This window comes from Hypomesus nipponensis, chromosome 15 (genome assembly GCF_054491055.1).
Source record: "Hypomesus nipponensis isolate SF chromosome 15, ASM5449105v1, whole genome shotgun sequence".
In the NCBI taxonomy this organism is placed as follows: domain Eukaryota; kingdom Metazoa; phylum Chordata; class Actinopteri; order Osmeriformes; family Osmeridae; genus Hypomesus; species Hypomesus nipponensis.
Window position 1 is genome coordinate 4,570,755 of NC_140375.1, and position 61,746 is coordinate 4,632,500.

Consider the following 61,746-nt stretch of genomic DNA (forward strand, 5'->3'; position numbering starts at 1 on the left):
GTGAAGTTGCCAGCCAACCACGCAACATACAATTAAAAAGACACTCTTGAGTAACAATGCATGTACACCGTTCAGTGTGTATACATGCACCAATGTTCATTGGAGAGCCGGATAAAAAGTCTGTTTGTTATCAGTTACAAACAGGTACACAAACCACACAGCCCATAATACATTTTACATTTAGTCATTTAGCAAACGCTCTTATCCAGAGCGATTTATAGTAAGTACAAGGACATTCCCCCGAGGCAAGTAGGTTGAAATGCCATGCCCAAGGACACAACATCATTTTTCATGGCCGGTAATCGAACCGGCAATTTTCTGATTACTAGCCTGATTCCCTAACCGCTCAGCCACCTAACGCCATCTGACTAATAGTTTGAAGGAGAGCGGCGAAGCTGCAAACAGCCCTGAGACAGTGACAGACAAGACACATTCCGGAAGACGTCTGGCAGCCGTCTCACCTCTGCACCTGCCGTCAGCTTCTCGGCGTGGTGGCAGAAGCTGGCGAGGCGGGCGCGAGGGCAAGAAAAGGCGGGCACGAGGGCGAGGCGGGGTGCCAGGCACCGGGTGACGCCACATCTCCCACACATCAGAGAACTCAGCACCACATCAGACGGGAGCAGAGCTGTCCGGCAGACACGACGCTGCTGTGTGACCCCCGAGGCCGTATGTCCTCCCCATCTGCATGTGAGCGTGTGTCTGTGTCTGTGTGTGTTGGCAGCAGGAGGCTGCCAAAAATCCCGCTTGTGGTGTAAGTGAACAGCATATGGAATGACAACTGTTGCCTTCATGGGGAAATAGACAGATTAATTGAAATTGAGCGCAGATAGGAAAGCAGATATGAACGTAACACGATCATCAAAATCACGGTGCAGAGGGACTGTTACTTTGTGAGTGTGTGGGTGTGTGGCGGGGGGGGGGGTGGGGTGTTCGCGTAAATTCCAATTACTGCTATTCTATTCAATATGCACCACCTGTAGCTATTTTAACGCTTTGTGATATCAGTGAAATAAACATAATTAATTCTGGGTGTGCTAATGTGTGGGTGTGGTGAAAAACGGAAAGTGATGTAGATATTTGTGGTGCTGAAAGTCTGTTTCTGACTTCAGTTGAGCTGGGATCTGTCCATGGTGCTGAATCTGGCCATCCGGCTTCAGTGATTCTTTGGTGAATATGATAGCATGTGTGTGTACATGTACCCTGATATCTCTATGTACCACAGAATGCAAAACCCTCTCTATCTACCTCATCTACTCCTGATCCTCATCCTCTTCTTTCTCTCTCTCTCTCTCTCTCTCTCTCTCTCTCTCTCTCTCTCTCTCTCTCTCTCTCTCTCTCTCTTTCTCTCTCTCTCTCTCTCTCTCTCTCTCTCTCTCTTTCTCTCTCTCTCTCTCTCTCTCCATCACCCATCCTGAACATTTTCACAGAGGTCAGCTGGTCTCAGCTGGTGGAGAGGGATTTTCAGAGCAACTCCGCCACTTGAGTGTTTGTGTGTGTTTGTGTGTGTTTGTGTGTGTTTGTGTGTGTGTCTCCTTTGACAAATGGAGCGGGTGCGCTGTTACAATTGCTGTGGAAGTTAGAGATTGAAAAAAGGAAGAGAATGAGGATGAGAATGGGATTGGAGTGATGAAATCCTATGAGGTCTGTGTGGGCACTTTGCTGCGAGGGTACTGGAATGTACGTTCACGTAGCGTGACAACTAGAAATGCCTCGATCTAAAGACTCCTTTTAGTGTTCATTATATTCAACATACTGGTGGAACACACACCCATTTGCAAGTACACACCCTAGAGCACACCTAAAGACACAAAAGTTATGCGTAGAGAAACACAACCACACAGACACATACACAGACACACACGCACACAAACACTAAGGAGGTCCTAATGGCTTTCTGATTTGTGTTCTGTTCCTATCTCTCTGCTGGGAAAAGGTGAGTGGACCAGGGAGGCCAAGCAGAAAGCGCTTCTCTCCATCTCTCTACAGCCTAATTGCTTTTAACCATTCCTTGCCACAGACCTTTTCCTCTGCTAAACACCCCCAGCCCCCACCACCAAGAACACGGGAGATTTTACCTTAATTCTTTCAAAGCATCCCTCTGCCTGCGCTATCTCTATCCACATTCTCTCTCATTTTCTCTCCCCTTGTTACCTCCTTCACCCTTGAGGGGGTAAATCAATCGGACAATCTCTGCAGCTAAGTATAGTCAGCCGTGACCTCTCAGTGAGAAATAGACAAAGACAGAGAGAGAAAGAGAGAGAGAGACATAGAGAGAGGGAAAGAAAGAAAGAAAGAAAGAAAGAAAGAAAGAAAGAAAGAAAGAAAGAAAGAAAGAAAAAGACAGGCCCACTAATTTTCCCACAGTCTTTTGGTTGATCTTCAACTAGAGTACGCCCAAACACTCCGACACACTCCTAAACCCCCCGTGATTCCCATCCCCAAAGACGGGACACAGAATCCAAATGAGGGGGTGGAAGACTGGAAAGGAGATAAAGAGAGCGAGAGAATGGAAAGATACAGACACAAAGAAGCAGAGAGTAAAGAGAAAGAAAGTGACAGAGTAAGGAGCGAGAGAGATGGAGAGTAAAGAGAGAGAGAGAGAGAGAGAGAGAGAGAGAGAGAGAGAGAGAGAGAGAGAGAGAGAGAGAGCAAAGAGAAGGAGAGAGATAGTGAGACAGGGAGTTGAGATAGAGCAAGCCACTAATGAGGCCTGATAATAACGAAGGGCCACTACACGAGAAGATCTGATAACTACTCATGGGAAGAAAAATCACTTCAATATCAACCAGTGTTTGTAGAACTGAAAACCCAGCAGCCACACACGCAGTGCTATGTTTCTGCTCTCAAGACAATCTTATAAAGAGACAGAGCGGAAAGGGAGAGATTTCACTGTTAAATAGGTAAGAACTGACAGCCAACAGTGTTTTCTGAGGGCCAAAGATGTGTATGCCCACAGGCTGTCTCTCACTCTCAGTCTCTCTCGTCTCTCTCTCTCTCTCTCTCTCACACACACACGCACACACAAATACACACTGTTCTCTCTCTCTCACACACACACACCCCTGCATCATGAGACTTAAAGCCTATCAAAGACTTCTCACCCCATTCCTTTGTTTCAACTCCTTCTGTTAGGTGAGGACAGGGGCTTGTCTGAGATCAGTAGTGAAACACCCCTCTGTCTCGAACACGGCTGCGAGATAACAGAGTTGGCTGCCCTCAGATCAGTCACATCAATAACCCCCCCCCCTCTCACCATCCAGGTTTGGAGCAGCCGGTGGCTACTCTGGGATTCAGTTAGATAACACTCATCTATGCTGAGCCTTGGCCCTCTCACCCTCATCCTAGATAAAGAAGTCTGAACTGGGCGCAGTAGGGAGCTCTCCTCCATGCTCAGTCCCTTATCTAGTCTTTGTTTCTAAGAGCTGTACCTGGATCAGTGTTTGAGCTGTACTCCTTGCCTAGACCCTAACTTCAGAAAATAACTAACTGGCTGGGATCAGTGAAGAAGTTGCTGTAACTGGGATCAGTAAGAGCCAGCCGTACGATAGGTCGAGCCCAGCTTTCCCAGATGCAGAGGGCCGACAGGATCTGTGCTGCCTCCAGTGTCGCCACCTCGCTAGGGGGATTTATGAAGCTTCCCATAATGCACTTCCTCCCTGAAAAGAAGGACATAAATCTCCTTCTTGTTTTTGTCACTTCTTTTTTTATTGGCTGATGGGATCCTCTTTCACATCCCGCCATTCTCTATCACTCACATGCAGGTGCATACACACACACACTCACAAATACCCTGCACTCACACACACACACTCACACACACACACACACACACAAACATGATTACTGTGAGAATCTGAACAAAGCTATCTTCTTTCTTGTGTGCATGTGTTCTAGGCAGGTGAAATGTATAGTATAATACTATATAATCTGTCACTGTAGTACTTCGTGTGCTATTCACTTGCAACCATGATTTAAAACACATGATACAACAGACAACTAGACAACTTTTGCACAAAACATTGCAGCTGGCTGTCATATAATTCGATTTCATCGACTGTTTCGCGTTCATATAGGCTGCAATTGTGAAGTAAACACCAGGAGCTGAACAAACCTTGTTATCCAGTAATAGTTTGTATCCTCTATGGATTCAAATTGCATTTTAAGTACGTCGATGTTTGCTGATAGAAAAATAACAACGCTGTGTTCATCTAGGATACAATAAAAAAAAACTGAAAAAGGTTGCACCAATAAAACAGACTGTGTGTAGCTAAATGAAAATATACACTGTTGATAATGAGCTATCTAAATTCAGAGTTCATATTGCTTGGAATTATACAAAAGTGAGTGCTCCGGGCAGCTCTAGCAAAACTCTCCGCTGCTTTCTGCTCAACCGCCAAAAATTCCTGAGACACGGTGGGTTGCGGGGAAATCGTTTGAGCCACTGCGTGCATCTGTGAATGCAATAATTCCTTTGTAAATGGCATTGCCTTGCGGTTTTGCAAACTTGGCTGCTGTCGCAGGCACATACAAACATAAATCCTAAACACACATTGGTTACATCTCTCAAACACACTCACTAACGTTACGTTATGCAGACTAGTCTGATATAGCCTATGTTTTCGAAACACAGCCACACTCACACGAATGAAGTAGGCTACTAAGTTCTGCGGGAATGATGGGGTGACATTGATTAAAGTAATTGTCTCCCTCACACTTCCTGGAATAAAACGGTGGCTAAATAAAAGACGACAGCAGCTTCAAAGTTGGGAAGAAAACAACTTGCATCGATGTACCAGAGACTCCCGCTCTTCACTTGGAACGGATAAAGGCCTGACATTTCTTGTCCTTCTGGAAATTAGAAGTAAAAGTCTACACAGACGGATAAATAAAGTGCGATTATTTTCAAACGTTATGACTCCTGGCCAAATGTTTCATCTGCCTCGCTTACATAATTTGAAATAGAAATTGAAACCGTGAGAAACAGCAATGGATATATATAGGCCTATCCAAAACAATGGACTCTCATTTTCGCCCGAATTTAGTCGAGCTGTGCAGGAACCCAGGGGACTCAATTAGGACCGTGGTGCGCTCACATTTCCACCCCCATTGACTCGGTGGTAATTTGTTTACTTCACAGCCAAGTTGGAGGAAACCCTCAGCCCGGTTCTTGTGCAAATGTGCTATCTCTTGGGCTACATTGTAGGAATATAGTGCGGTGGGATAGGTGGGTGACGTGTACGACCTGGCGCCAGAAACAGGAGCAACACACGTAGGCCTATACACACAAGTAGCTACACGTCACATACAAACACACACTTGTTCTTGTTGCACTCCACACTAGGTCAATCTGTGTAATCCTATTCGTATGAAAGTGCAGATGATGCAGAAACTGGGCCTGTTTGCCCGGTTCATGGACAACAGTAGCATAATAACCTTAGCTCACTATTAGCATATGCCTGTCATACAGTTAATGTTACACCCAGCAATAGAGTCAACCCATCATAAGGGTGCAGCAAACAGGGCTTGCAAACTTGCAATGCGGTAGAAACAACTGATCACGCCTTCGGCGCCTTCGGCGACAGCAAATGTTGCCAGACAAAAGGGACAGGTGCAACATTTGTTATTCTGGTCCCCAACCACCATAGCCAACAGGGAGTTGATTAGCGTGTAGATGCCGGGTGCTAGATCCCTCCGTTTACCTGTGGCACGTGAACAACGCTCATGAGACTGTCTTGTCCCTGTGCAATAACAAGTCTGATATATTTAGCTCGCCAAGGGAGCGCAGTCAAGCAATAACATTAATCAGCTACTAACGATATTATGATGGCAAAGATTCCACAATGCATTTCCATTAGGCCTTTAACATAAATCAAATTAGTCTGTTGATCATCATCATATTAGACCTTTATATCTATTCTCTATTATGAACCCCAAATGTTCACATTAAATAGGACTAAAGGCTACATTAGTAGCATATCACCATGGTTTCCAATGGGCCATTGTGGAGTTTAGTAACCTACCACAAGACCTTCTGCCAATTTCTTTTCAATATAATGCTATCCATCCTCAAAACATGCTAAGCCCAAACCAACGCACGAGTTCTCTAACCGCAAAGGTCCCAACAGTTTTAGACAATAAACTTAAATAAAAGAGCATCATATTATGACAGACCACACTGAAGAACGAAAACTTGGACAGACGTTACACCCAATCCGGTTGCTTACTAGCGACATCACTCCGGGTACCATGTCCCGGGGGCGCTTCGGGAGACGCACCCCAGTGAAAGCCCCACTATAGAGCGCTTTCACAAACACAACTACCAAAACCCACCCACCAGCCTTTGATTGTGATTCATTAATGTACATAAAAATCACTGAACAATCTTGATTTGAATCACACAGCTAAAAACCCATTCACTTTCTCGCTCTCTACTAGTCGTTCGTGCCTTTTAAATAGCCTATAGCACACTGACAGATGGGCGCCACGTAGGGCGGTCGAAGTAGCAAGTGCAAGTTGCCCTTCACCTACCTTTGCCGGTGTGAGCAAAGCACAGCCCCAAAGCCACCAAAATCAACACCTCCGATATTCTCTGCATCTTCACGGTGCCGGTGCAAATTCAGACGGCGCACGGTGACCTCTCTTTTCCTCGCTCTTTCGCTCCTTCTCCTTCCCAGCCTTATTCTAATCGGCGTTTCCCTACGTTTTCTATTCTTCAAGCCGTAGAACAGTTCTCACTGATATGTCGGACAAGATAAGAGAGCGGAGTAGAAGAATGCAAGCTAGAAAACGAAAGCGCGGCTTGAGGACTTCTTGTGCAAAGAAATCGGGTAGCTACACTATGACTTGCTACAGTTCTTTCTGTGATGTTGTTCCATGCACAACCAACTGCTTTCTGATTAGACGGGACCGAAAGCAAGGCACCCCAGGACCAGACCGTTACGTCACGGGCAGGGAAAATATGGATACAATTTTTCCTCCGCCCTTCCTCTCTCCCTCCCATCGACTATGACCATCAGTTACTTTTGCAATCTTTTTTCCAATCTTTCCGTCCCAAAAAAACGTAACTCTCCCGTCAACGTGCTAACCCGTCCAGCTGCGCCGCCTAGCTATTTCTTGTAAGATAATATTGCCTACTTGAATAAAAATACCTGTTCAATGAGATAACATAGCCCATGGTGCCATTTTCGTACAGTTGACATAATTTGGGGTGAACAAAGTATAGTAATTGCTTTAATCTGAGCTAAAGGTATTTTACAGATGACACAATAGCCCAAGCAAAACAGGCTGTGGTAAAATGTCGAGTGTTATCTCAGCTGGTTTAATAGCCAATGCGTTCTTGGGACCGATTTCGTTTACCTTACCAACTTGAAGCTAATTAAACACAGAGGACAATACAGTCTTGACGAAAGCCAATGTTGTTCACAATTTTGAAAATTTTACTATAGGCTTAGTCTACTCGACTGTCTGGACTACTATTGAGATGGAATTAAGTGGAAGAAGGAAATAACAGGTCAGAAGCAGTCCTTTCATGTGGAGCATGCTTCCCTCCGCTGATAGAAGATGTATTTGTGTGCTTCGCACGCAGAGCCAAAGGACTCTCTCTGTGTGTGTGTACGTATGTGTTCCTGTGTGTGTGTGTTTGGGGGGGGTACTGTTTATTGGCCAGTGCTGAGCAATCTGATTAATACACTTTTCAATTTTCCTGAGTATCTCAAAGGGACTTTTTTGCTGGCCTATCTCTATGGCAAAGGCTAGTATATTCTGGAAAGCTCAGGAAGTATTGACAGTTATCTATGGAGAATCATTCACAGAGATGACTATGCAACTTCTGAAAAGTCTCAGAATGAAGTTTTACAAGACGTGGCAAAACATTTCCTTGTGTTCATTGGACAACCAGTTTGATAAAGTCACAAAGACTCAGGCAGCCAATACCAATAAAAAAAACAATAGATGGTTTGCACATGGCCATGGATTGCATATCCTAGACTATCAGTAGAAGTTCGATACACTAAACCTCAAATGAAACTGACAGGTTATCGAAGGCCTGGGATGACAAATATTGCCGCCATTTCAGTCAAATTACAAAGATGTGTATCTATCTGAGGAAGCAGGACTAGATGTTGCTACTGGCTGCTATTGATCAACGGCATTAGAATTCAGAGCGTGCCCACTATGCTTTGAAGCTTTTCATTATTGACAGCAGCCGCCCCTGCTCTGCCTGTTATCCACTGGAACAATGAGGAGGTGTGGACCATCACTGTAATGCTGTCCAGTACATCGGCCATTGGCAGGGATAAACATCAATATCTCTTCTATTTTTCAAAGGTAAAGCATGGTAGTATACAATACAATGTCCTGTAAATAGAGTGGAGGTGGGGAAGTGTCAAGTTAAGGTGATATACAGCTGAACATCCACTGATAATGATGCCTTTGTGTGTATGTGTGTGTGTGTGTGTGTGTTTGCATGCGTGACTTTGAAACAAAGCTCGCACCAACCAAAGTCTCGTGTCTATCATCATGAAACGAAACATCGGTTCACTCCCACCTCTCCCGCTGACATAGGCCAGCTACCTTCCACGGTCGACACACAACAGAACACAGGAGGATAAATCAAACCTGAGACTCGTGCACGTCATGCTGTTCCCCGAGGGAGGGGGCGTTGGGAGGTGGGACCCCACTATGACCTGGGCCAGGAATATCCCTCAGGGGACCCCCCTCTCGTCCTTCCAAAAGGAATACTCCCACCTCCAGCTGATCCACGGGCAGAGTGGAGGAGAAGACGGGGGGGACGGAATGACAACGCTGAATATTTCATGTCATCCTCTGGTAATTCCGTGTTTTCGGAGCACGGCCTCGTTCCAGCGAAACATCCAGCTACTAAGAGCTTACTGAAGGGGTCCGGAAGGTTTTTTTCTTTTTTTGGGATTATGGCTCATCTACTCAGAAGCAGAACTGTAATGGCCATGCATAATACATGGGGCTTCCTGTGTGGAGCAGGAGAAGGCCCTACGTCCTCAGGGAGCATCTGGAGACCTGGGCGTCCAGATTTATGCTCTGCAGTTGAAGGGCAGGGGGCAACGCGGAAGAGAAGGGAAGGGAGAAGGGAATGCTATGTCTCTCGTCCTTCAAGTCCTCATCCAGGACACTTGCTCTAGAAATATCATGCGTTGCCAGAGATTTCGTTTCATGTCACCACAAAAAAAAAGAAAACAGATTCTTATCTCCTCCTAATTCCACTCATCTGTGTGTGTACAGTATCTCAACACACAAGCCTCATACACACACACACACACACACACACACACACACTAGCCTCATTCAATGACTGACCGCCCATCCATCCGCCACCGTTCCGTCTGCTATATAAGGCTTCCCCTCCGGGTGAGAAGGGAGAAGTGTGGGTGTGACACGGTCAGGAGGCAGATGCTGCTGCTGGGCCATGGACAGACTGACTACAGCCAAGCCTTGCAGCCAAGACCTGCAGGCTCAGAACGAGGCCCTCCAGTGAGCTCCACGCCCACCCTCAGATGTAGCAGAACGTCAGATCCCTCTCTCGTCGGGAAGGAGAGATGGAGAGAGAGAGCTGGGAGGGAGCGAGGGATCGTGGGAAGGGATTTTCATTGAATCGCTACATTGGAGGCTTGTTGGTTCACCTGCTGGTTCGATGAGTTAGGATTTGTTCCCTATCATAATCTTACTCATGGATCCGGATTTATTTAAGCACACCTAAACAAACACTCAATCTTCACTATGAGAAGTTGGGGCTGACGCACCCCCGGACACAGGCGGAATGAGAAAACTTTTACCAACTTCTCGTCTCGTTTCTCTCTATTATTTGTGCTCTTTGTAAAACATTCAATCCCAGACGCCTTAGGGGGTCCAGATAATCACTTTAGTTTAGAGAAAATGAGCTGGGCTTGGAAAGCTACATTACTTCTGCCTTCTGTCTGCTAGCTCATTTTCCAGCGAGCACCATTAGCCCGTTAAAGCCATTTGGAGATGCACGGCAGAGTGCCACTGTGTTCATCAGTATGGGCCAGGCATGCCTTCAGTCAATTATCACCGGAACTTTCTCTGCCTCCTTCTCCCCAGCTAGAGCATGTGTCACGGCTCACTACCAAGTCAGGAAACCTCAGACGCTAATGGCCCAGACCTGTTTAGCCTGGGCCATCCTTGCGGTTGATTCACGGTTGTGGTTTGGTTGATTAGTGGTCACTGTTTATTTTTTTCAGTGGGAAGGGTTTAATTGTTTTGTGGTTGTGCATAGGTTCTTTTATGGTTGTGGTTTGAATGTTTTCATGGTTGTAATTGTAGGTTTCATTTGGCAGTTTTGTGGTTGTGATTTTTTTTTGTGGTTGTTTAGCGGCCACGGTTCATAATCAAATCAGTGAAGCTATCAACTGTGCGGCGTGTGGTGCTGTGATGACTATGTGTCTTAACTATTACCCTGCGGTCGATACTTGTATGGCTCTAAACCACTGTGCTCCACTGGAGGCCATGGGCCGCAGAGTCTAGCTAACATTTATCGCCAGTTACGGACTCTATGAATAATTTATTCTGGTTCTATTTAAGATCATGACGAGGACAAACTGCTGGAGTCTGTACGGGCCAATATTTCTCCCCTGTACTGCCCTAATAGGCATCCCCTTTGGTGATGCTACTGCAGTCATTATTCTCCTACTCTTCTCTCTCCCTCCCTCTCTCCCTCACTCTCCCTTTCTCCCCCTCTCTCTCTATAGTTTTCCTGTCTTCACTGTACAGTGTAACCCTCCAACTCCCTGGAACTATTTTAAGAACTGGAGTAATTCCAGCCAATACAAAAGAGTACAATGGAAGTGTTGACCGGCGCTGTGACGGATAGAGCTAGAATAAGACAACCCAGCGGCTCAGGATGGATGTGCGGTTTTTCAGCAGACTAGGGCTCAGTGCCGCAACCAGAAGGATCATTCTGGAAACAACGAAGAAGGCCTATACAACATCTATTAAGGAATTGAACCATGCACCCGGATCAATGCTTATCATGTCAGGCTATTGTCTAAAGAGGGAGAGCATTATCTATTAGAGGCAGGTTGGTAGGGACATTAGATGGAGGGAGGATGTAGGCCATCCATATCTATTGCTATTGAGCACACTGGCTGGGTTTGGCTGGGAGGGTTAGTGCCATTGACAGATCAATCAGGCACATTGTGAGGAATCATACACACAGACACAGAGGGTGTGTGCACACCCACGCACAAGAGTTACACCAATTTCAGCACAGTGGACACCCACATTACCAGGACCAATTCCAGCACCATGGACAGCCCCTCACTCATTTCAACCCCAATGGGGAAACAGTGATGTAGTTCAGCACCAAGGACAACGCCCCTGCAAGCTTATACCCGACATGTCCGGTCTCCCTCACTTTTCCAAAGTCGCATGGCCAAATACTGGTTGGCTGATTCAAGCCGTGGCATTTACAAAGCCTCACAGTAAATCGTTAAGAGGAGCCGATGTGAAAAGGACAGGAGAACACAGGCTTCGGGCTGTGGCAGCTACGCTATGCTTAACCGATATAACACTGACTGACAGTTTAAACGTATGCACATGGTCTGCAGCATAAACGAAGGAGGGCACACCGAAGATAGGTCAGACTCTCGCTCTCTTCCACGCTCTCACTCTCTTTTTGTCTCTTTTTGTCTCTCTCTACATGCACAGATATAGTATGTACAATATATGTAGAGAGAGACCAACAGACAGACAAACAGATAGAAAGAGACCAAGTCAGGGCAAACTGTACAGTGTATGTATATACAGTATGTCTCTCTGTTTCTCTGTCTGTCAATCTCTGTTCCCCCCTTCTCTCTTTCCCCTTCCTTCCCCTTTCCCACTTTTCACTCACCCACACTCTGATATATTCTACATTATTCATGAAACCCTCAATCAAGGGTGTTACTACATCAAGATGCAAAAAAGAGGGAACAGAGAAGAAGTTGGAAATAGAGGCAGCCCGACAGAGATATGAATGAGAGATCTCATACTGGGCACCCAGACGCTACGTTTTCTCTGGATTGACAAAACGAATGGAGATCTATATGAGGCGAACCAGCGACAGTGGCTGGGGTCTAACGAAGAGATCGTGGAGGACGAAACCTCTACCTCCTCAATCACTCCCACACTGGGAAGACAGCTGAGGGAGGGAAAGGAGGGAGGGAGAGGGAGAGGGAGAAAAAAAACGAAAGGGAGGGAGAAAGGAAGGTTGGACAGAGAGAGATGTAGGGATGAAGGAAGGGAGAAGGGGGGATGGGGGATGGGCAGAGAGATGCAGAAGGGTGAAAAGAAAGTGCGAGACTGAAACGAAAAGCAGGGCTATGGGTATGCAAGTGTTGCCATAGTGTTAGCCAATCCCGTTGAATTCCATTTGCTGGTGTCGATCACACCGTGGCCTTGTCACCACACAAACGTCAAAGGTGTGGTGACACATGTCAAATGTCCATGTTTCAGGTAGGATTGTTCCACACTGTGCTAGAGTTGTTATTGCTACAACATTAAAGGTATTATAAAGGGAAACACTGACAGAAAGAGAGACAGAGAGAGAAGCGGGGTGTAGAAGAGGTAGGGCAATCCAAACTACTACCAAACTCTCGGTTTCTGAAAGGGCCTCGATTGTATAATTCATTCGTGTTCCTACTAGTTGCCATGGTCTGGGTTTGGGTTTGGACAATGTTCTCAGAATGCTCCCACAGTGTTCTGCCCACCACATTCCCCCAGGAGCCAGGAAACCCAGTCCATATGGAAAGGGACTTTCATGGCGCCACGTCAGAGGACACTGACTGGAGAGATGGAAATAGAGATTGGGAGGATGGATGAAGTGAGACACAAAAAGAGAGGCCTTGCTTGCTTTGGTAAGCCATTTGGAGAGAGAGAGAGAGAGAGAGAGAGAGAGAGAGAGAGAGAGAGAGAGAGAGAGAGAGAGAGAGAGAGAAAAAATAACGAGGGAGGGAGAGAGAAGAGATAGAGAGGGGAGCAGAGTGGCATATACATTATTGACAGGCCTTGCTGGCTGTGGCATTCTAAGCCTGTTCTCCATAGACTCTCTGCTTCAGTAATCTAGTTTACTGTCCAACACGAGGAGGAGAGCACAGAGGGAGATGATGTAGTGGGCAAATATGGTCGGGCTGGAGGATTTGCACATGCCAAAGAGCGCAGAGAGGAACCTAGTTTATGAATCATGACTTCTAATAAAGTAGCTAGAAGCCAAAGGACACATGGACAGAGTTCTGGGGTTTGGGGCATTGGGGATGAGAGGAAGATGGGAAAGAAGACTAAAGTAGTAAGAAAGCTGTGTTTCCGATAAGATGAGGCTCAGGGAGTGAGGAAAGAGAAGGAGAAAAGGGGTAAAGAAGGAGAGGATGGAGAGAGAGAGGAGAGAGGGAAAGAGTTTTTTCTCAGACAGGGGGACAGGAAGATTGCATTCCTAAATCAACAAAGTCCGGGATTTAGGTTTAGTGCTGTAGTATGGATTGTTTTTTCATTAGATGGCTGTTGGGTGAGATTATGTCTGTGAGTGTGTGGGTTTGTGTGTGTGTGTGTGTGTGTGTTTGTGTGTGCGTGTGTGTGCAACCTCAGCCCTCCCAGACACGTGTCACACCTTGCTGAGATAGTGTCCTCTCTAGGTCACAGTGACCTTGCCTGGTGGGTGCAGCGACACAGCCAACTATCTCCGCTAGCGATCACCCTCTGGTGAGCTCACTAGCTCCATCAACACCACACTGGAGCCATTGTAAAACACTGCAGCACGATCAAATCAGCGGTGACAGATGCTCCATGGATGTTGACACTCACACACACACACACACACACACACACACACACACACACACTGACACACACACACAGGCAAACACGCAAGTACAGACACACACTGACACACATAGGGAGGTACCCACACATCCACACAGATATGCATGCAGTAGACACACCCACACATTCGACACATAAACACACACTCACACACGGCCGGTGTCCCATTCCCAGTGTCTAATCTGCACGCATGAAGCAAACCAAGCAAGCCATGAACCAGGACTGAGAAGCAAAAATCTTCTCTCTTTCGCCCCTCCCTCTTACTTCTGTCCCTTCCAATTGCCCTCTCTCACTCTCCCTCCATCCCTCTCTTTTCCCCTCTTCTGTCACTTTCCCCCGCTGTTCTTCATTCTCTCCATCCCCACTAGCCTCTTTCAGTCCACTCTTTTTCTGTACCGCACCCTGTCTTGCTTATTTCCCCCCCTCCTACTTACTCTCTGTCCACCCCAACTCGCTTGAGATGTTGGACTTTGCGTGTCGTAAACAACTGGATTTGTGTCGAACGTTCCCAATCTACTTCTACCATCTTATCTCCTCTCGCGACCCTCCTTATCGAGCAGACACAGCAGCCCAATAGGAGCTGCATGTGGCGGGGTGGGCGTGTAGCGACATGTAGAGACTCCTTATTGTTTAATCCTACATAAACATCCTAATTTCCATAGGTTAGCGCTGTGTTTTCATGCCTCTTTGTTGGAGTGTGTGCACTTTTCCCCAAGGATCTCTACAAAGACTGGTGGGGAAAGTAATTAGATACGTGCAGAGGTGTGTGTAAGCACCAGCCCCCTCTCCGCACACACACACACATTTTTATTTTATAGTGTTTATTTTCTTCCATCCTCCTCCTACTTCATTCCCTCATTACAGTATGCATTTATGTTAAGGAGTTTTTGCATATTCATACGAGTCTCCGAGGCATGAGATTTTATGAGCACATATTTAAGAGAGAAATTATTCTCTCTTTCAGACATGCTGAAATGTGCAAAACACACACAGTTAAGAGATAAGCCACCTACTGAAAGCCAGCCTCCTGGAGGCAATATCTGCATTTGAACTAGACACACAAACACCACACATGCACGCACACAGACACACGTACACACACACGTAACTGAATAACCAGGGCGAAAGATTTAACTTGCTGTGAAACTACACATGCTAATCAAATAGCTAGAGTTTCAATACCAAAGCCAGCTAATTTGGCCATTGGCAGAATTGAGTGGGTTGCTCAATTGGAAATGAATATCCCCCCCACGATCACTCTCCTACACACACACACTTCCATTGATAGCACGAGTGAGGATTATGGTTTACCATATGATGCTAGCAATAAATCACAGCCCCCTTTGCCCCCCCACCCCTTTTACTTTCTCCACTGCCACTTTGGTCATATTTCTTTCTACTGGTCAGTAGATAACCTCTGCTGAGTGTATAACTGTCAGTCACACACACAGCAGTTTTTCTCAAGGACCAAACGTTGCCAGTGAGTTGTGTGATTGAAGTACCAAAGCAAATTCCATTCATTGCCATGCATATTATCTTCAAACTAAATGTCACTGACACTGATACAGATATCATCATTAACTTTATCCTACATAAATATTCATTCATGAAGGTTGCACCTTTAATCAATAGACGCATCAGCCAATAGAAATCTTCTCACAGCAGGAAGCCAGGCCAATTCCACTTCAAGTGTTTCCTCTGAAAGCAAATTGATTTTCAATAATGATGAATAATGAATAATTTGTTTCATTAAATTCCCAGCTTTCAACATTATATATTTTCTTTCTTTTTCACCTGCTTTTTTCTTCAGCTTAACAGCACATTTTAAACCAACACAGAGACACAAAGCAGGAAGTGAACCTGGCACCTTTAAGCTGCAAAAGCTACACTCAGCCAACTCAAACAAACCTAATCTAATCTATTGCATAATCAGTACTACAGAACGACCCACAAAGCACACTCTCTGTCCCAGAGCGCCCAGACCACCACCACTAGGTTCTCTGCCACCCTGGCTGTGGCCCAGACCCCACGTGCACAAACACACACTCCAACAGCCTCGCTCTGCTTCAGATAAGCGTTTTACCGACGTTCTTCTTGTCACTCTTGGTTTAGCCTTCCGGGCAGCGTTCAGGTTGGAGAAACGTTCGCCGACGGTTCCTCGCGGTTAAACCCGTTCATTTACGTTGACAGGTTTATTATAACTTCCTGCTCATTTGCATAGGTAATCAGGCTGTATTTTTCGCAAGCCTTTTAAGATTTAAGATGGCAGCAGCTAATTGGAAAAGCAACTCCACAAGACGCCATTCAGTTTGTCGTCGCTGCTTCCTCGGGACTAATAAAATACGGCTACCCAGTTCCCACTTCATAGAGCAAATTGAGCGGTTTTGTTTTTGGCCCAAGACGAGGCGTATGAAACAGGTTAATTACTTTGGCCCTGTTTTGTAATAGGAGAGAAACAGTTTTTAATTTCTATTATCCCAGGACATGGAGAGTAGTGAGGAGAGGTATAGGGAGGGGAGATGGGGCAGGTATGGGGAGGAGGGAGGGGGGATGGAGGAGTTATGGAGAGGAGGGAGGTATGAGGAGGGATGGGGAGGAGGGAGGGGGGATGGGGGAGGGATGGGGAGGAGGGTGAAGGACTGCTGGAGTGATGGACAGAGGTGGAGCTGGGCAGAGATGGAACAGGCTTGGTGGGAGACGGAGCGTGAACGAGTTGTCTTGCTCTGTGTACAGTGGTGGACCTCATCAGATCAAGGAGGAAGAGGAGGGAATGAGCGAGTCGTCCAAATCACAGCTGTCAACGGATGTCAATCACCAGCGGAAGAGCAAACACAGTGTGGCTCCTCACACTGTGTTCGTCACACACACACACATATTATCTTTTCTTACACATGACCACACCCGCAGCCTGTGGGGAAAGGGAGTGTTGCTCCTCAGAAATCCTGCCATTGAGGAAAGAGTTTTAATGAAGTCAGCCCAGTGGGTTCTCTCTACTTTACCCCACGTGGCCCGACAATGGGGCAGCAATTTCATTATCGATGGAGGGGGCATCGTCTCCCTCCCACCCCCACCAGAAACACACACACACGCACACTGACAAGCACACACACTACCCTTTGTATGCAATAGACATTCACTTGCATGCATCCGTAGTTGACGGTCGCTCACACAAATTCAGAGAATAAGTGAGCCACACACTGTCTACTGGACTCTTCCATGTGCCATCTCCATCCGTCACCTCACACACCCTGATGCTGCGACTCTCCCTGACGCTCCACATGTCCCTGTTCACTCAATACCTTCTGTCCCCTCTCCTTCCCTTTCATCCTTTCCACGCCCTCTCTCAATTTGCTTTCTTCTGTCGCACTGTCCCTTCCCATTTCTCTCTCTCTCTCTCTCTCTCTAATTGCGTCTTTCTCTCTCTATTTCTCTCTCTCTCTCCGGAGAAGCAAAGGTCACCTTATCGTTCTCCCGGTGGCTTTGTGTTTGGCTGTCCTGTTTTCTCATTTCATTCTCCACACCAGTGGTTTTGATTCTATATACTAGCATCAGATAGCCCCACACACTGCCACACTACAGTCCTAAGGCTGACAGCTAGCCCTCAGGGGGCACGCACATGCCAACGAAACAAATCCACACAAACTGTTAACATCGTTTTTGCAAAAGACACATGGAGGCAAATCTTTGCAGGGCTAAACAGGGACAGAAAGTGAGTCTGAAAAGTATTTGTGTCGGTGTGTATGTGTGTGTGTGTAACCCCGGAGCCGAGGCAGGATGGACGAGGTTAATGGAAGTTAGAAAGAGGAAGCTGCTGGGCTGGTATCAGCTCTGTTTGAACATCCACACACACCTGTGTCACCTCAAGAACTCTGTCCACAGACACAGATCAAGGTGAGATGCCCGAAAGAAAGGAAGTAGGGAGCAAGGGAGGGATAGCGAGAGAGACAGCGAGAGAGAAGGGAGAGGATCCATCACCAAGACTGATTGACAGCCTGAAACAGGGATTGGAGGAGAGATTAGAGGGGGTCAGACGGAAAAAAAGAAGCTGAAAAAAAGAAGGATCGACAGGTGAGGAAAGACTTTTCATGCGGACCCACATTTTATTGACTGTCTTTCACACCTTCCCCCTTTCCTGTCTTCTCCTCTGTGGCTCCTTCCATCGCTCTCCCTCTCTCGTGTCTCTTTAGCAGTGAAAGTGGCCCGAGGCTTTGCCAATCTCGCTAACAGCATTCTCAAACAGTGTTTTAGTCATGTCACTAATTACACAGATCAGCATTTGAGCAGCACTCAGGAGTTCTGAATATTACACCCAAGTGAAAATGTCCACCATGCTTGCTACCATTAAAAAAGAAATCGAATGAAAAAGGATTTGTTGAGCCATGCATTTGTCTTTCTTCACAATGGCGGTCTTTGCCGGCGTGGCCAACGAGCCGGCCTAATGCATGGCTCGTCCAGCACTCTGCACTCGGGTTGAGGTGAAAATGACATAATTGCAGTCATCATCAGGTCGGCCATGTTGTGTTTCCTCTGTACAAATGTCGCTTTGTCCTTTTACTCAAGTTCACATTTGTCAGGCTGAATAAGGTGACATGTGCTTTGAGAGACCATTAATAGATGCCAGAGCTTAAAAGATGCATTTGTGAATAATCAATGCCCAGGTATACCATTGTTACATTGGAAACCCAGAGCTAGAGGTCAGTTTGACAAGATCGCCACAAGAGGTGACATTAAGGATGTTAGATGTTTTGAAAGTGTGTGCACGTTTGATGTGTGCGTGTGTATGCTTGTGTGTGTGTGTGTGTGCTGGGGGGGGGGGGGGGGGGTTGAACTGGTCCGTGTGTTTTAATGTGGGTGTCCATCCATTTGGGTGAGCGTGTGAGTCCCAGATAAACTGAAAGAATGGCTTCATCCAGCATGTCCTCCTGCCTCCTGATGTCATTGTTTGGTCTGTGTGGGGCTAAGCTGGGCAGTCAACACTCATCATGGGAGCTGGCTCAAACAGTGTGTGTGCATGTGTGTATACATGTGTGTGTGTGTGTGAGTGAGTGTGTGTGTGTGTGAGGTCATTGCAGCGATGGTAAAGAACTCGGTCTGGTAGTGAGTGATATCACAGATCTCCAGAGCCAGTCTGACTGTGGTCTGGTTGTCTCCAATACCGACTGGTCACACCCAGTCAGCCCTGTGGCCCCAAGACAGGGAAGTCTCACACACACACACACACACACACATAAACACAGACAAAACCTAATACTTCCAAAGACAACCATAGCGACAAGACAAAAACAAAGCAACAAAGCAGAAGGATCTGAATGTTCTGCTCAAAGCGGTGAGAAACCCCCATTCAAAAACACAACCTCAAATAATGATGCTTTCACACACTGATTATCCCCTCATCTCCTCAGAAAATGACAGACCACAGCCAGAGATTCGAGGTGTTACATGTTCTTCAAGGTTTCCTCGTGGCTCTGCCGAAGGTGTGACGCAAGCCACCTCAGCGCAGACAGGTGGTGTGGGAGGACTGACACACAGACCTGGAGATCAGGGAACTCACTGAAAGACAGGAAGAGAAAGAATGAAGAGACGGAGGAAACTCGCAGACTACGACACTCGAAGAAAGAGAGAATAAGGGGGCAGAGAGAGAGAGAGACACAGAGAGAGAGAGAGACAGAGAGAGAGAGAGAGAGAGAGAGAGAGAGAGAGATAGAGAGAGAGAGAGAGAGAGAGAAAGATACAGAGAGAGAGAGAGAGAGAGAGAGAGAGAGAGAAAGAGAGAGAAAGAGAGAGAAAGAGAGAGAAAGAGAGATTAGACCCGTGGAGTTGCGTGGGGAAGGTCTCTCCTCGCATCTGTGTCCATCTTGCCCCGTTCATCCTCTGTTCTCCTCTCCTCCTGCCCCTCGTCCCATCTCCCGGTCCCAGTCCAGCTGTCACAGGGAGTGTTTGGGCTCACTGCATCCTGTCACACGTACAAACGGGATAAAGGAGGAGGAGAAGCGTGCGTGTGTGTGGGGGGGGGGGAGATGACACGGAGACCAGAAAAAGGAGATGAGGGAGCATCTAAGAGACGTGTGGAAGGGTTCCTGGTGAAGGGAGAACGATGAGCACACTGAAAGAAGAGCGGGAGAACAGGGTGTCTGGGAGCGAGATGGAGAGAGACAGAGGGAGGGAGTGTGCTCCTCTACAGATGGAGAGAAAGGGGGGGAACGGGGGTGAGAGAAACAAGGAGAGGGTTAGGGTTATTGGTCTAGAAAAAGAGAAAGGGAGACAAAATGGGAGAGAGAGAGAGGGGGGGGGGAGAGAAAGCGGGAGAGGAGGAGAGCGAGGGAGGTAAGGAGTGAGATAGAGAGGTAGAGCAAGAGAGAGAGAGAGAGAGAGAGAGAGAGAGAGAGAGAGGGAAGAGAGAGAGAGAGAGAGAGAGAACATGTCAGCCCTTACTTAGCTGGAGGGACAATTAAGACTGTTGATGGACAAGTAGGTAGAATACCCAGAGGCTCTGGAGGCGTGAGTTAGGGTCTGTCTCCTATCCATACACTCTACATCCACACGGCCTGCTAGCATTACAGCTGCAGTGGGATTTTTTCATAGAGTTAACCTAGAACCACACACTGGACTCAATTAATCCTTTCATTAGAGACAAATAGGAAACAGTCAGTTATTGCACATAATCTAGTAAGAACAGTGGGTATGTGTGTATCTGTTTGGCTGTCTGTTTTAGGCTTGTCCAAGTATCTTTGACCACAGCTGCCTTGCTGCTCTTTGTGTATGTATGTATGAATGTGTTTCAGTATCTGCGTGTGAGTAATGTGAGTGTGGGGTGTGTGTGGGAGAGCAAGACAGAGTGTGTATCCGCAGGGCTTGTGGTGTGTACATAATGAATATTGATGAGGAAGTGTGGAGGGAGTTGCAGGTTGCCAGACATGCTGGGCCACGTGTGTGTGTGTGTGTGTGTGTGAGTGTCCAGTAGACTCATCAAACATGTTTTATACTGATACACAGCCAGTACATGACATAGCCTCTCCTATTTTCCCAACAACTTCTAACCCGATGGTGAGCGGGCTTTGTAACTGCCCACAAATGTGACCTCTTGCTTTTGACCTTTTTTGACCTCTAATTGTACTTCATTGAGATTGGTCCTTGAATGCACACACTCACACGCACACACACACACACACAGACACACTCACGCACACACTGTTATGACCCTTGTTGCTTGGCTTTTGGGTCTAGTACAAGATGGGCCTTAACATGAATGACCAGGCCGGAAGGAGGGAGAGAGTGTGGGCATGATGACCTGCTAATACTCAGAAAAAATATAACCCTAACCCTAACCCACTTTCCATACCACAGAGGAATAGGAACAATGAATGGTGCCAAACAGATTGAAGAAATAAAACAACCTATCTGTACTGCCTAAAATACGCCAAATGATCTAGTAAATAGAAAGTAGGCACCCATTCCTAAAATAAGGTGTATAACCCTAGAAAGGTAACCTACATGTTGGCATGCAGTTTGCATGTTTGTATGCGTGTATGCGTGTATGGCAGCTTACCTTTTACAAACCTTGTGGCATTTAACCAAACCAAAAATAATAACTACACTTACATTACTAAGTGGACAATCAATGCAAAACAAAGAAATCAAAGAAAACACTGAAACAAAGCTGATGATTGTACCCTGCACAAGTCGAGTAAGACACATGTAGCATACAAAACGTGCACGTGTTTTCAAAAAGTGGAATACATGGTACCCACAGGTAGCACGGCTACAATCATGGGAAGTGTTCACTATCTGTGTGGCTGCAGAACCAAGGAGCTGTGGGGGTGACTGTGAAGGTACCAGATGCTGGTGTTAATGGGGGGAGAGAATTATGTTTACCTTCTGAATGTGTGGGAGAAAAAAAACGATTCACTCACTTCACAACGTGAGATTTTTGTGAGATAGTTCCAGATTATTCTCAATTTCTAAAACTGACATTTATGTCTTTGTTACTAACCACACACGCACACATACACACACACACACGTGTGGGAAAACAGAACAAACTGAACTGTACAATGATATGTCTGTACTGTCAGTGTGTATGTGTGTATTATGTGCACACAGAAAAGATTGAGCATAGTACAAAATGCGTGTATGTGTTAGTCATAAAGAGATTATCAGTTTGTGGTTAGAGAAGCCTGTCTATGTACATCATATAATAGATAATATAATATAATAGAACTATTGTAACCTGGTATAAAATACCTTCTTTTTCTTCTTATGAGGCTGAAAGCAAAATGATTCTACTGTGTTCACAGTGGAACATTGAGGACTTTTGAATTGTTACAGTGACTTCAAAGCACAAAGCCCAAATACTATTCAGTCAGAGACCATACAGCAAGAGCTTACTTGCGGAAAGTGAAAAGTGGAAAAATGCACAAATATATATTTGACACAATGTAAAAAGTGGGAGGTGCATGGAGAACCAGCTGATGGAGAAAGAGTATGAGCAGAGCAGGTGGGAGAGGCATGGAGCGAGGGATGAAGGGAAAACAGGAAGAGGGAGAATGAGGGAAGGTCATGGTAAAGTGACAGACCAGACAGCTTGACAGCTGTCCAACACTTGTACATCTCTCCAGGAGTGTCAGGACAGGACAGGAATCCTCGCAGCCCTATGCGCATCCTCAACCCCAACACAACCCCAACACAACCCCAACACAACCCATGGTAAAGGATTTGGCCTAGTGGTTAGAGCATTTGATTGCAGCTCAAGAGGTAGCAGTTGAAAATCGCCATCTGTGTATCTGTCATGGCGTCTGCTAAATGAATACATTATTAAAACACACAAGCTGCAAACACACAAACAGTATACAATGAAAGAACACAAATTAACCTCATTTAATCCCTGGCCACAGCTACAGTTCAGCCACAGTTGCAATCTTTGTCTTCAGAAAATACCACAAGATTTTCAACAAAGCAATAGCTCCCCCATGTGTGTAAGCAAGAGAATACAAGAATAAACTCACTTAACTAGAAATCACAACAGAGGCCAAGGTAACACTGACTACAACTGAAAACCTGCCTGAATGCCTAATCAGAGGACTGCTAGTATACTCTTGAAATGTTGCTTTAACAATTTGGATACAAACATCAAAAGCTGCTAGATGCAATCAAATATCCAGAACATGGAGTGACTGGTAACATTTTGCTCAATGCAAAGGGTGGTAACTTAGGCGAGGAGCCCATCTGTAGCCTGTGCAGAGGATAGCTTGTACAGTATGCCTTGTATGTGAATGTACAAGGGTCCCTGCAAGTGTCCCTGTAACCAAGATTACATCAGCTTGGTTTGATAAGCAGAGCGATTGAGATAGCCAACACTTGTAAGATGCACACTGTTTATAACTGTTTATAACTGTTTATAACGGCCAAAAGGGAAGAGGTCAGTCATGAGGAGTGTCACATCATAATATGTTATCGTACGTGTGATAAGTGTGAACCTTGTGAAGTGACCTTTGACACCTAGGCAACTCTTAGGAAGGTGACGAGGCATTTTCTGGTATTTTCACAAGGTGCATTTGCCAAACACCTCTCAATCTCTTGTACTGTTGTACTTAATTCAAAAGTCTCAAATCTTGTGAGTGTGTGTGTTGATACCAACCGTCTCTGGAGGAGGGGATCCCTCTCTGAGTTGCTCCTCCCAAGGTTTCTACCATTTTTTCTCCCGTTGGGAGTTTTTCCTTGTCTTCCTTGAGGGTTTAGGTTGGTTGAGGGGCAGTTCTATGGGCGTATGTGAAGCCATCTGTGACATGCTTGCATGTAAAAAGGGCTATACAAATACATTTGATTTGATTTGTTGATGAAGCAAGTAATATATTCAAATGAATTTGTAATTATTACAGTACAATACACAGTCAGGGTTGTATTGGTCAGTTTTTGTGTGTCTACATTGTATTTGGTCAGTTTGGGAGTGTCTTCAATGTCTTGATCAGTATTTTCTTGTGTCAGTGTTTGGTCCGTCTGTGTATATAGAAGATCCACATTTTGTTCATCTCCAAAATTAAAACAAACTCAATAAAAACTCTCTACCTCGTTTTGTCCTCAACCAAACATAAGCATCACCATCCCCTTACGTGTATGAACACAGTTCCATCACCATGCAGAACCTAAACATGATGCAAGCCATCACAAAGCATTAATTCACTAGCCGTGCTTTATCAGGTAACTGATTCCATGGGGTACAATCTCTACAATGTATTGCCTCTTATCTGGTGTCCTGGTGTGACCGGTATTGTCTCTATAGCACATATGACAACACTAGTTCAGAGTATTAGGTCATCATAAATGTATTGACACTACATTGACACAGAATAGATCACACAAATTCACACTAAAACACACACACACACACACACACACACATCCTGATTTCCTCATGGACGTAATATAGTTTCAATTTGATTGCAATAAAAAGGCATTTGCCATCGACTTTGAAAACTAAAATAAGCTATAGATGTAAAAACATAGTCTGACACGTGTGGACAAGTCACTTCTCAGTAATTATGGACAGATACAAATATATGTGCTCTGGATAAGTTCTGCTGCTAAATGACAATCAGCAGCGACTGCTGCTAAATGACTGAACGTAAATATATGCTTGTTTTTAGGAATTAGATTTCACAAGAAATCTTGTTAAGATAGATATTAGAACATTAGTGTCATTTCAACTGCCATTGTCAACAGGCATGCATGGCAGAACAGTCTCCTTCAGTCTCACTTCTCTCCAAAAAGAGAAAGGAACTTCTTTGCCGATCAGTTATTCACTGATCTGGGCCCACGGCTCTCGTTTTGCCATCTCATTCTCTCCATCTTTATCTATGTCAGTGCACTACAATGAGTAAGTGATCTAACTGGCCTGTTAAGTGGCTGTTAGTAAGAGCTCCTAAGTGCGCCCCCCCCCCTCCCTAAACACACACAAACACACACATATACACACAAACACACACATAGCATGCACAGACTGTACATGTACACAAATGCTTCGACCCACTCAGACACACATGCAAAAGGAAATCGACATACATGCTCAAACTCTTCTCCACTGTCATCTCAGAGAAACACTTGTTATCAATCGGACCCTGCCCCTTCAGTCCACCATTACACACACACACACACACGCTGTATAAAGGGCTGGGCTCTTCAGACATCTCTATCAGTCCACTGCTAGATATTTACAGGTCCTTACCTACACACCATCGTCAAAATGCCTGCAGACTACAATGGAACATGGGAGATGGTATCCAACGACAAATTTGAGGACATAATGAAGGCGATTGGTAAGTGGTCCTTCTACAGCCTGTACGAAAACAAGGTTTTCTTGCCAGTATGTTTGAGAGCGTCCGAGGGCGAGGACAGGAGAGGAGGATGTAGGAGGATAGGAGAGAGGGAGTGAGAGACAGAGAGAGACACAGAGGGGAAGCAGAAGAGGATAAAAGAGAAGACAGAAAACAGGAGAATAAGAGTGGATCTAGAGATAAACAAGTCAAGTTCAGATATAAAAGTCAGAGAGGAAAAGAGAGAGAGGGGCATGTGAATGAGAAAGAAAGAGAGAATAAGAGAGAGAAAAAGTGTGTGTGTGTGTGTGTGTGTGTGTGTGTGAATGTGAATGTGTGTGAAAGAGACTCAGGAAGTCTGTGAAAGAATGCACCGGCTGTGCTTCATTTACTTATTGAGCTGCTGTCAGGCCGACTTAACCTCCACAGTGTGAGCCGCCCGCTGCCTGTTATCAAGACGAATAAATATTGATTCACTCTTTCCGTCTTCCCATCCTTCCCCTTCCGGAGGAGACCAATTTCGACCTGGCTCCGGCACGCAGGCGTGACGTTTGGAAGCTAGGCTGAGGAGCCATCCGCTCACGCCGATTGATCAACCCCCAAAGTCTTTCATTATTCACAACTTTATCTGCAATTCATACTGTAACACTCCCTCTGCGTTTCACCCCAGCAAATCCGAAAATCCTAAATCCGTAACGTTTCCTTCTGCACCTCTCATTACCATGAGCGAATGGAGAATTACGCTGAATATGGAAATTGAGACAAAAATATGCTTTGGGTGGGTAAATAAGAGAGTTTCATCACAAAAATTGACAGATTTAAATTGAATTTTCAAATGGAATATGAATATCAGAATGGGTGGTTGGCTTTGGTGGGGCTTAATGTTTAATGGGTGGTGAAACTCATTTGGGTCTATTTCCAACCCAAGGTCATTTTTAAAAGGGTAAATGGGATTGTCAACAGAGTGCGCTGAATGGAATTGTAATTCCTAGACTGCAGCAGAAGTCTATTGTGTGTGTGTAAGGATAGTGTGTGTGTGCGTGTGGTATATGGCATCACAGGGGACACAGAGAAGAAGGCATTAGGGTTTCTTATATCCAAATTCAGTCCTAATGTGCGTATGGGACTCCCTGTGATGCGGCAGTTTGACTGACAAATGGAAACATTAATATCCCTTTAATGTTGGCACACCCAGATGAAAACATATTAAGTATCCTTATAGTCATACACTGATATCCCAGGGCCATGCAAAGCCTCTGCAATGATTTCTAATTTAATCGTTAACTAATGGCCCCTATGGATTGTCTGTCCTGCAGACATTGACTTTGCTACCAGGAAAATTGCAGCTCACCTGAGCCAAACCAAGGTGATTGTCCAGAACGGAGACAAATTCGAGACCAAGACCCTAAGCACCTTCCGGAACTACGAAGTTAACTTTGTAGTGGGGGAGGAGTTTGAGGAGACCACTAAGGGGCTAGACAACAGAGTGCTCAAGGTAGGACTGATGACAAAACCATAGAGTTTGAAAAGGTCAGATTCATACCTTGGAAATGCTGTGTCAATGAATGCTTTTAACACTTAGCCTTCCAGATTCAACTCTGTATCCTTGTATAAGGTGTGTGTGTGTGTGTGTCTCAGACATTGGTCACCTGGGATGGAGACAAGCTGGTGTGTGTCCAGAAGGGAGAGAAGGCAAACCGTGGTTGGAAGCATTGGATTGAGGGGGACCTACTGCACCTGGTGAGAGAGAGAGAGAGAGAGAGAGAGAGAGAGAGAGAGAGAGAGAGAGAGAGAGAGAGAGAGAGAGAGAGGGGTGTGCAATGGGGTGGAAGAGAGAGAGTAAGCGAAAGAGAGTTAAAGCAATTGTTCAGCTACTCACATGTGCCAAGATACATTTATATCATGTAACTGGAAATCTGATCTTTATTACGTGTTATTCTAATGTTGAGTCTCTGTCTGTTTTAGGAAATCACCTGTCAAGATAAAGTCTGTCGCCAAGTATTCAAGAAAAAACAATAAAAACTGATTTCATCACCTGATACTAATGGATTCATTTTTGGGGGGCATTATGTGTTATCTGTTTATGATGACATTGTATGTATATATCCAATACATACATCATCCAACTGTCAACTGTAGTGAGTTATGAGTTATTTCTGCATGTGTTCTTTCAAGCATGCATGATTTATTGGATTTGTAGCCGTTTTATGAACACATCTTTTTCTCATTTCATTCTCCAACCAAGGTCTGTGCGTTAATTCTTTGATTAAGATAAAGCTGACTTAATAGTAGCCCAATTAATTTGGTAGAATACAAAAAAAGATGAAAATACATTATTCATGTTATCAGATAACTCCTTGGAGTTGCCAGTGTTATCTACACCACAAGGACACGTTTCAATGATAATCAATGAAGCTCTGAACATAAAACGATGAAGCAACATGGACTATGACAGCGCAAGAGCAAAAACTGTAAGATTTATAATTGCAATTTGCAGTTTAATGCTATATAAGAACTAACATATAGCAGTTGTCGTCACGCATGTAGCCTATATATAGCAGATGCATTTGCTGAGATATAGGATTTGCAATTGAACGTTAATAAAGTAACGCGCGTGTCTGTCTGTCCCCGATTTAAACTTTATTGCAAACTGCCTGTCTAGATTTGCAACTTTGTCAACCATAATTCTACTTGTCTATCTTTAAAGGGGTTTTTGAGCTCTTTAGAACAATTGCAGAAATGGCCTACTTAAAATGTTTTGATTAATACCTGAATGTTTCAAATATAATCCACACTTGCTTTTTTGTTTAGTACAGTAGGGAGAGCAATTTTCATTTCAAAGATATCTGCAATTAACCAAACACCTTCACATTGACTTCGGTCCTCTGTAACCCACGTCCATTCTGTTTCTGTAAACTGCCTGCAGTCTTCTATAGTACAACATGTTCCAGCTCTCCACCGGATCTTGCGAAGAGCATAGACAGGAAACCCCATAGAATCCACGTAGCCAAAGATTATCCACTCAATCTCCCTGTTCAAGCCCGACGCGTGTTGCTGGGAGGACGGGCACTTTATAAAACACCACCCGTCGAATTGGAAACATGGTAAGGCTTAATGAATTACTTTGGTAATAAAATACATGCTCTAATTCGAGGCATCACCTTTCCAAAACCGATCTCATATTTTCTTATGAAGCGTTGTATCTTATGAACATTTTTTGAAACATAGTATAATATCGTCGCACTACAGTAGGTGCTACCTTATATCGTTTATAAATTATCATACAATGTCACGCAAGATGAAGAAACGTTTCAGCATTCCATAAAATGGAAACAGTAGAACGTTGTTACGCTACTCAAGCAAGCTTCGTAACTGCTCTCTATTATCAACTAGGCCCGTGTATTCAGAAAGTTGTCAAAACATGCTCACATAACATAAGTAAGCGAGCTATTATCTATTTTCACAACTTGAAAACATGTAAATAATCGCTGAAAGCAAGTGCAGTCGAGCAGCTCAAATCGGGAATGAGGGGGATAGACAGACACGCCCCCACATCAACTTACTCTTCACGCTTTGAGGTTGACGTGAGCCCGTTTACAAATAACAACACAAACAGAAAGAAACCTTTTGCCGACACCAACGCAAGTAATGTAAAAATAGAAAAGTCCTCACTAGGCTTTTACCAGCAAAGTCCGACAGCGCCCTGTCACAATAGTTAAATGTTATTGCAGTAACACATTACCCTATTTTCATAACCAACTATCCATCAATCTGTCCATCCATTCTATCTACCTATTTCTGAAACCCCCTCACCCCAGCCCCTGCGTCTGGATATCAAGCGGAAGCTGACTGCTCGGTCAGACCGTGTGAAGAGCGTTGACCTGCACCCAACAGAACCATGGATGGTGGCCAGCCTCTACAATGGCAGTGTGTGTGTGTGGAACCACGAGACCCAGGTACAAACCCTTCACTCCTCTGGCCAAACATCCATTCATCTAACATCTATGCATTTTCCTGGCTATAGCCTTAAATATTTGCACCAAAACCAAAATGATTTAATCTACTGTAGAGGCAGCTTCCAAAACAGCAAGAACTTCAACTGTGACTTGCTCTGATGGTTTGTGTGAATGTTGTGTTTGTTCAGACCCTGGTGAAGACCTTCGAGGTGTGCGACCTGCCCGTGAGAGTGGCCAAGTTTGTGGCTCGCAAACACTGGGTCATTGCTGGAGCTGTAAGTCTTCTAACGCGCGCTGGCACGCACACACACGCAGCATACAGCTTTTGCGAACGCTTCCCAGGAACGACTAGGTTCCCTCCCTTCCCTGTGTTCATCGTCTCTCTCTCTCTCTCTCTCTCTCTCTCTCTCTCTCTCTCTCTGTCTCTCTGTCTCTCTGTCTCTCTGTCTCTGTCCTCGTCCTCCACAGGATGACATGCAGATCAGAGTGTTCAACTACAACACGCTGGAGAGAAGCCACATGTTCGAGGCCCACTCGGACTACATCCGCTGTATAGCAGTCCACCCTACACAGCCTTACATCCTCACCAGCAGTGGTACGGACACACACACACACACACACAAACACACACAAGCAATCATGAGGATGGCAACACACACATAAATAAAAAACATGCATCCAAAATATATGTAAAGTGTGTGTGTGTGTGTGTTTGCGATCCTCTAGACGACATGCTGATCAAGTTGTGGGATTGGGACAGGAAGTGGGTGTGTGGTCAGGTGTTCGAAGGCCACACCCACTACGTCATGCAGATCGTCATCAACCCCAAAGACAACAACCAGTTTGCCAGCGCCTCTCTGGACAGGACCATTAAGGTTCTACATACACACATACACCTGCATGCGTATGCACACACCTGCATGTATAAACACACACGTGCAAAAACATCAGCCACAATCACGATTCAAGTACAAACAGAAACAAACTACCTGACAAGATAACAAAATAGCTTCAGGAAGAGCATTTCCTCCGTGTCCAAAAACATATCAGTCCTTGTCTAACACTTGTCTTAACTCTGTAGTGAGTCTGTATATTTCAGCTGTGTTGGTGTCAGTTAAGTGTGTGCTGGTTATGGACTGCATGGGTGTTGGGGGGTTTCAGGTGTGGCAGCTGGGGTCCAACACCCCTAACTTCACCCTGGAGGGTCATGAGAAGGGGGTGAACTGCATTGACTACTACAGCGGAGGTGACAAGCCCTACCTGATATCTGGGGCGGATGACCGCCTTGTTAAGATCTGGGACTACCAGGTAGTTTCACATGCAGGCGTGTACACACACACAGTGTCTTGACCACACACACATTATTTACTCTAGTCTCACAACTGTGTGCTCTGCTCCAGAACAAGACATGTGTGCAGACTCTGGAAGGCCATGCTCAGAATGTGTCCTGTGTTAGTTTCCACCCTGAACTGCCAATCATCCTCACAGGCTCCGAGGACGGTGGGTAATGGAGTCTCTTAGACCTCCCCATACTCCTTAGTTAGTAACTTTCTACATCCATGTCATTTTTAAACTCTGACAATCAGTTGGTTGTCCTTTGTGGATTGTGTGTTGTATGGCGTGTTCATGTTTCTTTATTTCCACCTCACTGTTCTGTCTCACACACACACACATTCTCACACAGGCACCGTGCGAGTCTGGCACTCCAGTACATACCGCCTAGAGAACACGCTTAACTACGGCATGGAGCGTGTGTGGTGTGTGTGTGGCCAGCGCGGCTCCAACAGCGTGGCTCTGGGCTACGACGAAGGAAGCATCCTCATCAAGGTACTGCTCTTGGAAAGGACTACACCTCCCATAGTGCTTTGCACTGCTCAGCCTCAGCATTCACCTCTGTGAGGCTCCCTTTTGATGGTTTTGTCTTGACTTTGTCATGACGTTGACTTTGGTTTGTTATTGCCTCCAAAAACAAACTCAATGGCACTTTGGTTCATGGAAACATCTCTGTTTCAGCGTATTTAGATTCGGACCCGTGACCTTCTGCTCTGACGTGTCCTCCCTCGTTCCACAAATTCACTGACGCCTCCCTGTAACCCCTTCATCTCCTCCCCCTCCTCCTCCTCCTTCAGTTGGGCCGTGAGGAGCCGGCCATGTCCATGGACGCCAGTGGGAAGATCATGTGGGCGCGCCACTCGGAGGTGCAGCAGGCCAACCTGAAGGCCATGGGAGATGCAGAGATCCGGGACGGAGAGCGCCTCCCCCTGGCCGTCAAGGACATGGGCAGCTGTGAGATCTACCCCCAGACCATCCAGCACAACCCCAACGGCAGGTGTGTGTCTGTGGGTGGGCGGGCGGTGTGATGGGTTTCATGTGTTCCAGTGGGAATTGTGTGTCTACATGTGTGTCTTTCATTCAAATGACGTGTGTTGTCCGTCATCCTCAGGTTCGTGGTGGTGTGTGGAGACGGAGAGTACATCATCTACACCGCCATGGCCCTCAGGAACAAGAGCTTCGGCTCAGCCCAGGAGTTTGTCTGGGCCCACGACTCTTCTGAGTAGGTCAAACACACCATGGTGACACGGACCAGACATGGTCGTCCATGGTCCAGACATGTTCCGACATGGTAGCGCTGATTTAACTTTGACTGATTGTTACTTTTTGTCTCCTACAGGTATGCCATTAGAGAAAGCAACAGTATGATTAAAATCTTCAAGAACTTTAAGGAAAAGAAAGCGTTTAAACCAGACTTTGGTGCTGAAGGTGAGTTTGTGTGTTTCTGGGAGCAAAGATTTTGCATACAGAATTATTAGCGTGCTAACAAGAGTAGTTGTGTTGGTTTGCCAATATCCATGTGTGTGCATTAGGTATCCACGGGGGTTTCCTGTTGGGTGTGAGGTCTACCAGTGGTCTGGCGTTCTATGACTGGGAGAACGCAGAGCTGGTCCGGCGCATTGAGATCCAGCCCAAACATGTGAGTTAGCTGACGACCCCTGACCTTTACACAGCTGCTCACTACGTCTGAGGATTCAGGACAGGACAAGGAATGGAATGTGTCCAGTGTACCCATGTGTATGTGAGGGAATAAAAGTCTAATTTACCTCCGGACACTTACTCTCACTCACTGTCCTGACTTATTTTAGTGGTTCAGATAGTCCACCTGACTTCCGACATTAAGCCTGACCTCTGACCTCTGTGCTCAGATCTTCTGGTCAGACTCGGGCGAGCTGGTGTGCATCGCGACGGAGGAGTCCTTCTTCGTGCTGCGCTACCTGTCTGAGAAGGTGGCCGTCGCCCAGGACACCAAGGAGGGGGTGACGGAGGACGGGATCGAGGACGCCTTCGAGGTAGGTGGGTGCTGGAGCACCAGAGCCAGCCCATCTGGGGGGAGACTGAGGAAGGAGGCACAGCGCCGGCACAGAATGAAAGATTTACTGAAAACTTCGGCTTATCTTTGTTGTTTTTTTTAAAGTTATTTTTCTTCCCATTTCTCCTGGTTTCATCATTTCTCATTATTTTTCTCTCTCTCCTCCCTGTCTGTCTTCTCTCTTTCTTCTTTCTTTTCCTATCTTATTCTCTCGTCCTCCCCCTCTCTCTCTATCAATCCCCCCCCCCCCCCGCGCGCGCACACACACACTCCCACTCCCGGCAGGTGCTTGGGGAGATCCAGGAGGTGGTGAAGACGGGGATATGGGTGGGAGACTGCTTCATCTACACCAGCTCCGTCAACAGACTCAACTATTATGTCGGGGGAGAGATCGTCACCATAGCCCACCTGGACAGGTACCGTCACACAAACAAACAATCCGTTTCTCCCTCTTCCAGTCAGATTCACCAAACTTTAAAGTCCACATCTCCCTCCAGTCAGCACGCTCCTTCAGTCGCCAATTGACTTCATTAGAACCAGATCAATAAAACAATTGTGTTGAAACAAAAATGACGTTTTCACTCGGGCACGCCATGCCTTTTATCCCCCCATGTGATGCGCGTTGTGTTGCCTCCTGGCATGAAATATCGTGCCTTCATACGTCTCCCTGTCCCGTGTTCCCCTCTCCTGTGTGCTGCAGAACCATGTACCTGCTGGGGTACATCCCCAAGGACGACCGCCTGTACCTGGGAGACAAGGAGCTGAACATCGTCAGCTTCTCCCTGCTGGTTTCGGTGCTGGAATACCAGACTGCCGTCATGAGGAGGGACTTCAGCATGGCCGACAGGGTGCTGCCCACCATCCCCAAGGAGCAGCGCACGCGGGTCGCTCACTTCCTGGAGAAGCAGGTAGGTCTGGCTTAGTGTGTGTGTGTGTTTGTACTCATATCTGTTTGAGTGTGTGTGTGTGTGTGTGTGAGAGCACATCTCTGTTCATGCTGAGCCCTGGTACCTGGCTGTTGACAGTAGTGTGTGTGCGCCTGACAGTAGGTGTGATCCTCCAGCTTCTTCTTCTTCTGTGTCTGGCCAGGGTTTCAGGCAGCAGGCCCTGGGCGTGTCCACAGACCCCGAGCACAGGTTTGAGCTGGCTCTGCAACTGGGGGAGCTGAAGGTAGCCTACCAGCTGGCCGTAGAGGCAGAGGTAAGATACACACACACACACACACACACACACACACACACTAGATGTGACATCTGGTCTCACTAAAGAGACAGAGGCTTGCACTCTTGAGGCGACTGGGCAAAAATGCAATTGAACATGAGTCGGTGATGAATTAATAAATGAATGGTGTTTTCCCTCCCTCCCATGTGGCCTCAGTCTGAGCAGAAGTGGAAGCAGCTAGCCGAACTCGCCACCACCAAGTGCCAGTTTGGCTTGGCCCAGGAGTGCCTGCACCATGCCCAGGACTACGGAGGTCTTCTCCTGCTGGCCACAGCCTCCGGGAACGCCAGCATGGTGGGCAAACTGGCGGAGGGAGCGGAGCGCGATGGCAAGACCAACGTGGCGTTCCTCACCTATTTCCTGCAGGGGAAGTGAGTGTGAGGGGAAATGGGCGGAGGGTTTGAGAAGGAGAAGTGCGATTTGCAGGGAATACGTTCTCAAGGCGATTTACACCAGGGACAGAATGACCCTTCATATCATTTGTAGTATTACAGAGGTTGATGTTCACCCTCCAACCCCCTGCCCCTCCCTCGCAGGTTGGATAAATGTCTGGACATTCTCATCAAAACCAACCGTCTGCCAGAGGCTGCGTTTCTGGCTCGGACCTACCTGCCCAGTCACGTGTCAAGGTACTGCTAGTCAGTCAGTTTGAATCCAAATTCTCTAGAGTTTTCCTGGGAGTTTTTCTTTCCTGTCTTCTTTGAAGGTTGGTTTAGCTTGACGTATGTGAGCCCCTCTGTGACAATGCTTGTGAAAAGAGAGGGCTACACATGAGTTTTGATCTTCTAAATGGAAGCTACGCCGCACGCGGCGGGTGCTGCTCCACCCCTAACGACGTCTCCACCCGCAGAGTGGTGAAGCTGTGGAAGGACAGCCTGTCGAAGGTGAACCAGAAGGCAGCCGACGCGCTGGCAGACCCCACTGAGTATGGGAACCTGTTCCCTGGCCTCCAGCAGGCCCTGCTGGCCGAGACCTACCTGAGGGAGACCCACGTCTGCGTGCGGCCTGCCGCTGAGTACCCCAGGATCACGGTCAGTAGGTCACTCTGCTGGAGCTAGTGCAGGGCGCTGGGAAGAGTCTCCATTGAAAAGCTGGATGTGAAGGATCTCCACAGCCCTGTGTTGGTCTACTGGTCTACGCTAGCCCTGACCCTTAAACATCCTCATACATACATACATACATACATACATACATACATACATACATACATACATACATACATACATACATACATCATGAGACAACCTGTACCCAGCAGAGGGTGTTAAGGTATGGTCCAAATCGGACCTTTTTTGGGGGTTTGTCAATAGGCTAGCTTAGGTGGGACAGCGTGTGGCTGGTATTTAAACCCTGCTCTGACAAACTTCACAACGGCCCACCGACCCTGGGTGCTCTAAGGTTAATGATAGCTGCTCTGTACAACGCTCACGAAATGCACATAATGTTGAGCTTTGATGTTTTCATTTTGTATCTTTTCTCATTTCATGGCTTTGCCCGCTCATTAGCTCCAATCTCTCCCCTCTGCAGCCCAGCGAGGATCGGAGTGTCCTTGAGGAATCTTCCGGCTACGTGCCAACAGGAGTGCCGTCTGCAGAGGTGCGATCTGGAACATCACACTTCTGAAACACACTGTTTCCCAGCTTAGCCAGCATTTTATTTATATTTAAATTGCACTGTTAAATTGAATTGTTCTTTTAATTAGATTTTTGATTGGACGTTTTTTTTCATTGTGGTATTTTAATTTCCTAAAGACGGTGGCTGAGTTCATGGAGGAACCCCCCGTAGTGGCAGAAGTGGTAGCAGCTGCAGCTCCAGAAGCCCCTGTTCTGGAAGAGGCCATTACGATGGAAGAGGAGGAACCTGTCGTGGCTGCAGTGGACGAGCCTGTTGCCATGAAAGAGGTGAAGTCCGTCACAGCAGCTGTGGAAGAGTCTATTGCCGTGGCAGCAGAAAAAACACCTGTCACAGAAGTGGAACAGCCCATCATGGCAGAAGAGGAGGCCCCCATTTCTGTTGAAGTGGTTGTGTCTGAGCCAGAAGTGACAGCAGATGTGGAAGATACCATTACAAAGCAAGAGGAGGTTCCAGTCACTGCCGAGGGAGACTCACTGGGTGCAGACACCCCCCTAACAATACCAGATATGGTACAAAGCCCAGAGCAGGACGTCATGGTAACAGAGGATGCTGCTGAGGATGTAGCTTCAACAGCTGAAGTCATAGCAACAGATCCAGCACCTTTAGCTGATGCTGTCTTGGCAACAGAGGAAGAACACAATAAAGAGACAGTAACTCCTGTTTACGAGGCAGCATTACAGGTCATGGCAACAGAGGAAGCACCGGTGACAGATTCAGTCATACTAGAAGCCATAGCAACCGAAAAAGCACCCGAGGCTGTTGCGATAGAGAAGGTGGTAGCAACTGAAGCCATAGTAACAGATACCAATACGGTTTCTGAACTTCTATCAGAGTCCATAGCAACAGAAGAAGTATCTGTAACAGAGGAGGTCATAACAGAAGCCATAGCTACAGAAGACATAACAAAAGCCATAGCAACAGAAGCAACGACTGTTACCGAGGTAACACCAGAACCCCTAGCAAATGAGCCAACACCCGAGACGGTTACCATAGATACGATGTCAGTGTCCGAAACACTTGTTACACAGGTACTTCCAGAACCAATCGTACCGGCTTATCCAGTAGAGAACCTCATTACAGTGGAAGATCCAATGTCAGTCCCGGCACCACTTTTAGACCCTTTCCCAGCTATGGCACCAGTATTGGAGCCCTTCTCATCCCTAGCCCCTGCCCCAAACCCAGCTACAGCCCCAGCACTAGACTTATTCTCAGACCTAGACCCGTTCTCATGTATAGCTCCAGTGGCAGCCCCAGCCTCAGCAGCACTCCCAGGGCAGACTGAGTCCATCTTGGCCCCCATCCAGGCCATGCTTGCCCCCTCTCTGCTTGTCCCGGAGCCTGTGGTCCCAGTAGTGGCCCCCACAGAGGAAAAGCCTGTGGAGGAGGCGGCCCCTGGGGCAGCAGAAGACCTGGACCTGGACATGAATGACGAGGTATTTAATGGCTCTGTGCTGCTCTCATTCAACCAGTGTTTAAAATCTCTTTTGTTGCTTTGGAAATGATGTTTTTCTGTATCACATATCGGTTAATTATCTCCATAGATGTGCGCCTGTTAAATGTTGAACACAGCTGCACAAACCCTCACTGTCAAACACCTGCTGACACACTGTTACCCTGTCACCTGCACACACAGTATATTTTGCACTGAAACAGGTTTGTGTTTCCATCTAGGGTCTGGACGATCTAGACCTGGACAACTTTGACCTGGATGATGACATTGACACCTCAGACGTCAACCTGGACGATGACTTCATGGATGAGTGAAGACTTCCTACGGCAGAAATTCCACTGAATGTGACCAAAGACTATACAGCATTTCTCTCACTCAATACAAGGGTGCTGTTTTCTATACAAGGGTGATATGGGGAGGGGGCAACTTGAATTGTTTTTTTACAGTATTTGATTTGATAGGTTTTGAGAATCTCATATCTCTTTATAGTGAATCAGGTACTGTACACTTGCAATAGACAGTATGTGAACACGTGGCCTTTTCAAGATGGAAAAGCAATAGTTTACCACATCTATACCTCCTTTAGAGCCAACTGGGGACTCTTTCAAAATGGAGTCTATTTAGAATGCTGCAGAAGTCAGCAGAGCTGACAATCGACACTACACTTTAATACCTGTTTCTTCTTAAATATACTGCCTCTTTAACTATCCACAGGAATGGGTCCATCTGTCTTGTCCCAAGTCGAGTGTTGTCATGGCAACATTCAGTACCTCATGTTTTTAGTATTGCAGACCTCTCTGTTATCGTGCCTTTTTAATCTAGAGAGCTTTTTATTGGGAAATTGTTCTTTGTAGATGTGCATCCAAGTGCCTTATGTTTTTGTTAGATTGCCTTAATTTGGCAAGTGTGTCTGGATTAGTAAAGGGAATTAAAAGTTTCATATTCTCATTGACAATATCTGATGTTCTGAGAATGATTTAATAGTGGACAAGGTGTATAGAAAGAATCATTTTTATTTTGTATGTACATAAATCATGAGGTTTCTGTTGAGTTTGAATGTTAACTTTCAGTACAGATAAAGTATCCAGTCAGCTGTCACGTTTGCCGATTTATCATGTGTGGCGCTCCAACAGCAGAACATCACTGGACGAACTATCCCGCAGTTACTGATATGGGGGTATATGTTACTGAATTTAACACCTTAGAGCTGTGTTTGTCAGTTGACAAAGCATGGCAGCAGTTGACATGATTGGACAGACTTCCTGCAGCAGTTGACATGATTGGACAGACATCCTGCTGCCTTTGGAGCTGGTATGAGACGGGTGGGGCCGTGTTCCGGAGGACGGCAGGTGAGGTCAAGCGGAGCTCTCCGCCAGGGTCTGCTGGTGGGCCTGCAGAGCCAGCTCTATGTAGCCTGCCCTCTGAGACTCCAGCTGGGTGTACACCTGGAGGGGAAGGGCAGGTACATTCTGTAAGGAACTAGGTACAATATTTTGCTACCAAAGGCACCCTCATGTAGGTTGGTTTCGTATCCAAAAGGTTAAATACATGTTTAAAACAAGAAAATGATTAGGTGAGCTGACAAGATGTTGGTCTGGAATAAGTGGGTCAGCAACTAATTATACCGACATGTCTGGCATGCGTGGCTGAACAAGAGGCCCTAAACTAACATTTTATTGACAATGGCAACTCGTATGTGTGTCTGTACTCTGCATCACTGAGTGGCTGTCTTTTTCCATGACTGAGGTCAGGGGTCACCCTGAGGCCTAATGGGAAGTGAAGTGCCCCGGGATTGGCCCCCAGATTCCCACCGCTGGGACAACCTCGCCTCACAGGGAACATGAGAAGGCCATGGCATGACCTCACTACAAAGCACTCTGAATCGCCCACCCATATGACCCCAACAAGCTTTCAAACTCATTCTAACAAGGGATTATTTGCCAGTTTGGAGGATACACTGAACATACTACATATTCTTAACCTCAAATATCCCAGCCATCATTACCCCTAGGGAGCAAGCAAGGAAGAAATGTAAAGTGTTGGAACGGATCCTGAGGCCGTCTGGTGTAGGGGCCTAGTGCCATACTAGCTGGTGGGACCTCACCTTGAGGAGGTCCAGCCCTGCCGCCCCCTGTCTGCTGGCTTCCTGGGCTGACTGACAGTGAGGGTGGACCATGTGGAGCAGACGCACCACACTCACCGCATCCTGGACCCTGGGGGAGGCACGGGGAGGATTGATGGACATTTCTTGGGTAGAAATTTGAGGGAGGGTACATCTACTAAGAGCAGATAGGACGGCTTTCCAGAAAATCCCACATCATGACCACAGCACAGATGAACTTGCTTAACAGCGAGAGCATTACTGACATGAGACAGCACTCAGTGGGGAGTTCCTGCACGCGCAAGTGCACACACACACACACACACACACTCACAGATCTCTTTGGAGCATGTCTATGATGAGGCCATCCACCCTCTTGTGGGTGACCAGATACCAGGCCAGGCCTCCGAAGTGCCTGGTAGAACGCAGTAGCTCGTACTTCCCATGCTTCTCCAGGTCCTCATAGGTCGCCGCATGGACCTGGACCCCAGAGACAGCCAATTGGGAGACAGTGTTCTACGTCAATCACTGCAAGATCACTGTCCTACCAGGAATGAGTGACTTGCATCTGGCGAACCCAAACAAACGACATATTTGTACACCCATTTTACAAGCAGTGTCACAAAGGGATTCACAGATGCTTAATGATGAGAACTTATGGTCAACATAGCCCCTCAATAAATAAAAAAATACCTTAAAATTGAAGAAACCTTCATATGGCATATAAGGGTTATCACGATAGCAGTAAAGTAGGACGATCATAAGCAATGGGAAAAGTAGCCCAGACAGGTTGATAGAAGGAAGGGTGTTAGGGTGGAGATCTTACCCGGATGTAGCCGGACGAGTCTGGTTCAAACTGAGCGACGCACATGTCCAACACATCCTCGTGGCGGTCCTGGGAAAACACAATCTGAGAGAGAGACAAGGGAAGAAAAGGAGACACTTAACAGTGGGTCTACTTATAAACCTCGCCAACACTGGCATGTCAATCTAGAACAGGGGTGTCAAACCCTGGTCCTCGAGGGCCGCTGTCCTGCATGTTTTGGATGTTTCCGTGCTCCAACACACCTAATGCAATTAAATGGGTTGTTATAACGACCATTCGAATGCGGTGAGCTGGATCAGGGAAACATCTAAAACATGCAGGACAGCGGCCCTCGAGGACCGGAGTTTGACACCCCCGATCTAGAACCTTCCCATCGAGTTCCTCTGGAAGTCCCACCTTGAGGTTCTCCTCCTTAAAGACAGGGGGCGCTGTGAGTTTGCGTCCTGCTTTGGGAAAGTACACCTGGAGGATCCTGTCCCTCTCCTCCCAGGATGCCTTCCTCAGCGTCCCGCTGGGCTCCCGGATCACGACGAAGCGCTCCTGCAACGCCCACAGGGAGAGTCAGGACGAGGAAGCAAGGGCAAAGCTTTGAGACCCACTCCCTTGTGTTGCCTCAGACAGAAACGCACCCTGTGGGGGATGTTGAAGGTGATGTCAGTGAAGACGTATTTGGCTGTCTCCATGCCCTCCAGGATCTTGTCCTCTGAGAGGACGTCGTTGATGGGCTTCCTCTCGGGCAGCACTGGGGGCATCTTCAGTAGTCTCTCCGCCTCCTCCCTGGCCTTCACAGTGGCCTGAGGGGACACACACACACGACAGGTTCACAACATAGGCGTGCAGCAGGTATGCAGTTATGGGCTTGGCAGTTGTTTTTCACTGGCTACGGTGCACAAGAGTGTGTTGGTGCGCGTGTGTGTGTTGAGAGCTCACCTCCTCTAGCTGGGCATCTGTCATGAGTTTGTAGGTGGGTGGCTTCAGCTCCTGTTTCTGGGGTCTGAACACCTTCTGGAGGTCCAAGCCTGTGATCCTCGTCAGGATATTCTGCACTTCCTCGTCCATAAACTTCGGGTTGACTTGTACGTCTGGGTTGTCTTGAGACACACAAAGGATAGGGAGTCAATGATAAAACTATGATGCATTGCGGTATTTTAGATAACGTAACTAACTTCAAAATTAGTGCGCTAGCTACTTTGCTGGCTAAATAAGTGATTCTGATGCTCACTAAGGTCGTTGAGCAGTTAGCAATTACCTGTCACTGAATAAGTAATGAAAAAACAAACACTTAAATGTCAATGCCATGTATCAAACTGTCGAATCTAAAATGTGCCATTGATAATGCAGACAATGGTTATTTGAAACTGCATTTTGAAGTGAATTGAATAGCTTTCTACGAAGGTTAAATTCAATTGCTGGTTAAATGCTGTTGCTGCTGTGCTGACTGGCTGGCTGGCTAGACAGTGTCACACATGCTACAAGGTCAGTAGTTGGGAGTTCTCGTGGAAGAATAATTAATACAAGAGGACTTACTGACGTCCGATGATGCACTACACAGCATCCGTCTGCCTCGTCTGCCAAACATTTTAGAGTGAGAATCGACATTTTTTATCCGAGAACAGCTTCTTAGCAAACACCGTGCTGCACCGATCGCCGCCATGTTTTACTTACGTCATGAAATGGACGTGACCTTTCAACTCAACCCGAGATGAAACATGGGAAATGGAGTCACAACTGACCAAATGTATTTTGAGTGTTGGTATTTGTTAAAGAGTAAAAACAAAATATGATAATAAAAAAGCTTAATAAAAAAGTTGTCTGCTGTCCCTTTTTCGGCTTGTTAATATTCGCAACTTCAAGCAGCTGTCATTTTGGTCAGCAGGTGGCGCTCATTAGTTATTTCTTCAACTCTCACAGTGGACTGCAGAGTAGTGTGAAGTTCAAGTGCTGATCTGCACCTAAGGACAAGCAGAAAACCCAGTTAATTCATTTTAAAATATAAGCATCATGTCTATACAGTAAATAGACAGCGCACATATTGTTAATCATTTGGGCACCTAGATGAAACCTGCTTTCTATGGGACAACATAGTATGTAGAAAAGTGTGAGAACAAAGAGTGTTGAGTCCTCGTTTTTTGTATATCACTAAAATCACACACTTGCATCCTTGAGACAGTGTTTGAATCAGGCTACAGACATTCCTAACCCACCGTTACAATGTGTTCCTGCATTGTCTGATAACTGAGAAATCTGTCTGAGTGATAGGGAACACACTTTCTCACTGAGACATATGCCGACACACACAGCCTTTTTTCTAATTTAGTTTGACAAAAAAACATTATTCATATTCTGTGAACATATTCTTGGGTATTGCTATTTTGATGTGAGGTACATGTAAGTTTGAGGTCTAAATGAAGTAATATTTATATTTGAGTGGAAAGTTGGAAGGATACACACAATTACATTACTGACACAATTACAACAACACCATATCTACATAAAAGATTTAGGATTAACATGGAAGACACCTTGATGACTTAACATCTTTTTGAAAGGTTCAAAAACCCCAAGTAATCCAGATGACTGTTGCTCATAGTTCTCATACAGCGCATGTACAAAGCACAAACGCACACACACACACACACACACACACACACCTTTTGACAAAAAACGACACTACCCATTGCATGTACCTCACCATTCCTATCTAGTTTCATGGCATTGTTGAAAATCCCATGTGTCCCATATAAATCTCTCCCTCCTTTCCAAATCCCATCATATCAGTCCCCCACCCCCAGGCCCCCTCTCTAATCTCCACCAGGGGTTAATGTGTCCGATAGAGACAGATAAAGGTGTGGGCTGGTCAGTAAAGAGGTGAGCAAAGGCAGGGGAGAGCCAGACTCTACGGTAACGATGTGAGGATTGAGCCGTGAGGGGCCTAGCCTGTCCAGATGTATGCAGCTGTCCTAGCGCTGACAGGCCTAACCCTGCTACCGAGAACCGTCCGCACCAAAGTGAGGGTGGGTATGTGTGTGTGTGGTGTGTGTGTGTGGTGTGTGTGTGTGGTGTGTGTGGTGTGTGTGGTGTGTGTGCGTGTGGTGTATGTGGTGTGTGTGTGTGGTGTGTGTGGTGTGTGTGTGTGTGGTGTGTGTGTGTGTGGTGTGTGTGTGCGTGTGGTGTGTGTGTGTGTGGTGTGTGTGCGCGTGGTGTGCGTGTGGTGTGTGCGCGTGTAGTGTGTGCGCGTGTGGTGTGTGCGCGTGTGGTGTGTGTGCGCGTGGTGTGTGCGCGTGTGGTGTGTGCGCGTGTGGTGTGTGCGCGTGTGGTGTGTGTGCGCGTGGTGTGTGCGCGTGTGGTGTGTGTGCGCGTGGTGTGTGCGCGTGTGGTGTATGTGCGTTTTGTGGAGGCATTATTCATATTATTTCTACCATTCCCGCTGTTTTCTTTTCTTCTTCTTCTCTTTGTTCGGGCCAGAGAGTAAGATTCAAACAGGAAGCTTGATGACAGTCTTGATTACTCAGAATCCCAGACTGCACACAGACACACCCCTCATGTGCGCGCACACACTCACACACACAAACACACACACACACGTCTACTTAAGAAGTCAAGTCAATTCATTCCCATTCAGTCAACTGCAGGAAATGTATTGCAATGGCTAAAAAGTAAAAACGCATTAAAGGTGCCATTTTTGTTTGTCCTTGAATCTGAATTTCCTCCCTCCTCCTGGACTGAAATGGAACTGACCCCCATCCCGAAATACTGTGCTCAGATCCACATGGACAGAGCCCCACGTTCTCACACAGACTCTCTGACAGTCAATGGGTTGAGTGTAAGAGTGTGTGTCAGCGTGACTGGGAGCAGCAGGAAGCAGTGAGCTGAAACCTGAGTTTGGTGCTCTCATGGGGGGGTGGGCGTAGGGGGGTGGTGGTGGTGGTGGGGGTGCAGGGGGTATATAGTCTTTATGATCTGGAGGGTGGTGTGGGGGGGGGCAGGGAGCAACTCAGTGCATGTTTATTTGGCTTTCTGTGAGGCGGGATGAGGAGAACAGGTTCAGGCCAGGGTGAAACGGAAAGGTGTGTGAGAAGAGAGAGAGAGAGAGAGAGAGAGAGAGAGAGAGAGAGAGAGAAAGAGAGAGAAAGAGAGAGAGGGAGAGGGAGGGAGAGGGAGAGAGAAAGAGAGAGAGAGAGAGAGGGAGAGAGAGAGAGAGAGAGAGAGAGAGGTAAGAAGATAGAGGGAGAGAGGGAAGGAGATAGGCAGACATCGATAAGACACACATCTTTTATCGCTTTTTTCTCATCAATGAAGCTCCAGCATTTTCCCAACCTTTGCCAAATTACTTTGATAGATTCAAAGTGGGATGTTTCACACTAATTAATTACATTATTCGATTAATTTTCAAAATCCAGAGCAAATAAATTGTATATATTGTGTATGGTTGGTTTGGAAAAGATAAGGAATCGTTTCTTTTAATGTAGATACTGTTGGTAAAATGGTAAAAGAAGGTGAAAGGGTTTATAATGTCAGTGTGTCAGTGTGTCAGTGTGTTGGTGTGTTGGTGTGTGAGAGAGAGAGAAACAGGGGAGGGAGGGGAGGCACTGTGGCCTAGACCTCAAGGCCAGCAAGTCGTCCTATCCTCCTCTTCTCCGTCCTCCTCTCCTCCTCTACTCCTCTCTTCCTCTCCTCCTCTGCTCCAGTCTTTGAACAAAGAATGGCAGAGTGAATTGAGATAAGAGGACAGAGGAGACAGAGATGAGATAGGAACCAGGGAGCGAGGGAGAGAGAGAGAGAGAGAGAGAGAGAGAGAGAGAGAGGGAGGGAGGGAGGGAGGGAGGGAGGGAGGGAGGGAGGAAGGAAGGAGGGAGGGAGGGAGGGAGGGAGGGAGGGAGGGAGGGAGGGAGGGAGGGAGGGAGGGAGGGAGGGAGGGAGGGAGGGAGGGAGGGAGGGAGGGAGGGAGGGAGGGAGGGAGGGAGGGAGGGAGGGAGGGAGGGAGAAGAGGGCACAGTGACATAGCACTGGGTTTTTCCACAACTGTAATCTGTTATCTTTTTTTGTGGCTGTTTATAATGAACCTGTGAAGTTCTTGGATCCATTACCGGAATTATAGACAGAAAGAACGAGAAAGAGTGGTGAGGGAAAAGGATAGACTGAGAGAGAATGATGAAAAGGGAGAGGTAGTAAGAGTAGTAAGTTGCTGACCCTTCCCAACCTGCCATTCCCATTCAAGCTGGCCACATCCCCTCCCTGCACCTCAATGTGTTCAGGTAACAGAAGATACCCGACACACAAACTCACACACACAAACAAACACAAGCTGTCACTTTTCAACTCCACGCATCCATACCACATAGAACTGCATCCAAATGACCGCCTCGTCCAGCACACCTCCAGCGTTAGGAGTGTTTGTCTCCAGCTATAGCCAGGCTTGGTCTACATGCAACAGGAGAGGCCCTGGCCACCGTATCCTGATCACCTTGTTATTTCATGCTGTTTTCATCATTCAGAGCTGAGGTGGTGTGCGTGTGTGTGTGTGTGGGGGGGGTGGTGGCTTTGGTGAAGGAGCGTGGCACTGATAAAGAGGCTAATACCCTGGCTCTGGGGGGGTCATAGGTCAAGCTGGACTAACTCGGGGGCAGGGTGGTAAGAGCACAGAGGGTAGCTGGTGAAAGGATTGGGCTCGGTGAGAAGAGCATGTGTGTATTTGTGTGTGTGTAGCTGGTGGTGAAAGTGTGTGGATGACGTGTCAAGGAGACAGGTACAAATGGAGGGATGAAAAGAGAGACAGAGAAGGAGGAGGTTCAAAAGGGGCTGTGTCCCACAGGAACAGGAAACCCAGCGGGATTGGGGTGCTTACCCGCCCCAGCAATCTCCGGTACAACCCCCGCCCCCCACCACCACCACCACCACACACACACACACACACATACACACACCCTAGCACTAAATTGGCCTGTCGATTGAGCCGGGGGTTAATTTTAGCCTCGCTCTCTGTGAGGACCGTGCATCCTGGGTTCTGAATCGGAAGAGACGGAAGAGAAGGTGATTAATCGCTGTCACCCGGCTGGCACGCCAGTGCTGGGAGCGAGGGACACGCTACGGGGCAGGACGAGGAATGTTGTGGAGACGAGCTAACACGCGAGATCCAAACATCTCTTGTTGTTGTTGTTGTTGTTAGGAGTGTGTGTGTGTGTGTGTGTTCATGTGTTTGTGCTTGTAACTGTTTTTGGACCCCGTTGAAGGTCTGCAAAAACCAGACCGGTTTTGTGTCTCCAGACAGATCGACAAAGACTTGAGCTACTCTCCTACTGATCCTCTTCACCTCCCTCCTCAAACTTTTTCTTTCTGTCTGTTTCTCTCCTGCTGGTAAGAAAGTAAGAAATACGTTCATTTGCTCCAATGTATTACTTGTCCGTGGGGGTGTGTGACATATTGAACACTAGAGGGTGCCAGGCTTTCTTTTTGAAGCTTACTAAACGTGTTATCTCAGATATCTAGAGCTGTTAATGAGGGTGGCCCTGTCTACCACCTGGTCCCCCCCAAGTCAGGGCCCCTCCTAGTGTTCTGTGGACCACCTACCGTACCGGGAAGAGTTCACCCAGGGGAGCAGGGTTAGAGTCACCGCTGTCTCACTGTCAGGCTCTCTACAATGAGCTCCTCACAGCTACGGTGGACGTCTGGTTTTGTGTCCTGTCTGCGTGTGATGGTTCGAGGACAGCAGGAGCCAGCTTTTGTATGTTTGCACTTAGCTGCAGCGTAGCTTTGCTTAACTTCTGTCAGGGTGTTTCATCTTAATTAGAGACAAATAGGGAATATGTTTGGACATATCTGTCATCACCAATCACTTTCAACCGAGCTGTGTTGTAACCAATCGGCATAATTATTCCCTGTCTAGATTGTGATTACTGATTTAACACCTGTTTGATCGGGTACTGTTATGGCTTCTGAGGAATGGTCATGGTAGTAAGCTCTGTGTTTATGTGTGTGTGTGTGTGTGTGTGTGTGCATCCACTAAATAGTGTGTGTGTGTGATTGGTATCCCTTTGTGTGTGGTTATGTGTGTGTGGGTATTTAAGTGTGTGTGTGACTGAATGCCTGCTCTGCATGTGTGACGTGTGTGACCTTATCTCCTCACATACTTTTGTCTTCTTTATTAGCGTATTGTGTTTGTTGGCATCATTATTATTCTAGTTATCTATTTTGTCCAATAACTCGAGATCTCCTAGGTAAAACGTTTTTTAATTTGGCATATTGATATAACAGGATGTCACTAACACACACACACCAATAATTGCCCACATTTGGCCTTAGGGGGCACCACAGGCCACACCCAAATGTCCCATTTTCAAAGTGATGGCATTTCCACCCTATCTGTCCAATTCTTCTGAAACTTGGTATGCATGCCTCAATTCTCATGGGGAAGAAAAAGACCCTTAAGGTCCGCCATGATGGATTTTGCCGTATGTATTCATACACATAGAGAGAATTTATGTCTTTCCATTTGTCGTTTAGAGAAAATGAATACAATACAAAATGGCTGTAAAGGGTCTATTCATGTAAATGTACACATTCCTTAATATCTATATGTCAATAAATCTAATCATTTTGACTGGCTTCAAAATGACATCCCATTAATATTTCACCTTGTTTTATCGATAGATTACTGAATTACAGCTGTTTGAACTTGAACCAAATCTGACAATGCTTTCCACTGGAGAAACTGCTTTTTTTAAATACAACTGAACATGACAAATGACAGCATTGTGAATAGTTAACTTGGATAAGATGTTGTGTTGGTAGATGAAGGGTCAAAGATAAAGCTCCATTCAGAGCCAAACATTTTCGGAAACTATATCTGGACAAAATGTCAGCCTCTGGAAACTGCCCATTCCTTAGTTTCCTCCATCACGAGGTTTCTGATCTTCTGGACAATCCTTCAGTACTCAAACATATCAATGATTTATCTGTAGTGTTTATTTGAGCTCGTCATAACACTGATTATACGTGTAGCGAGACTGTGTAAGCCACTGCAAAGCAAGCCAGGTACACCACAGTAGCTAGCTGCCTGTAGTCTATCTGTGTAGTCATAAGTTCAATGTTGTACTCTGAGTGGATTATTACACATACAGAGCCAGTGTCATTGTGTTTTGTAGATAAGACCATGCTACATCTAGCCAACGTGTTGGATTTCTTACATCATGTGTGTGAAAGTTGTGTTTGTATAGATATTGTGAGACTGCATTGGACACTGTATAAAGTTCCACTCATGTTAGCCACTGACTGCACACAAGCATTGAAAACATGACCGTGTCTTTTACGTTTCCTTTGACAGCAGTTAAGTCTAACCCTCTAATATTTTACAATATTTGGACATTTTGAGGAGGAATCCACCATTACTGCTTGCAGCTATCTTGAACACTTGTGTTCGTCTGTGTCTGTGCATGTGTGCCCTGAGTTTCTCTCCTGCCCCGGCCAGTGTGCAGGACCAGCTTGACAGGAGATGCCACCTCTCGCACGAGGCAACATGAAGAGGAGCAGGAGGAATTTTGGGGAGGAAGAGGAGGAGGCTTTTGATGTAGGTGACGGACATCTTCCCCTGTGTTTGGCGTGAGATCTGTTGCAGCAAGTCAGCGTGGGTGGGGTTGAGATGACCACCAAGCGGGGTCGGGTTCTGATCACGTGAATCTTCGGTCATGTGACCTGGTCGGGGCCAGCCAATGGCTGTACTGCCTTGGCCTCTTCATGCGGTGGGAAAACATTCCGACAGCTGGACTGGAATGTTTCAGAAACATCTGCGACGTCCACGCCTGTGAGAATCTCCCCACCCGCTGTTTTCAAACACAATCTTGAAACAACAATGTTTGCATATTAAAAAGCATGCAGTTTATCACAAAAAGACATGATATTCATGAAAAGGTCAGGTAGTGTCATATTCCTAGATGCACGTGAATGGGTGTGTGTGTGTTCAGATGAGTTTGTGGGAGCTTTCTGTAGCCTTTGACACATTGTTAATTTGAAGCATGTTTGAAGTATGATGCAACATCAGCTGCTCTTACTTAGCTATGAGCAGATTTCCTCATGAAACATCATGAGACGTCCCCTCCTGGTCTCAGATTACCACAGAAATAAGGACAGAGAGACAGAGAGACAGAGAGAGAGAGAGAGAGAGAGAGAGAGAGAGAGAGAGAGACAGAGACAGAGACAGAGACAGAGACAGAGACAGAGACAGAGACAGAGACAGAGACAGAGACAGAGACAGAGACAGAGACAGAGAGATTGTAAAGGGGTTTATGTAGAATGAGCAAAGTGTATATAACAACATTTTATGTTTGTGGGGAAACATTTGTTTTTAAATGTAATGTAACCATGGATTTTTTGGGTAAGAATTTGACAAACTGGCAAAGCCACTGCTTGTGTGGTATATCCAAAAGCATTCATGAAAAATGCGATTGTTGCTGTTTTGTAAATTTGTTGCATGATGGAACATTTTCTGGGCTTTTGAGTACTGGGAGTCACTACTTTGTACAGAGGCTTTAATTTGCATTGGCATATTTGGGGTCACAATAACATATTCAAAAATGTGTCTGAAACCAGGATGAATTGGACAGGATGGACTCTTGTGAGAGTGAGGGAAGTCACAGAACATGCATTACCCAGTCCAGTCTTGATGTATTTATACTCTCACATGGGCAATTTAGCAAGAAAGCAAAGTCAGATAGGGGTTGAATCATCTTGGTTCACTGACTAAACAGAAAGACGTTTTCTTCTCATCCAGCAGCCATGTTCTCAGCATACACATCCTGGATGGGAAGGGTGTTACTTCGAGGGTGTTACGACTAAACATATTCAAATGTATTTGAATGTCCCTTTTTACGAGCAGGCCACTTCCTGTTGGTATTTTTCTATATTTTCCTCGTCCCATTTCTTCCTCCACTTCCCCTCGTTCATTCACTTCGTCTACTCTGTCAGTCATATCTCCAGTTATCCCCCCAGTTTCAGAGCAATGTCCTCTCCAGTACTAAGCAGGCGGGGAGTGAAGCCCTACTGGCGGAATGCCAGGTCAACGACGTGAATCCAACTGGGATCGGTTGGAATTTTTGCATGACCAGCGCAACAACTCCCGATCGTCAGATACGATAACCAAAAAAAAGGCGCCTCGCTTGGCCCTCACTGTCTGAACAGTTTGATCTGATGTCATTGAGCCGAATCGCTCCAGTGGTTTGGCCAGGCAGAAGGAACATGTGACTACCTGAGGGATGTGCACTTATCTTGTATTAGATTTGAACCATTGTCCATTTCTTCATAAATTTGACGCTCGCTGTTTCGGTGTGTTTTCCAGTCCGGGTGGTACTGAGCTGGTGGTTTCACGTTACCATCAAAGCTCAAAGCTTGTGTCAAATGTATTGTTTCTCATGAAACCATGGTATCTCTTTTGAAGTTGGAGCCAATGTGAAAATAGCTTTCCGCTGATGTGATTAGAGTTTGCATCACCTGTAACCCATGACCTGGTTCACATACGCTCTTCTCACAACCTCATCTTTCCACCCTCAGCTTGTGGCCGGCTCCTCCAACTCTACCCTCCAGGTCGCAACGATAAAAGCCACCGCTGTAGAAACAGGAAGTAGCACACATGCAAGGTTTGTTTTACATGGGGCCTAATGGAGGCCCGCTAATGTATGCAAGCTTCCCTGTTTGCCAGGCGGCTAGCACGAGCGCCTCCACGCACACGCGTGCGCGCCATCACGCTGCGATAGCATCGCTCCACCCGCACACGCGTGACCAGGGTGAGGGGCTAGGTGGCAAGGGGGGGGGCGGCGATGGCGTTGGCGGGCGGCGCCCGGAGGCGGGCAAGGTGGGCACAATGGCAGGATGTTGCGGTGTTGTTCTACCCCAGTGTGGAATGGAGCGAGGACAGCGAGGGGGGGCTGGTGCTGCCGGTCAGAGTTGACACATGTGACGTGACCGATGACTGATGGCTGGGACTGTAGTAGTCATGTTAACACGGACGCAGTGTGTGGGGGGAGTGTCCACACAGCATGAAGGGTAACACGGGGGTGTATGTTTTTGCCACAGTGATTGTGGCAGGGGTGTTAACAAGGTATGTGTCGTATGAATGTGGATATTAATGGTGTTTACGCCAACACCAGTGAACACAAATACCTTTGAACCATTTTTTTGGCAACTACTGTAGGGAATTACAGCAGTAGACTGTCGTCACATACTCTGTTCATGTTTATACTTCATTTTTTTAATGAAATATCCGTCTTCACAAGTGTTTGTAGCCATAACATGTGGAAAGACCTCTCAGTGCATGAAGCACATGTGAACGTACATTGTTATCAATACAGCATAACTTTTAAGAGGAAGTTCTAGACCTTTTTGCATTTGGGATTTTCTTCTAAGATGAATAGTGACATGTATATGATAGGATAGCACAACATCAATAAGAATGTAAGTCAAGTGCAGGTCAGAGTGTGGAATGCCACAGCCAATCAGGCGCCTGAACTTCAGGCTCATGGCCAATCAGGTCACAATGCTGAAAATCCCCAGGAGACCATTGAACTCAATATAGAGGACATTTTTGAGGAGGTCATGAACTTTTCACTCCAGGAGATCTAGCCTGCTCTTGCTCCCTCTTTTGCTCTCTTTTTCTCTCCCTCCCTCTCCATATCTCCCCCTTTCTCTTTTCTTTCACTCTCCCTCTCTCTCCCTCTCACCCCTCCTCATCCCTTTCTCTTTCTCTGGGAAAGGAACTCAAAGTATGAATTTCTGCGGATGCTGTTTGGTTAGACAGAGTCATATAACATGGCTATGGCGTGTTCACATGTGCCAGAGCGTCAGGGCAGCGACGGCTATTTACACTAAAGAACCGTGTGCGGCCGGCACTGCGGCTCCCAGCATTCCCTGGTTACATTAAGTGAAATCGAATCGCCCATCCTCTCACTGCTCAACCTCTTCTCTCCAGTGCTCCTCCTCCCCCCCCCTCCCCATCCCTACTCATTCGAATGTATCGCATCTCCATCTCTCTCTCTCCCTCCCTCCCTTACTCTCTCTCTTTCCCTCCCTCGCTCTCTCTTTCTCCCTCCCTCGCTCTCTCTCTCTCCATCTCTGTCTTCCTCGCTCTCTCTCTCTCTCCCTCTCTCTCTCTCTCCTTCCCTCCACACGTCTTTTCTCCATCTTCCACCCTCAAGCGGATATGAGTAATGTTATCACCCTCAACACTGCCTGCACAGCCCAGACCCATGAAACAAAAAAACCCTGAGCACATGGGGAGAGAAGTTTCCAAACAGAGGAAGTCTTTCAGTGCCATTTAGGCACCATCCCATCTGTCCGTGGTAAAGCCCCGCCCCCTCACCCTCAGCACCCCTGAAAGTTACCCCCGCGTAATAATCACATCTGTTTAGAGTGAAGCAGGCCTGTACCCCCTATTTATACCTCCTCTTTACCTTCTCACCCCTGCCTTTCGTCTCACCTCGAGGGCACACACACAGACACAGTAGGCGCACGCACACACACAGGGACACACACGGACTCACGCGCACGCGCCCACTCAGCATCTCTGTCCTTCAGACGCACACAAACACACGCAGACGCACATGTATGCGCGGCCGGCGTGTTTTGCTGTGTCTGCTCCTCCCATCTCCCTCCTGGAGGGTCAGCCTGATGAGAATTGGCCAATTATGAAGCTCTTTCCCCTGCTGCTGTAATCTGTTGATGATTCCAGCTCTTTTGTTTACACCCCCAGTGATTCCCATGATCTACTGAATTAGTGAGGCCTTGGCCTTGGCTGCTGTTGAAGGCAGCTCAGCCCCTGCCAAACTTCAGACGCACACACATACACACACATACACACACACATACACACACACGTACACACACGCACACATACATACACACACACGCACACACAAACATACACACACATACACGCACGCACACACCCATACACGCCCGCACACACACACTGGTTTACACACACACATATAGCTAGCATGACTAATATTGTACCTTTTGGCAAGCTTAATCGGGGTTCAAAGGTCATTGCAGTGTAAATAAACATGGAAGCGAGCGATTGGCTCAACAGTGTCTCCATACACGACTTCAGTCTTGTTTCATTGATTTCTTTCAGGGCTGCACTTCCTGTTCAATAGCAGCTGACTGGAGGCCAACCAGAAATGTAATTTCATAGTCCAGTTCAAGAGGTAACGATCAACAATAATTTGAGGTATTTCCTGGAATCCAACTTCCTTAGTCACTTATTTAACTTCTTATCTTGATAACACCCTTTAATGATAGTTATGAAGGCTTTCAAAAAAATGACTTTCTATGCTAGAGGGTCTTCCGAAGTGCTGTTTGTTTCTCACATGTCCTAAATAATATAAGTCTGTCTTCGTCCTTCTCTGATCAGTGCCTAGTGCTGAGGTGAAACGGAGCACCACTGTTGACCTTGCGAGATTCCTCCCCTTGTCCTCTCTTCTCCGTGGGCCTGTACATTCAGCCTGCTCCAAAGGCAGGTATAGTGTTTCTCTCTCTGAGACTTACACTATGCCTGACCCCACCAGCCCCATAGAAAACATGTTAGCTAATGGGGCGGGCAGCAGGGGCCAAGGCAGAACGTTTGATCAGGAAATCCTGCGCTCGCTCTACCGGGATGGAAATTTGATTAGTAACCTTGGTGACGAAGGAGATGGGATCCACACGGCTTTGGTTCCATCGGATGTGACAGCGAGTGTTTTTCCCTGCGTCTCCAGTGCGGTGGGATCACACGGGGCTCGGACACGGGGCATTAGATAATGCGGGCCTAATTGAATGCATCGGCGAGAGATAGAGGACAGTAAACGTAGCCGCTTCTGATAGCAGCCTGTGATAACTGCACCATCTACTTGATTTAATTGTTTCAGCCTCATGCAACATCTCCGTGCCTTAGACCTTAGAAAAAGGAAAAAAGAACAATGGTTGAGTAAACAATATTTCTTTGAATGTCTAAGTATTTTTTTAAGTGTGTACATTTCTGTAGTTAGTTTAGGAAGAAGGTCAAGGTGACAAGTTGTACTGGAAAAGTCAGTCATGTTGAAAAATGAAAGTAGATTCCAGTAGTCTGTAATCACAAACCATAACAAACATGTCAAACCTATTTAGCAAGCAGTGGCAGGTCACCAGAAGTGTATATTGTTCCTCCATAACGTTTCATATCCACATGTCTCTCAGTTTTGTTTAAATTAAGTTTAAATTAATTTCAATATAAAGCATGTGGTTTTGCCGAGGCCACAGCAAATTGCAAATATTACTGAAATGAAAGATTTTAACCTAACGCCATGAAATATGGGCAATCAGGCCTAGGTGAGCCAGTCCTCTCCAGTCACAATGTGTTAGTTAGAGAGGTTGATAAAGAGAGGTTGATAATGAGCAGCTTTGACTTTTGTATTCATCCATTTGTCTGTATCTGTGTCTGTATGACTGTCTGTATCTATTGGGTTCTACCTATATGTGAACAAATCCTATTTGGAACGTATGAAGTCCTGTCGGCCCAACTTAAGTCCCCTGTCCTCCCCCTTCCCCCGTCCTCCTCCCCCCAGTTGTACTGACTCTGAAGCTCGTGTTAGGGAGTGTCAGAAAGAACAATGAAAATGTGACCAAAAAAAGAGAAAGGAGTCGATCATTTCCCAGACATCTGCGAAAAATGTAACCTTTCCGCCGCTCTCATGATGTCACTGTGCCGCTGTGTTCAGGGGGGATTGCGCTAAAACGCTTGTGACAGAGCCAAGGTAAACCATTCCAAATGGAGCCAAGGCGCGGGGAAATAGAGGGACGCAAGCAACAAAAGGAGAGTTAGATATGGATCGTTGGGTCTGCCGCACAGGTCGCAGCTTGAGCCAATTATTGGTGTCATCTTGATCCAATTTAATCAATCCGGGGGTGGGGGGGGGGGGGGGGGGGGGGTTGCAAGCAGAAGGGGGACGGGTGCAAACGTTGGTCAAATATCCTGAACTGACTGAAGACTGCTGACCCCCAACTACTTACTAACGTCCAAACTCACTTGGAGATGACGGGATTTTATTTTGCCTAACTGGTTTTACATTGGTAAATCAGCTACACTTATAATAAAATATCTGCAAAAACGGTGTCACTCTCAAAATGTTTCAAGTTTTTTTATAGTGTTTTAGGCCTACAGTGGTCCATGATAAATAAATAAAAAGCTTTCTTTATCCGCATGCATCTTAATCTGCATAGTGTCAGGGCTCAAACACCGACACATACATATGACTCGCACAGGATAACTCAGATATTTCGTTCTCAAAAAATAATAATTGACTAAAGTTATTATTACTATACTAAGTCAGGTCGTGTTCTCTATTAGCCTAAAACGTCGTGATGACATGCTCCTTGTTTTCATTGATAATATTTATATTATTGCGGGTAATGCATCTTGGAACAACGGGTAGATTAGTCACTAAGATTCAGTTACACTTCAATTTTAAAGAAAAGAGTGGGATATGGTTTTTAAGGAACCAAAACTTGGATATCTTGCAAGCTTCTGAGTGGGTTCAGGTTGGTGATTTTGTTGTTAATACCTCAAACACTACTAATAACAACAACATTAATTCACAAAAGGCCTACATCCACATGCCTACATCTTAAACGTTGATAATATCCTAACAGTAAACTCAAAAGGGTCAAATTATTATGAAACATAAAATGTTCTGCGTCCTGCTCAAGTGGCGTCGGCTAGACTTAAATACCTAACACCAAATCAACACGCTGGTCCTTTATCTATATGGACGTAATGTCTTCATCAGTTTTATCATAGTTGCTCAATCACTTCAAACAGTTGTTAAAGGCATTAAAATGAGACCTAACACCTTCCTGTTCGACGAAGCCTGCCTGTTCCCCCTCAACATGGTATTACTGAGCGCATTCCAGTTCTCCGAATTAAAAATGGCTTCCACACATTGTTGACCTTGGCTCGGCTTTCCTCCTTCGTTATTATTATTAGGTTATTAACACAAACCGCTGAAAGTATCTTTTAAAAGTCTAAAACAAATTTGATTAAGTCTCTTTACTTGCCCCGACGCAGACATAGCCTACCTATTGCCTCGCAACTCCTGTCTGCTCCGCATTACCTATAAGACACTGAGCTGAGTGAAACTGTTTCGGTCTGAAAGCCTATATCTCCATTCGCAACTCTGAGCAGGAGGGGGGCCGTGTGCATGTGTGTGTGTGAGAGGGGGGGGGGGGGTCTAGGTTTGCAGCACATTACCGCTTTATTGAATTAATTACGATAAGGATCATAACTTAAAACGTGGGGGTGAGTCGCGGGGCGCTTTTCGCAGCGCCGATGGCTCGGAGCAATTTCTCCCCCCAAACGATGGTGAAGGACGTTATTAGATATGTCAGGCCTGAACTCTGTGGCACAGTAACAAGGTCCATAAGGTGATGAAGAAGGCTGGGCGCAGCGGTGATCCCAATACCTCGGCAACACGGGGGGAAATTTGTTACTACATACTGAACAAATAACGAAAGAGAGAAAGAGGGAGAGGGAGATAGAAAGAGAGAAAGAGAGAGGGAGGCGCACAGGGGCAGCGTTTCCATGGCTCCCCCACTCCAAAGGGCTTTAAGGATTTGAGGAGAGAGAGGGAGAGAGAGAGAGAAGGAGAGCGGGAGCGAGGTAGAGATAGGTAAAGAGAGAGAGGTAGAGAGAGAGAGAGGTAGAGAGAGAGAGAGAGAGAGAGAGAAGGGTAAGAGAGAGAGAGAGAGAGAGAGAGAGAGAGAGAGAGAGAGAGAACTTCCTGAGCTTGCTCCATATACAGTTACAGCAGTTGAAATGAACTGTGTCATTCTATTATGATGCAATTCGGCATCAGTAAAGGACCCTCACCCCATTTGACTCTCTGATGGTGTATAACAAGGTTTAAAACCCCACTAGCCCTGTCAGGGGAGCAGGTCAGCATATTGTTTGGGGGGGGGGGGGGGGGGGGGGGTGGATGCACACATGTGCTCGCCCTCAGAGGACCCTGACCCCACCTCCCTATCCAGACCCCTCCCCCCTCCCTCTGCTCCACTTCAAAGGATTCCTCAAGCAACGAGTCAGTTTCCCGACCGTTGCAATGTTGAACGCATTTACTGGACATTAGCCCGGAAAACACTTTTGTCATTTGTTATCGAAACAACAAGCGCATTGATATGCATGAGGGTATGTTAATATTTTCTGAGGACAAAGGGAGGGGGGGGGGGCGGGGGGTAGGTATGTTTTGGGGGTTGGGGGGTTCTGGCTAGAGCTAGCCTCAGGGCAACCACAAGACTGTCCGTTTTTCATTAACATTGCTGTTGGTCCAGCATCCCTCCCCTGGGTGTCACGCTGCTGCTGATGTTTAGGAGAAGTTTTTATTTCTTTGTTAGCCCACAAACATTACAGCACTATTGAAAGGCCTCCCAGTCTCGTTATTAGACCTTTAAGACCTCACGTGTGCGTGTGTGAGAGAGAGAGAATTTAAGAGAGTGCGAGGGTGAGGGACAGAGAAAAACTGAGAAGGCATCTACGACAATGTGCCTGTGTGTATTAGAGAGGGAGAATGTGCAGAACACTATATGTGGTTGGTTGTGCTTTAAGTGTGTGCAGATGTATCACAATATTTTCACTGTAAGGGAGAATCTTTCAGCGACAATAACCTGCAGCTGAATCAGCCTGCTGCCCCGCCACGCTAGCCCCTTTCATATGAACGCTGAGTATCCCGGGAATGTGTCCGGGGTGCTCGCTCTCGGTTCATTTTCTTATATCGAACCACCACGCTTACAGCTTTTAGGACCTTGCACTATCCACGCAGGCAATCAGGCACAAACACACACACACACTCAGAATCACATTTTGTTTAACCACTATCCACAGCACGCACATTTCCCCTCTCTCCCTTTCTGTCCCTCTCTCTCCCTCTCTCTCTCTCTCTCTCTCTCTCTCTCTCTCTCTCTCTCTCTCTCTCTCTCTCTCTCTCTCTCTCTCTCTTTGCTGCACCTTTTCTCTTTCTTTCAAATACATATTGACAAACTAATACACACACATTATAAACCACACAAACACACATATTTGATGTTTGAGTGACAAGTGTGTGTTTTTGCAGTTTTGAGTGAAGAGACTGTGTAATTGGGTATTTGTGTGGAGACTGTGGATACTGGGTAGTTAAAGTAAGTGTGGAGACTGTGTTATTGGGGCATGTATAAGTAAAAGCTGGATAGGCTTGAAATATCTCTTTAAAAAAACAACAGTTAGGAGATAAGATGCAATCACAGAGTTGTGCAGGTAGCTATTGTTTGGGGAATTGAGAATCTCAGGGGAAAGCAAACACACGTCTCTTCCAGACCCATGACCATGACACCTTCCTCACAGGTGTGGCCAGTGCTCTGCTAACACCACAGAGGCTCACTCCAGACATGATCTGACCTGACCTGTTCCAAGTCAGGGGTTTGGAACAGGTAGCTGTAGAGGATGCTTCTGGTCATGAAGTACAATCGTACGTATTTTTGTTTAATCATGTTTGATCATGCTACTCGGGCGATGTTATTTCCTGGGTTTCATGATTATGTGTTTCTTATGGGTTAAAACACATTTTATACTGTTGTTGCTATTCTTTCCAATAATCCTATCCCACTCTTATCTTGGCTAATGGGAATCACAAGACGAGATGAGTGGTAGCTACTGACCACCCTGCTGATGGTATAGCCCAGATGGATCAATTTCTCACCAACATGAGATGGAACATACCAAGTGTGCAGGGCAGGTACAAAATAGTAGGCCTGGAAGATGAAGCTCGGATGAGCAAGGTGAGAAGTGGGGGAGGAGAGAAAAGGGCTCCTAATGGGGAAGCTGGGGCCTTGAAAAAACAGAGGCTTGTAGGCAGACAGGCTTGCAGTAGGGGTGTTTTTTTTTGGGGGGGGGAGAGAGGGCAGGGGCTTGGGGGAGGTGTCTGAAAGACAGGATGGTTAGGGTTCAGAGAAGGGGCCGTCAGAGGGCTTGTAATTGTGTTACTGTAATGCTGTTAGGCGTAAGGTGTGGAGAGCAATTTCTGAGCGCTGGAGCAGTCTAGGTGTAAAATGACGTAATCACCAACCCCCTTTCTCTCTTTCAACTCCCTGCATCCCTTCATCTTACCCTCCTCCTTATCCACTATATTCTATTTCCAGAATGAGTAACTCATTGAAACAAGCGATAGTCAATTTACTGGCAGTTACAGAACTCATAGCAAATATATTTTCAAGTCTATCTAGCTCTGTGATATCTCTCCATCTCTGGCTGTACACTAGAATTCCATCTATAGCTAAGCTCTATGTCTCTCTCTTACTCTTTATATTCACTTTTATGTGGCGTCTGCCTATCTTTACGCGTGTATGTTTGACCTTGTCAGTCCGGATTTAAGTCACAACTCACTCAATCATTACTCTCTATTTCTCTTTCTCCCTCTCTTCTCTTGTTCTCTTCTGTTCTCTTCTCTTCTCTCTCTCTGTCTCTCTCTCTCTCTCTCTCTCTCTCTCTCTCTCTCTCTCTCTCTCTCTCTCTCTCTCTCTCTCTCTCTCTCTCTGTCTCTGTCTCTCTCTCTCTCTTTCTCTCTCTCTCTCTCTCTCTCTCTCTCTCTCTCTCTCTCTCTCTCTCTCTCTCTCTCTCTCTCTCTCTCTCTCTCCTTCTTACTTCCACTCCGTAGGCCTTGTATCTGCTCTATTTTCCACCATGTTTTGCTCGCTTCTCGTCCAGTATTTGTTGTGCTACGGTATGATTATTGTTTCTGATTGAGATAGGAGCATAGAGAAGCTTCCTTTTATTTATTATTTGTTTTGTTTTGTCTCTCTCTCCCTCTCCCTCTCTCTCTCTCTCTCTCTCTCTCTCTCTCTCTCTCTCTCTCTCTCTCTCTCTCTCTCTCTCTCTCTCTCTCTCTCTCTCTCTCTCTCTCTCTCTCATAGCCAAGTTTACACGAGGCTTCAAACAAACATTTGCTACTCTTAACATAAACACCAGCACTTCACTGTCCCAAATATTTATCTTTCACCTCTTCTCCTCCCTCTTTCGTTCTCTCTAGTCTAGTCAAAGTGCCACGCGCCTAGCATTCACCTTAAGATGGATATCACACACTTGGTGTATCAATAATTTGGGTTAAAGGGGTATGACATAAGGGCCCCCTAGCCCCATGGGCAAGATGCAAGATGTGTGTGTGTCTGTGTGTGTTTTAAAACCCATACATGAGACTTGTTTACAGAGAAAGTTCAATTGTAGATGTAAACAGAGAAGGTACAAAGCGAGTGTGTGTGTCTGAATAAGTATGTTTTCATAACGGTTTCCATAATAACAATACAATAGCTATCATCAGCTGAGGTATAACACACACACACACACACACACATTGCACACACACACCTACACTGAAAATATGTTAGTTTAAGTAAACAAGCCTATATCTTGGTTTCAAAGTATCATATAATGACACATGCGTAGATATACAAACAAAAACAGTTTATCTCTGAAATAGTATCTCTCACATGGCTCCCAACTCCATACTCAAGCAGACATGTGCGATTCCTAAAAGCAAACAAACACGCACACACACGTGTGCACACATGCACACATCCACACACACACACATTGTCATTACTCTCATGTGGTCATTGTGTTTGTGTGTTTATTTAGCGGGACTACACCTTACTGCATTTGTTTTGTCCTCGGGCCACACTCTTCCTGTACGTGTGTGTGTGTGTGTCTGGGTGTGTGTGTGTCTGTGTGTGTGTGTGTCTGGGTGTGTGTGTGTCTGTGTGTCTGTGTGTGTGTGTGTGTCTGGGTGTGTGTGGGTGGGTGTGCTTTGCCCTGCATGTCTGGGTGTGCTAGCTTCAAGCAGCTGTGTAGCTCAGCAATTAAGCTTGACAATGCTAAAGCTGGGCGTCACTTCACACCCCATGCCAGGCCCAGCGGCTGGAGCTCAGCCACAGTTACATTCCAGCCTGCCAGCATTGACACCTGCTACTGCTACACTGCTTAATAAAGACACAACACTACTGCAGGGCCTTTGCCCTCACTTCTGCCCCCACCCCACCGCATCCCACAGGCTCATCTGGTCAGTGGCTCTTGGCTAAGATATGAAGGCCTCATGACATATTATGAAACTTTATGACACTTTGGGATACTTTATGATACTTTGGGACACTTGAAGACATATTATGACATCTCCTAGTTTAGCTGTGTGACTGTTTCTGTTATCCACTGTAAGGGACTGAGCAATGAGATATACGGACCAGTGTACCAGCACTGAGAATTAGGTTTAGGATTTTTGACAGCATTATGAAGCTACTACTGTCGGACGTCATTGCTCAATGACATCAGCCAGCTTGATGGCTCGAGTTGCTACCATGGTGACAAAGTACTGATATCACTGGTAGGTCATGGAATTGAATGTAGATACATATGCAGCCCTTGCCATGGTTTATGAAAGCCCACTGGACCTGAGGAATCAATGGAGAGTCTCCATGGAGCTAAATGTTAACACCATGGCAACATTTTGAGGCGGGTTCTGTGCTAGTCAGGGACCCCCGCTCCCTCCCCTCCCTCCCACACACACACACACACCCACACACACCCACACACACACACGCACTACCCTACCACCCCACACCTCCTTGGTATTTTGGAGCCTCTCACGAATACCAGCATGCACTGTGCTGTCCTGCCAGTGAACCCCATCCTATTCCACTACCCCCCTCCAAACACACACACACACACACAGCCCTTATCGCCAGCATCGTCTCACAGAGGAGCAAACTTCCTGCACGACACACACACACACACACACAGAGACAGACACACACACATTCATATTCTATACCAGCACTGTCTTTAACTCTGCGCAGACACACACTTGCACTCACTGAACCTGCATTATCTTCCTTACTTACACAGAATACACATTTTAACACACCCACACACCTTGAGCTTTTGAAGCGACTCACACACACACACATATTCTAAGATATGTGATGGTGTGTGTTCTGTCTGAGATCTGAGCGATGCCTATCTTGACCCTACAGGATG

The 61,746-nt window shown here is 46.4% G+C and overlaps 3 protein-coding genes across 3 annotated transcripts; 2 read left to right on the top strand and 1 right to left on the bottom strand.

Annotated features, from left to right (window-relative positions):
- The first annotated feature begins 25,034 nt into the window (after positions 1–25,034).
- Positions 25,035–27,211, top strand: LOC146257100 (retinol-binding protein 2-like). The gene is made up of 4 exons (XM_084674216.1): positions 25,035–25,151; positions 26,465–26,643; positions 26,787–26,888; positions 27,114–27,211. The coding sequence occupies exons 1-4, from the start codon at positions 25,079–25,081 to the stop codon at positions 27,165–27,167; spliced, it is 408 nt and encodes a 135-aa protein (XP_084530342.1). The 5' UTR covers positions 25,035–25,078; the 3' UTR covers positions 27,168–27,211.
- Positions 27,212–28,144: 933 nt separating this feature from the next.
- LOC146257101 (coatomer subunit beta'-like) lies at positions 28,145–37,870 on the top strand. Its single transcript, XM_084674240.1, has 22 exons — positions 28,145–28,252; positions 28,967–29,104; positions 29,293–29,379; positions 29,573–29,699; positions 29,831–29,979; positions 30,266–30,412; positions 30,505–30,604; positions 30,789–30,931; positions 31,234–31,433; positions 31,548–31,658; positions 31,776–31,864; positions 31,969–32,075; positions 32,305–32,448; positions 32,754–32,884; positions 33,169–33,376; positions 33,558–33,668; positions 33,846–34,060; positions 34,226–34,318; positions 34,540–34,720; positions 35,217–35,285; positions 35,441–36,757; positions 36,996–37,870. Exons 1-22 carry the CDS (start codon positions 28,250–28,252, stop codon positions 37,086–37,088), a joined length of 3,963 nt encoding a protein of 1,320 aa, XP_084530366.1. The 5' UTR covers positions 28,145–28,249; the 3' UTR covers positions 37,089–37,870.
- On the bottom strand, positions 37,770–41,369 carry mrps22 (mitochondrial ribosomal protein S22). The gene is made up of 8 exons (XM_084674241.1): positions 41,229–41,369; positions 40,632–40,792; positions 40,331–40,495; positions 40,098–40,241; positions 39,702–39,785; positions 39,210–39,355; positions 38,879–38,987; positions 37,770–38,219 (listed from the first exon to the last, which is right to left on the bottom strand). The coding sequence occupies exons 1-8, from the start codon at positions 41,353–41,355 to the stop codon at positions 38,130–38,132; spliced, it is 1,026 nt and encodes a 341-aa protein (XP_084530367.1). The 5' UTR covers positions 41,356–41,369; the 3' UTR covers positions 37,770–38,129.
- Between the last annotated feature and the right edge of the window lie 20,377 nt (positions 41,370–61,746).

Coding starts and splice junctions, on each gene's coding strand:
- LOC146257100 (XM_084674216.1), top strand. CDS start 25,079: ATGCCTGCAGACTACAATGGAACATGGGAGATGGTATCCAACGACAAA. Junction 26,644..26,786: donor TAGACAACAGAGTGCTCAAG/GTAGGACTGATG, acceptor TGTGTGTCTCAG/ACATTGGTCACCTGGGATGG. Junction 26,889..27,113: donor AGGGGGACCTACTGCACCTG/GTGAGAGAGAGA, acceptor TGTCTGTTTTAG/GAAATCACCTGTCAAGATAA.
- LOC146257101 (XM_084674240.1), top strand. Junction 34,061..34,225: donor ACCTATTTCCTGCAGGGGAA/GTGAGTGTGAGG, acceptor CCTCCCTCGCAG/GTTGGATAAATGTCTGGACA. Junction 34,319..34,539: donor CTGCCCAGTCACGTGTCAAG/GTACTGCTAGTC, acceptor CTCCACCCGCAG/AGTGGTGAAGCTGTGGAAGG.
- mrps22 (XM_084674241.1), bottom strand. CDS start 41,355: ATGGCGGCGATCGGTGCAGCACGGTGTTTGCTAAGAAGCTGTTCTCGG. Junction 40,496..40,631: donor CAGATGCCCAGCTAGAGGAG/GTGAGCTCTCAA, acceptor GTGTCCCCTCAG/GCCACTGTGAAGGCCAGGGA. Junction 40,242..40,330: donor CCTTCAACATCCCCCACAGG/GTGCGTTTCTGT, acceptor TGGGCGTTGCAG/GAGCGCTTCGTCGTGATCCG.